The sequence below is a fragment of the Protopterus annectens genome, chromosome 3.part0 (assembly GCF_019279795.1).
Source record: "Protopterus annectens isolate FY-2018-M chromosome 3.part0, PAN1.0, whole genome shotgun sequence".
NCBI classification, from domain to species: Eukaryota; Metazoa; Chordata; order Ceratodontiformes; family Protopteridae; genus Protopterus; species Protopterus annectens.
Genome location: NC_056731.1, coordinates 186,060,499 through 186,132,587, shown reverse-complemented (window position 1 = coordinate 186,132,587; position 72,089 = coordinate 186,060,499).

Here is a 72,089-nt window from a genome sequence, read left to right as displayed (position 1 = left end):
CAGCCAATGTACTTTTCTATAGTTAGAGGACATTACTCTTGAACCGCTGATTTATGAGGATTGTGATAGGATATGATTTTGCATCAGTGGGTATCTTGTCTAAACCTGACGTTGGGACTTTAGTTTACAAGTCAATTTTGCATCCAGACTAACAGGTACAGAAAGAAGTTAAAACTGAGGTACAAGGAATTTACAGGGCTTTGACAGTTCTTGGGGTTAGATGTCTTATTCATTGCAGCAGAGATGAAGTGTTTGCAAAGCAGGTTTGCAGTCGTAAGTGTAGGCTTCTGAGAGGTTGGGTTGGGTGTCAGTTTTTCCAGAAGTGAGAAGATTTTTTTCATTTTTTGTTCCACAGTTGTGTAAGGTTGTTCCAACTGACAGTTTGTTTATTTTGAAAAGAACTACTCCTATGAAGCAATGATTTAATGTTGTTTCTCACTTTAAACTTGAGGAAATAGGATTTATTTCATGGTAGTACTGCTTTCAAGCTTTTTGTGCCCGTAGGGCCATGATTTCTTTAGTAATCCATGTCAGTGACTTAGCTCTGTTTATTCTGCACCTACTTGGGTCATAGAAGTAAATACTTAGAGAAAAAAAAAACTCATTAAGATATTTGATAGCAGCATCAAAATCAAATCTGTGCAATGTAGCTCAGTTCATTTCCTTAATTGCTTGTATGGAGGTAGACTCAATACACTTTGTGTATTTCTCGAACTGGAAAATATGCTATTTTTTTCTTCCAGCTAGTTCCAAACTGGTATTATTTTGGCTGAAATAAAGCCTTGTATTTTATTTTAATGTCAGTGAAATAAATGTCACTGAAATAAAATTGCTTTGTGTGTCACAGTGCTGCTATTGGTAAAGTCCTGCAGAATACCCATGTAGTAGTTATACAGGTTCTGGTTGCCTTTGTCACCTGCCTCTGATTGCTCTGTTAGGAAGGAGTTCATTTAGCTTGGATAATAGTGCAAGACCTAATACTTCAAGTCCCAGCATTTCACAAACTAAACTGAAAGTTCAGCTAGCAAATGCAAATTCCAAAACCTGTTCTTACACCTTATTTATTTATTTTTTTTAAGGGGAGGGGTTCACCCCTGGCATTCTTACTGCGGGGGCTGTAACATCCACAGCCCCAATACTTCAGTATACTGACTGCGGAACTGCTGTATCTTAGAGAAGGAGGATCACTCAAAGGTATTACAATCTCCGAATTCGTAGTTATTCCCCCAAATTTGCACTTACAGTTTCAAGGATTTAGAATTATGGCCCTTGAAATTTCAGTAGGCACCACAGGATAGCACATTTCTTTGTTAAATGTTTTCACTTGGTACATGTTGTACTTGGTTTATGCTTCATAACAAATGCAACATCTTGTGCATAAACATAAATATATGGGTAAAGAGAGAGAAAGTGAGTTATGTTGGAAGTGCTGAAGGTAAATATTTTCACATAACTGGCAATAGATTTTCTTCATGTTTCACTGTTGCAGTCATCAGCTGTGGTGTTATCCCTGCTGTGGTAGCCCTCAGCCGGCCCAAATACCAGAGTCAATGTTTTTCTGTGTCAGCTGCAGTCGCTTGTAGTCTGACGTCAGGTCATCAGTGCTATAAAGCAAGGCAGCCAGTGTCATTACATCAGTCTTTCTTGCCTTGGAGCCCGTAGCAGAAGCAGTTTGCACAAGTGCCGATCGGTCACTACCAGAGTTTGAATTTCAGATGAAAACATTTAAGGCTAAGTACCCCGTTGGGGACCCTTTTTTGTTGCACTAACCATTGTCCAAAAAAGTTAATTGTCTCGCCTGTGGAAAGCAGATCCCACACTGAGACTTCCATTCTTACTGCATCACTTGTTTAGGCCCAGACCACGATGTCCCCTGTTGCCAGTTCTGTGCCCTCTTTAATGTGAGAACCATTTACTGTAGAGCTGTTATTGTAGACAGTTATTTTTGTGTTCCATCTTTGCATTCTGATATGGCATCCATCAGCCAACAAACTGTGGGCATTTCGAAAAAACACAGAGATAAAGCTAGAGACAGACCACACAAGACTAAGTCTTCCGACGACACTACCACTAAGCAGGTCATCAGTTCTCTGGAATTCAGTGAGGAATTTTTGTAGCCCCTGATGCCTGATTCGATATCTAAGCAGGCCTCTACCAAGACCCTTTTGGAATCCAGTATGCTGCAGAAATCTTCTTTGTCTTCCGATCCTATGGCTGTCTCTGCCTTGGTTGGGTCCAGAGCCATGACGCAGGCACCGGTTTCCGAGAAGGTCTTACGCACTACCGAATCTAGACAAAAAACGATGTCTTCTCATCCAACTATTCAGATTTTGAAGAGGAATAGCAACCTCTGATTGCTTATGAGGATTCAGATGCAGCGGAATCCATTTCTTCTGCCTCCCCCTCCAGAGGACCTTTCCTTCTGGGAAACCCTTCACACCTCAGGGAACATTTCCAGTGGGAATCACAGGACTTCCTCCAGTCTAAGAAAAGACTTAGAGAATTTCTGAACCTGCCCCAGCACAGACCCCTGGCCATCCCCCCTATTTTAGAAGTGGTGGATGATGTTTTCCATGAATCCATCTTAGCCCCTGATGCCCTCCCACGTGCTCCCAGTAAATCTGGCAAGTATTACAGAATACCGGATTCTCACAAATACCTGTACAGAAATCCTGCTGCAGACCCAGAGGTCATTACACAGGGATCTAAAGGCGCTAAGACTAGTTCTGCCAAGAATCCTATTCCTTCTGACAAGGACTCCAGAGCTCTGGACAGATGGGGTAAAAAAGTATACACCTCTTCAACCTTAACTAGAAGAACACTAAATTGTCAGTTCCATATGTTAAAATATCAGCGACACACTTTTAACTATTAAAACAAAATATTTCTACCTTTCCTGACTGTACCAATTCAAAAGAGTTAGCAGATTTACTACACCCTGCTTGTCAAGTGGCCAAACACTCATTACACTGTGGATATGACACCCTAGAAGCCTCTAGCAGGGCAACAGTGACAGGATATGTCATTAGGAGACATGCATGGCTGAAGGAACAACCTCTCCCTGATCATGTCAAGTCTAAACATATTGATGCACCCCTGGATAAGGAGTGCTTTGTTTGGAGTAAAAGCAGAGGAGGTGCTTAAAAAGATGGAAGACAAAGCAAAATCTATGCAAACAGTAAAAGATTTCTTTCAGGTTCAACCTCCCAGGTTCAGCAGGGACTTTCGCTCTAAGCACTGGTCCTTCCCTGCAGCTAGCAGACAGCGCCAAGATAAGCCCCGCAGGGACTGACCATCCGGGCCCCTATACCAGGTTCAGCAGAGAAGTAAGCAGTGGACCACTTCCGTACCAAAGGCAAGGAGTTCTAAGCCACCCTTCTATGGCAAAAATTCACAATGACTCCCCCTCCCCCCTCTGCCCTCCCTTCTCTCACCAAAAACTAGGATGAAGACTCTCCCTCTTTAAAGAAAATTGGCTTTCTGTAACAAAGGACCAACGGGTCTTAAAGATAATTTTTCAGGGATACAAATTCTCTTTCAGCGAACTTCCAATTCCAAGAGGGTACCCAGACTTATCTCCAAACCAGTGGGCAGAGGCATTGAAACAGGTCCAAACTCTCATATCCCAGGGGGCAGTAGAACCTGTCCACCCCGATCAAGCAGGCAAAGGCTTTTATTCCAGACTATTCCTTGTTCCCAGAAAAGAAGGCACTTGGCACCCCATCCTGGCTCTATCCATTCTGAACACCTCCCTTGTGGTCCCCAGATTCAAAATGCTCACTTTGCAGCAGCTGCTACCTGTGCTAACAAAAAATGCCTGGCTAGTGACCCTAGACCTAAAAGATGCCTACCTCCACATCCCCATAAGGGAATCTGGCAGGAAATTCCTGCACTTCAGAGCAGGATCACAACACTTTCAGTTCTCTGCGCTGCACTTTGGCTTATCTACTGCACCCAGAGTATTCACCAAATGCTTAGCCCCGGCCATAGCATTTTGCAGACAAAGAAATATACAGATTTACCCTTACCTGGATGACTGCCTTATTCAGGCATAGTGCAAAGAAAAGCTGCTGCAGGACCTTCTCTTTGTCAAATCTCTCCTAACTTTCCTAAGGTTCACCATCAATGAGAAGAAATCAAAGCAAACCCCCACCAGGAAGATCATTTTCTTGGGAGCTCTGCTAAACACAGCATCCCAGATGGCCTTCCTATCCCCAGAAAGGCAGAGCTTCCTGCCTCTCTACTTCACCCAGCTGGCTTCCAGAAGTCACCTCACTGTGAGGAAGTTCCTGCAAGCCATGGGATATATGGCATCTTGCATCCTTCTAATTCCTCTGGCCAGACATCACATGAGGAAACTTCAGTGGCATCTAAAGAACCTTTGGTGCCAGCACTCTCAGTCTCTAGAGACCTTTCTCCCTCTGATCCCATGTATAAGGGCAGAGTTTCTCTGGTGGGCAGAGGCTTGTGCCAAGAACAAGGGTCTTCTCTTCATTCTCTGCCCTACTGGCCAGACCATCACCACCGACTCCTCAGACATTGCTTGAGGTGCTCACCTAGCAGGCAGGTGCACTCAAGGTCTTTGGAATGCCCAGCACCTTCACTTACACATCAGTCAAAAAGAAATGATGGCAGTACAAAAGGCTCTGACATCCTTCAAACCCCATTTCAGGCCAGGGGTCCTCCTTATAAAAAGAAACAACACCTCAGTAATGTGGTATATCAACAAACAGGGAAGACCCAATCTTATCCTCTGTGCAGACTAGCCATGAACCTCTGGCTGAAATCCAGCTCCATGGGTCTACACCTAATTGCCCAATACCTACCAGGGGTAAACAACACCCTGGCAGACCACCTAAGCAGAAACTAATTAGACCCCCATGAATGGCAGCTCCACAGGGAAATCTTTCTCCAAATCATTCAGGAGTGGGGGACTCCGGTGTGGATCTCTTTGCTTCGCACCTCAACCACCAGCTGCAAAAGTTCTGTACCAGGGAGTATCACCTCCTAGTGTGGAAGGTGGATGCCTTGACCTTCCCCTGGAACTCCCTCTTTGTATATGCATTCTTTCCTCTGCCTCTAATACCCAAGGTACTGATAAAAATAAGGGAGGAGAGACAAAAGGCCATCCTCATTGCTCCAGATTGGACCAGACAGCATTGGTACCCCTTACTGCACAGCCTGACCTTACAGCCCTACAAGCAGCTTCCCCTGATCTCAGACCTCTTGACCCAGGTGAGAGGGGAGATACTGCACCCAGACTTGCAGACTCTCAATCTTTCAGCATGACTTATACCTTAAAAGCTAACAAAGAGTCCCTGTTAAGCAAACAAGTCCTAGGCATTATCACAGAGGCCAGAAGGCCCAGCACCAGAATATCTTATGCAGGGCAATGGAAAAGATTCTGCTCCTGGAGCCAGTCCAGAGGGGCCAGTACCTCACATCCTTCCGTCCCTCTTATCTTGGATTATCTAGCCAAGTTGCTCAATAGGGCCTCTCCTTCTCTTCTGTTGAAATCTATGCCTCAGCCATTTCAGCCCATTATGATTCAGACCTACCCCTCTTCTCTCATCATTTGATTAACAATTCCTCAGAGGGGCTTCTAATATTAGCCCTGCCAGAAGGCCTCCCACGCCAGCCTGGGACATAAATTATGTTTTAGAAAAACTAACCTTACCTCCTTTCGAACCTGCTGCTTCAACAGAACTGAAATAACTCTCCTGGAAGACTGCCTTCCTACTACCTATCACCTCTACCAGAAGGGTTTCAGAACTTCAGGGACTCATGGCTGTTGAGCCCTTCATCATTTTCCATGCAGACAGGGTCTCCCTGAGGACTAACCCCTCCTTTATGCCCAAGGTGGTATCTGATGTGACCCTCAACCAGCCCATACACCTACCCACCTTCTTTCCTAACCCTTAATCAAGGGGGAAAGAATTCTGCACTCGCTAGACATACATAGACAGCTCAGATACTATCTAGACTGTACTAATCCGTTCAGAAAAACAGACCAGCTGCTTGTCAGTTTTTCCCCAGAGGCAGAGGGGAAGCCCATTTCCAAGCAAGTCATTTCCAGATGGATATCACACTATATCCATTTCTGCTACAGACTACATAGGAACCCCCCCAAGTCTATTTGTACCCATTCCACTAGGGCAGCCTTCACTTCCACAGCCTTCCTCAGAGGAGTCACCACCAGGGAGATCTTGGAAGCTGCTACCTGGACCTCTGTCCATACCTTTACAAAACATTACCACCTACCTCTTTTTTCTAAGTCTAGGGCAGGGTTTGCCTCTGCAGTTCTGCAGGGCTTGCTAACCCATGCCTAGAGCTCTAACATATCCTTCCACCCTTCTCCTCAGCTTTGGGAATCCTCCCACAGGTGATGACTGCACCAGTGAAACATGAAGAACATAGTACAATTGTATACACTTACCATAAATGTAGATGTTCGAGTGTATTCACTGTTGCAGTTCTGGTTTCCCTCCTTCCCTCTGTCCCCCTTTTATCCTCTTCCCCTAGTGGAACATAAGCTTCCCATAGTGGCTTTTAGCCACCATGACCACTTTACCTTATTTCCTTGTGCTTGTGATGGATTAGGGTAAGAAAAACTGATGTGATGACGTCGGCCTTGCTTTATAGGGCTGACGACCTGATGTCAGACTACAGGCAACTGCAGCCGATGCAGACAAACATTAACTCTGCTATTCGGGCCGACCGAGGGCTACCACAGCAGGGATAACCCCACAGGTGATGACTGCAATAGTGAATACACTCAAACAGCTACATTTATGGTAAGTGTACACAACTGTACTTTGTATCACAGAAACAGTCTGCCATTTTCTGGATGTCCAGTCCCTAGCCAACCTCAGGTCATATAAAGTTTACTGGCACGTCAAACGTTTGAGGAGCTTTGGATTGACCAGAGAAACATGAGTATGAGCTTCTGGTGGAAGCATCAGGGTGTTTCAAGAAGTTGGATTGTTCCCTTCAACCACTCTACAGGCATCAACTGAAAAATGTCTAATTTTTTGTATTTGAAGTGTGTGTTTTTGCCAGGGCATTGGCTGTAGTGGTGTATTAGTTTTTATTTAAAATATACTTTGATATCAAAAAAATTAGTACAAGTTTTCTGAGGGGAAAAGAGAGTGAGGTGCACGTAGTTAATGTTGAGCTTCAACCTAGCTAAGAGGGCAGTCTGAGAACATTAATAAGGCTGTTGAAAGCATATGTGAAAGGTGCACTGGAGCTGGTCAGATAAAAGGTGAAAATTACATTAAACAGCTTAAGTCACCCTGAGGTGATGCTAGTGAGTTCTTGCAGGAGCAGTATGAAGGCATTAGACTGTTCCAGCAATAAATGGGCAAGATGTGAAATAATTCTGTGTAACTAAGCATTCAGATAGTTTGCACTGTACAGAAACTGGTTACATTGAACGATAAAGTGGTGACATGTGCAATTAAGTGGGATTTTAGAAGGTGAAGAAGGGTTTGATTGCCCTTAAAACCAAGATGGTGAAATGTACTGAATTATCCAGAGATTGCTAAAGATGAAAAATGTCTAAAATTGCCATCATTGGATGTTGATGGAGTTTATGGACTTTTCAGGAGTGATTATGGTTCAGTTTGTGACTTTTGAGGAGCTATATCTTGTCACAGTTGTGGAAACCTGCTAAGAAGATCATAGTGGAAAGAAGACCAGTATTTCTGGACCACATTTCCTGGAGATTGCCATGTAGCGAAGAGGGCATCTCTGCGGTGTTAAGAATGCCAGCAAAATAAGTTAAGATATTTAGGTGGCATAACCGGTATCATGCTTGTCTTTGGTGCTGGAACATCAGGAGGCTCAGTGGCGGGGTAATGTATGGCATCATGTGCAGGCTATGTACCCCATACATTAAGTGTTGCACTAGGTGCATGGATAGGGTACAACATTATGCTGTGAACTTCTGTATTAAGCAGTGAACTAACTGCCTGAATAGGGCACAGCTAGGTCAAATAGCTTATGCAGGCTGAGTGTAGCAGCAAGAACAGCACTCAAAGTCCTGGCTTAGGGCACATGGCATGGGCATGGCATTTGCCTACAGCAAGGATGGGAACAGCAAGAAATATGGCACATTCCTGCAATCTTATGAGGTAAATGGCTGAGTAGGCAGTTTACCTAGCTAATCAGAATGGATAGACCATGAGGTGGAAGGGACATACATCTTAAGTGAGATGGACCTGTACCTCATGGGTAGCGGACAGCTGTGCCCAGTCCATGGCCTATACATGGATATGCACATATTTACACAGACACACACACAAGGCTAGTGTGTGTGTGTGTGTGTGTGTGTGTGTGTGTGTGTGTGTGTGTGTGTGTGTGTGTGTGTGTGTGTGTGAGTATTATCTCTTTACCACTGATGAACATAGTACGAGAACAGGTATGGTGGACTCAGAGGACGGTTGAGAAGTCATAATCTCCAGTGGGAGGAGTTTGGGTCAGACGGTGGGAGGAGCTGCAAGTAGCCAGAGTGTATTAGAGAGCTGATATTCTTGGTATCATCGACAAATAGGCCAATGGAAAGAAGGGTGAGATGAGAGATGTCTAGGCACAGGTTGTTCAGGAATGGCAGAGATGAGAGACTTGGGATGAAGTAGCAATTTACATAAAGAAGGGCATCATATGTGATGTAAGAGAGGAGGAAGAAAAGCAAACTAGGAATAAGGCAAAGGTGCATCCAGGGTTAGAAGCTGGATTAAGTGCCCTAGAAGTGGAAAACTGATGGACTGATACAAGTCATGGTCTAGCAGATACAAGAGAGGAGGATAAAAGACTGGAGAAGAGAGCAAAGGAGTGGGTTGGGAGGGAGAGTGTAATGAGCCGTAATCTACCTGAAGCAGACTTGGAGATTGCAAGCTGTTGGGCAGAGAGGGTGCCGAAATAATCTGAGGTCCAGAATTATGAGAAAATCAGCCAGCTGGAGCAGGACTGCAGCAAAATGGACAGAGCTCTGGAAGTTGTCCTAACCGTTGCAGATGGTGTTCCAGTTGTGCAGGTTAAGGCACTGTTAGACACCAGTGATCACACCACTGTTTGCTTACCACTGTGTGCTTTAGAGTAAGCGGAAGACTAAAAATAAAAAGACAAAGAAGATGGTGTTGGATTTTAGTGGCATGGATTATATTCTGCTAGAAAGGTGGCCAAGGATGAGTTAGAAGACTAGGTGAAAATCAGTGGAATAAACAGTATACTTTATATGAAAGGGTCAGTAGTGTGGTACTCAGGGCCATATACAAGGATGTTGTGAGGAAGAGGCAAATGAAATGACGGTAAAGCCAGTGTGAATACACAGGGTTTGAAGTTAGCAAATAAGGCAAATAGCAAATACAAGTAGTGAAGGGGGGCTGGAGAAATGGAGGGCATAGTTCGTTCAAGGGCACTAAAAAGACAACAAAGATGGTTAAGGGTTGCAAAGACTAAAACTGAGAGTTAGTAGAAGGACCACTAAAGGATGCCAGAACTTTTTTTAGGTACATATCAGAAAGAGCAAAGGTAGAGACAGAATTATCCAGGCTGAACAAAGGTGGAGAGAGATCACAGAAGGCTTAGAAATGTAGAGGTACTGAATGAATATTTTGTTCCAGTCTTCTGGAAAGGAAAACAAAGGGAGGATGCAGTGCTGACAGGGAGATAGAGAAGAATGTGGTAAACAGTAGACAGACACCAAAATAATGAGGGAGGAGGTTCAGTGGGGACTGGCTACCCTTAGGGAGGGTAAAAGACAAGGACCAAGTGGGCTACTTCCCAGAGTTCTCAGATGCTGACCAATGTGTCTGCAGACCCCCCCCCCCGAGATATTTAGCTGATTACTGGAGAGCTAAGAATTGCCAGAGGACTGGAAAACAGCAATTGTAATACTGTTGTTCAAGTGAGGGCCAGGAAGATCCTAGGAACGACAAGCCTTTTATCCTAACAGCAGTACAGGGAAAGCCATATAGATAATCCTGATGGGAAGGATGGGAATGAGAACAACCAGCATGGGATCATGCCAAGAATGAGTTGTCACTAAAACCAGATCCAGTTTTATAACTTGATTTACTACGAAACTTGACATGGGAGTAGCAAAAGACATAGTGTACTTGGACATCAGCAAAGCCTTTGACTGGCCCCAGGCTCTGCCACAACTTGCTGTGAGAGATAGGTTAGTTTGCTGTTGCTTTCTTGCATTTTGTATTACTTTATTGCCTTCTTCTATCTTGTATATTGTGATTTGTTTTCTTTACATTGTGTTTTACTTGTATTCTGCTTTTAATTACATATTAAAACTAGGAAAGAGACCACAGCTGTGTCTCGTTAGTCACACAGAATTTTTTCCACCCTCCCTCCCTTGTGCTGTTGTGTTCTTAAACTGAACTATCTTTCTAGCTACCTGTCCCTTGTGTTAATTTGACCACATATATTCTTCCCTCTCCACTTTCATTTGTTGTTGTGAGTTAGCACAACATTTTCATTTTGTGAAATCACTCCCCTTCAACTATTTAAATTTATTGGCCATCCCACTGTATTCCATATATCCAGAATACAAAGTGCCCACCCCTTTTCAGTCTATCTTGCTCTTTTAAAATTAGTGGCTCTCTGCTTACACATCTAAAGTTTAAGTTACCCCCCTCTTTCATATCTAACTGCTTACTGCTTACCTTTAAAATCTGCAACATCTATTGCAAGACCACCAATTATTGGAGATAATAAGGATTCTCAGCCTCTACCCATGAGACCCATTGTTTCAGGTCGTGGGTGGTTGACTGAGCCCCTATCTGTCTTTGTAGAGGAGAAGAAGTTGAGATGGTTGTTGAAGACTGTGGATACTGTGTTGAGAGACACAAAAGATTTTTTATGCTCTTTAGCGGAGGTTGACAAGGGTTCTCTTAATATGATGGAATGCATTTTTGTAACCATGGATATATGGTCTCTCTTTACAATCATTCCGAATGACATAGGGATCGAATCTGTTTGATTGTTTTTGATTAGAAACAGCACATACACAAACACAGATATTTTTAGTATGTTCTGTTCTTGAACTTATTTTAGAAAATGATGTATTTGTGTTTGAGAATGAGTTTTATCTTCAAAAGTTATGAGTAGTTATGGGCACACTTTGTGCCGATAGCTACGCCAACATGGTACTACCCTGGTGAGAACAGAGTTTTTTTGAACAATCCTTATGTGTCATCTATTAAATGCTATAAGCATTTTGTAGATGGCATATTTTTTGTGTGGAATGGCTTGGTAGAAGCATTACATAGCTTTGTTGATTACCTTGGAAATAGTTCTACATTCTTAAGGTTTACCCTAGATTTTTCCAGGGATTCAGTGGATTTGTTAGATGTAAACATTAGTAAGAATGACCATGGCCGTATTATTACTAAACTACATTGTAAACCATGTAGGAAGAACAACCTACTTTATACATCTTGTATGCATGCTTCATTTGTATACGAAAATATTATGAAAGGCCAGTTTTTGAGAGTGTTCAGGCTTAATAATGATAAAGCAGTCCTTAAAACAATGTTTGACACTTTAAGTGATGAATTTCGAGCAAGAGGCTATAAAAGGAAGAATATAAATAATGTAAGATATGAAGTAGAACAGCTAAGGCAAAGTAAGGCTAAGCCCTATTTTTCTGAGAGATCTGTTGGTACTGACACTAATATAAGTGATGGTCAGTGATTAAACTTTGTTGAATCCTTTTAATTTATACAGCAGAAATACTGCATACAGTTATACAGTATGCAATACTGTTAAAAGGAATTGGCCGATCTTGATGGTCAGTGATAGACTGAGGTCCAGTGTTGGACTAGAAATGAATTTTAAGTTTAAGAAGTAACATTCACTTAAGAAACAACTTTGTTATAAAAAATTGAAAGGTAAAGTGTTGAATACTGGGAATGAAGACTATGTGAGAGTTAAGGGTATGTTTCCGTACGGATCATGCAGGATCTGTGAGTTTATATTCCCAGCATCTGAATTTGTCCATCCAGTTACAAACGTATGTTATAAGTTGAATCAGTATGCAGATTGCAATACTAAGAACTTGGTATTTGTAGCAAAATGTATTTTATGCCCATGTTTGTATGTGGGGAAAAATGAACCACAGTTTGAAAGATCTTGGAGCACATCATCTATATGATATTCATAGAGGTAACATGTTCAATGCCTTGGCGAAGCACTGTGATTCTTTTAAAGATGGTACACATTTTTTTTTAATTTTCTGTACTGCAGATTGTGTCAGATAATCTGAGTGGAGAGGATGTAATAAATAAGACTGTGCAAGCCAAAACCAAATGGATTATTCTATTAAAAGCTTACAAAGGTTTTGGCTTGAATGCTATGGCATCTCTGAAATCTGTGCTCAAGGCACGCCCCCTGTATCATTAATTGCATGTTTAATAGTTTTAATTATGTGATTGATTAGTACTTTTTATATAAGAATTGTTGTTTTATTTGAATGTCATGGTCTGATGAAGTGTCTAGTACACGAACATGTTTACCAGTTTTATCGCCTTTATTGGATTAAAGTTTTTATTGCCTTCAGTCATGTTGGCTGGTTCCTTATTTGTATTTTTTGCTGTTTAGCTTTTTGATTTATTGGGTTGGCCTTTATCCACTTGCTATACTTTTTTGCTTTAGGGTCTAATTATTAGTTTCCCCTCAAGTGTTTAGCAGTGCCCTGTATAGACACAGACATCCTGAGTGACATTTTTCCTGTAAAAGCACAAGTGAAATTTCACCAGTACTTAGTTGCACACAGGAAACTAGTTTGTAGTGACATGCACTGTCCCCAGAGTTGCAGATCGGATTCTCCTCACATTGCTTTATATTCTCACTCCAACTGCCTAATCAGTAAAAAAAGGGTCTGATTCACTGGATATGAACTTTCTCACTATCTCCGTTACCAGCTTGGTGGATATGGGCTTCCTGAGGTAATATAGAAATTGCCTCATGTTTACTGACACTGGTTAATTCTCAAACAAACTGATATGGTATGTAAGAAATGTATTTACACAATGTCACTGGAGGCAAAGCTCTCACATAAAAAGTACTTATTTTGTCAGTAAGATTGTCAGTAGTACACATGCTGCACCCATCACACACAATTCAAAGCAGACATAATGAGCAACATATGCTGAGGCACTTAAATGTAACCTTTTTAAACCCCAAAGACATCCTAAATGAAGTACACATAACAAATACCCTCATCAGCCCTGAATACACTTTTTCAAAACAACGCCCATATCAACACATACAGCCATGTCTCATGGAACCTCTACTTCTAAGCCCATAATTCAAGTCAACAGACAATCCAACATTCTGGTTATTGGAGAGACCATTGTGAGACACATCAAGGTCCTTCTCACCAGGTTGAGTAAGGAGAAAGTCATGGTTGTGCCATCCCAAGTAAAACAAAGACTCACTCCTCCAAGAACAGGAGGCCAGTCTGGTGGACCCCGGCCATAAACAAGCTATACAACAGAAGGAGAAAGCTATTACATGACAAGGCAAAATCCCATAAAGGGAAGGCATCCTTGATCAGTACCAGTAAGAAACTTCGATCCCTCATAAAATCATCAAAGGCCAGCTTCGAAAGAAAAATCGCCAAAGACTCTAAAGGTAATCACAAGGCATTCTTTACCTATGTCAAAAATCTGGTTGGCAGCTCTCAGATCTACTCTGAGCTGGTGCATAATGGCACAAAATACACTGAACCCACAGACATTGACAACATCCTGGCAGACAGGTTCAGTGCAAACTCCCCCCCTTCCCCCCCAAAATGGCCTGTGTCTATCCCAGAAGAATGCAGTCCCCCAGACATCACAGACACACAGGTGAAAGCAGCCCTCTCCAAAGTAAAAAACACAGCATCAATGGGACCAGATGGTATCCTGGGCTGCATCTTACACGAGCTCCAAATCGAACTAAACCCTCACATGAATTCACTGTTCCAACTCAGCCTTACCACAGGTTATGTACCCAAAGAATGGCGTACAGCAACAGTGATCCCGCTCCACAAAGGTGGCGCCACAATGTATCCCAGGAACTATCGCCATATAAGCCTGACTAGCCTGGTCTGCAAGGCTATGGAGCGCATCATCATGGATCTCATTAACAAAGACATTGGGAACCTCCAAACATTGGACCCTACCCAATTCGGCTTTGCTAAGGGCAGATCTTGCCTCTAAAACCTAGTTGATTTCTTCAAAACAGTTACCAAATCCTTAGATGAGGGAAAGGTAGTCCACACAGCCTACCTAGACCTCGCTAAGGCCTTCGACACAATACCCCACTCAGGTATCATAAATAAGCTTACCAGCTTAAAAATCAACCCATACGTCACAAGATGGGTTGCAAACTGGCTCAGGGATAGAACTCACATGGTCAGAGTTGCGGGTGCCATGTCCAACTCTAAACCAGTCACAAGTGGCATCCCACAGGGATCAGTCCAGGGACCACTCTTGTTTGGTATATACTTCTCTGAGGTACAGGCAAACACGGGAGGACTGTGGCTGACCAAGTTCACAGATGACTGCAAACTGGGAGCCATAATCGACTCTCCGGCTGACACAAGCATCCTCCAGAAAGGCCTTACGGAGACTGATACCTGGTGTCAGAACCATGGCCTTAAGTTAAATGCAAAAAAATGTATAGTCATCCCCTTTGGGAAAAACAAAGAGTCCACAAACTACCATATTGGAGGAAATCCACTAATTACAGAAGAAGTAATCAGGCATCTGGGGACCCAAGTAGATAGTAACCTCTCCTTTGACAATCACATTGCCAAAGTGGTTAGAAAGACCTTCTATATAGCCCACCTAATCACAAAAGGGTTCACATCTAGATCGAAAGAGGTCATTGTGCCCCTCTACTCATCACTTATCAGGCCCATAATTGAGTACAACGCCCCATTTGAGATGTTCCTCACCAGACACCTGCAACAGCTGGAGAGACCTCAAAAATACCTCACCAAGAGGATCTTGGGCCTCAAACAGTTGCCCTATGCAGCTTGACTAAAGAAACTCCAGCTCAGTTGCTTACCGCCAACTCTGAGGTGATCTCTGCCTGACATACAAGACCATGTCCAACCCGGAATTGTTCAACATGCTTCACCTCAAGAAAACCAAATCCACTAGAGCTACATGCTCCAGGGATTCAAACCTTAACAAAACAATAAATAGGACATGCTGTAGGGATAGATTCATATCCCAAAGGTTTCCCGCACTCTGGAATAGAATCCCAGTCCATGTTAGGCAGAGCCCCTCACTGACCCTCTTCAAGAGAAATCTTGACGAGTGGATGGGGAATCGTAAATTTGCTCCTGGGATCACTTCTATGGCCCTGCTGGACAGAGGCTCAGGAATCTAGTCTAAAAGGGAGGCGAAAGCCAACAAAATCTGGCTAGGCTTATAAATGCCCTAGGGCAGATAGCCTAGTACCTACCTATGAACCTATGAACCTAAGTTGCTTATCAGGGGCTAGGACCTGCCACATTACACATGCAATCATGTCACTGGACCACAAGTAACCAGTATGACTCAGTCATAGTCCATGTAGATGTAAGTGACCTGAGACATACTTCCCTAGACTACATGAAGAAACACGTCATGGAGGTCTTAGCATATGTGTCCCAGGCTAGTATGAGCCTAGCATTGAGCAGTATTTTTCCTTCTCCAAGGATGATACCACAATATGAATATAACATGACTGACTTTAATAATTGGCTTAGTTTCTGGTGTTATTTTAAGGGGTGCAATATTTCTCAGCATGTAAGGAGATGGTATGCACCTCTCCCCTCTAGGCTGTCGATTATTAGCTTAAACATTGTTTTCCCCCATAGTACCTTTTTAGGTGAAGCCAAACTGAAATACTTCCAACATAGCAAATCAATACCAAGAAAATCTAAAGGTATTACTGCTCAATGCTAGGAGTTTAAACAAAAAAACTCCACTCCTAGAACCTGTGTTCACCCTAGAGAATGCTGACGTCTGTGCAGTCACTGAAACATGGTTCAAAACCATCCAGAGCACACCGACAGTGCAGGGTTATAATGCCTTCCACACATTTAGACCAGCTACTACACAGATGGGGACTAAAGGTCCTGATTTACATCAAAAATAAATATACTTCAAGGCTGGTCAAACAGGACGATGTACTTGAGTTACTCCGTGTTCAAATCACTACAGACAAAATCCAATATCACTTCCTTGCAACCTATATGTCCCCCTCTATGACCCAGGAAAACCATACCATGTATATAAACTTATTGGAAACACTCACTATCCAACCCAATACCATATTCATGGGTGACTTTAATTACCCCTCTATTAACTGGGAGTCCTATATGACATGAAATGTACAGGCATATAGATTAATGGATTTTGTAAACACAAACTCTGTGGACTAGATTGTCAATATACCAAATGGGGGGCAACCATACCAGATCTGGTCCTCACTAAAATGGGAGAGTGTTGCATACCTCCTAGTGTAATATCTTCCCTGGTAAGGTCAGACCACAAAATGGTCTCCTTTGAAATAAAAATAAAACCTGGACCCCAGCTAACCCTGGAGTATTCAGGAACTAATGTAAGGCTAACTTCCTGCTATTAAGTGATAACCTGGCAAATTTTCAAGCCCCAGTAAACTCTGAGAACACTGCTGCCTATACAGAACAGTTCACAGAAACCCTATACAAGCATGTTAATAGCTGCATAGAAGCAGCTGTACCCACTGTGAAAAAGTACAGAACTAACTCAAAAAAGCAAACCACCCTGGTGGAACCACAAAATTAGTAGGCTGTATAACAGAAGGAAGGAAATCATGACAAAAATTAGGAGGTGCAGCACCCATCAGGATAAAAGTACTTTAAAACTAAACAAACAACTCAGAAGACAAATAAAGTCTACCAAAGCCAAATTTGAAGTATATTTAGCCTTCCAAGCCATGGACAAACACAAGGAATTCTTTAGCTATGTCTGCAACCTCAAAGGCAATACACAATTGTGTGCAGAGCTCATTATAAATGGAGCCACCTATACTGAGCCAGAAGTTATAACAAACCTACTGGCTTCCAAACAGGCTTCGTACCTCATGAATGGAGAACAGCAACAGTCATTCCTCTGCACAAAGGTGAGCCATCTACAGACCCTGGAAACTACAGACCCAAATGTCTCACTAATCTTATATGAAAAGAAAAGGAAAGAATTATTGTGGAAATGATCAATAATGATATAATAAACCTCCAGACACTGGACCCAACTCAGGATAGTTTCACCAAGGGCAAGGCATGCCTACTCAACCTGGTAGACTTCTTTAAGAAGGTCACCAAAGCAATGGATGATGGCAAAATGGTTCACACTGCCTACCTTGACCTGGCAAAGGCATTTGACACAATACCCTACTTGGGCATTGTTGACAAACTGAAGAGGTTATGTACAAACCTGTATGTCACCCAGTGGATAGCCAACTGACTCACAGACAGGACCCATGAAATTAGAATTGGGGAGTCCACCTGTACAAGGAGGACAGTCACAAGTGGAGTCCCTCAGAGACTGGTCCTTGGACCGCTCCTTTTTGGAATTTACTTCTCTGAAGTCAAGAACAATGTCAGTGGTCTCTGGCTGACTACATTTGCTAATGATTACAAATTAGGAGCTGTCATTGAATCCCACACCAACACAAATGTTCACCAGGAAGGGCTGACACAGACAAACAACTGTTGTCAGAGCCATGGACTAAAACTAAATGCCAAGAAATGCATAATAGTATCCTTCTGGAAGTCATCCACCCCTGGTAGCTATCATACTGACAGCACACCCCTTAGAGTTGACCCAGTAGTCAGGGACTTAAGGACACACATAGACAGTAATCTGGCCTTTGACCATCACATGTCTACAGTAATGAGGAAATCATTATATGTTGTGCAGCTTATAAACAATGATATGGCATCTAAGTCCAAGGAAGTCATTGTTCCACTGTATTCGGCATTCATCAGATGTATCATTGAGTACAATGCCCCCTTTGGTATGTACCTAATCAGGCATATCCAAAATATGAAACGTCCACTGAAGTTCCTCACTAAAAGAATACAGGGAATAAGTAAAATGTTCTCTGCAGACCACCTCAAGGCCCTATACCTGTATTCTGTCTCCTACAGGCTGTTGAGGGGAGAGCAATGCCTGGTATACAATCCATTGTCAGACCCCACTCTGATAGACCACCTACAATCCACAAAACAAACAGCACCAGAATTACCCATTTTAAAGACTTACACCTTGTCTGTGATATAAATAGGACCTGCCAGACAGACAAGTATGTATCCCAAGGACTACCTCATCTTTGGAACAGGCTCCCCATCCATGGGAAGCAGAGTTCCTCCCTAACCCAATTCAGGTGTAACTTGGACAATTGGATGGGGAATAGGAAATTCATCCCTGGCTTGGCACCTATGTCTGTAATGGACACCAGCAGCCTGTAAATGGTTCATCTCCCAGGCCCCTGCTGGTAAATGTTTCATCCCTGATGCCCCTGCTTACACCTATCAAGGGTACCAGAACTTGTCAAAGATTTGTTGATGCATGGCTAGGCTTAAAAAGCCCTTTGCAGTTGTTAGCCTAGTAAACACCTATGAACACTCAAGAGGCTAACAGGAAAATATGAGGTGGTTTGGGAGTAGGACCTTGACAGAGAAACTTGATAGCTGCATGGCTGAATTATAGGCATATAGGGCTGTGGTAGGATGTACATTGCCAAGAATTAGAAAAGTGATTAGTGGATTTTTGAGTGGGTCTGTCCTGGAGCTAGTATTCCTTAATGTGTTTGTCTCAGGCATAGTTGTGGAAATAGAAAAGAGGATTAACCTTTCTGATGATGATACAAAGAGAGACACAGAAGTGGTGAATGGGGAGAGGTGTTTCGTGAAGAATGTATAAATGGTAAACAAGTGGGCAGAATGTCAGCAGTTGTGATTCGGTACAAGAAATGCAAAATACTGCAGCTGGGAGGAGTTGAACCGATGGCAAGAGAGCAGGAAAAGTATCTGTCACTATAGATCCCATCTGGACTAAAAAAAAATGCTCTCCTGCTAACTTCCAGCTTCAGCCCAGGAGATTTTTAACTTCATCAGCTTCAGCCCAGAACTGGAAGCACATCTCCAGCATCATCCTGAAAGCACATCTACTGTGCAGGAGATTTATTTTAGCATAGCAGGAGTTTGGGTGGGAATTGAGTAAGATTAGAACTCAGAACTTTTGAGCACACAGCCACAGTACCACAGGAGATTTAGCTGTTTGATTTCAGCTGTCTGATTTTTAGCAGTGCAGTGAGAGAGCACAGAAGGGAGAACAGGACTCAGTGCAGGGCAAAGTTTTGCAGAACAGATTGTGTGTGTGTGTGTGTGTGTGTGTGTGTGTGTGTGTGTGTGTGTGTGTGTGTGTGTGTGTGTGTGTGTGTGTGCATAAGCACATGTGTATTTGTGAGTGCATTCCACATCCAGACTGCCCACAATATGGACTGCATTCTGTTTCCAGTCCAAACTGCCCACTCTATGGATTACATTCCAGTCCAGACTGTCCTCAGTGTGGATTGCATTCTGCATGCAGTCCAGACTGCCTGACAGGATGCAGAAAATTCATGTAAGGTAAATCACTGGAGAATTTCAACTAGTCAGTAATACTAGTCATTTGACTGTCATAGTGATTCTTACTCAGAAAGTAAGAATATTTTTATTCACCATGTCCCAAGAGCACTGTCTGATTAAATGACTTGCTCAGTGGCACAAAATAGGCAAATGGAGCTAGAAAGGATGAAAGCCTGTACCATTGAAAGCAGGAAGCAACTCATTAAGAGCTTAGATCCTTAATCCCCTGCACTAACTGAAAACCTTCCTTAACATCTTCATTTTCTGATAAATCACTGAGGATGACAGTCAGTCAATAATGATAGTCTTTAAAGTTCATAGTAGTTGTTCAGAAAATACATTTCAAGTTAATTAGAGTTGTATGGCACTTTCAGCTACTAACAAGTTGCTTCCTGTAGTCAAAGGTTTAGGGATTGAATCCTGAGACCTCCATTTGCCTGCTGTGTGCCTTTGAACAGGTCACTCAGGCTGCACTCCTGGTTCATGCCAGAAAAGGGACACTTTGTAAATTGAGTTTACCTGATTAGCAAATAGATAAAATAAAATAAAATTGTATTTAAAATTTTGATGTTTGTCCGCTCATCATTTATGACTTTGTCCAGAATTCTTGAGCAAAGAAGTTGAGAGATAATTTTGTCCATTCCTTGTAAAATTTGTGTTTTTCTGGCAAATTGTTATGGATTGCAGTCATTAAATAATGACACTCATAAGTTCAGACTTTGCTAATGCAAAACCTTTTATTTTAGCAACTTGCTACATATATGAAAGAAACAAAAATCTGTTTCTGATTTTTGGGTCTTTGTTTCTGATTTGAGCTAAGAAGTTGAGAGGGTGGGGGGTTACAATGGGCTCCAATCTATGATTTTGGCAGCAAGCTGAGATACATTTCTGGTCCATTATGCAAGTGACTTTTATTGATGGTTGAGCATATGTGCATAAATACTCTGTTCCTGCAATCCACAGTAATTATGTTTTAAAGAAAGGAATTAATTGCAGTATTCAGAAACATCACCATATGAGCCATGTTATTTTGGGTACAATTGTTGGTTTTCCTATCTTGTTGACTATTTCAGTGTGTTATTTCACTGTGAATAAACTGGACAGCATGAAGTCTACATGTTTACTGTTAATATTTTTAACCGTAAATGCATTTTAATTAATTTTTATTTTCCTGGCACATGGGTATGAAATATGCTGTGCTGGGCTGCATCTGGGCTGCATCTGTCTGGTACTTAGTTCAGATAAGTGCAGCTATGAGCTGCTTCTGAAGTGCAGGGACTGATTCCATCATCCTTCATATGTCTGCTGTGTGACTCTGATCAAGTCACTTCACCAAACAGTGCTTCTAGGCTCTTCAAAAAATGACACTTGCATCCTGTGAGCTGTCCAAACCAGTAAGCAAATGCTTCACACATTTATCTTTCGAATTCCTGCATTTCTCACATAGATGATAAACAATGCATGCAATGCATGCATTTTCAATAAATGTTAAGTTTCAATGGAAGAGTTGTTTACTGTTGCTCATGCTAAATCTGTTTTCATTGGGAAACTGTTTTGTTTTGTTTAGCAGATGTCTGCCAGTGTTTTTGCTGTAAATTTTGAATTAACTGTTTCAAATCTCTGACAGGCTTGAACAGTGTTATATGCCAGTTGAGGAGAGATAGCCAGGTGATGGGGTATTGGTATAACTGCAAGGGGTAGCAGAAGTCCATTACCCTGGTCAGGGCCCCATTTGATCATGATCTGGCTCTCCCTGGACTTGACTATTACAAGCAGAGTGTGAGGCCAGCAGTAGCAACTGGAATGTTGGGGTGTATTCAAAGAATGATAAATTCCAGAAACCAATTGTTAATGCTTCTGATTTATGGGACATTGGTCAGTTTTAATTTCTTTTTAACATTTAAATAGCTTTGTTAACCTTTGTAAGTATAAATGGAGCAAAGATTAACTTAGATTGCATTTTAGACCTATGCAGCAACCATTTAGTTATTACATCCTTTTCAGTAATCCACTGAGAATTATATAACATAAAAACATTGATGGCATAGTTTTTTTTTTATTTGCTTTAACTCAATAATGTCAGCACCTGCATCTTCACTTATTTTTGCTATACTGTTCTGAAATAATTTTGTTTGTTTTGACAAGCCAAAGGATTTCCCATTTTATCATGCAAAAGAAAATGATATTGTGCATTGAAAATATATCCACATTTTTCATCTTATTTATCTAGCTTATTTCTTTCAATTTTTTATTCTTTCCATAATAAATATCTTTCAGATTTAATGATCAATAATTTAGATGTATGTTCCAACTGTTTATTTTTTTTCAATTAACTGTTTTCAAAATGAGTGTTTGTATATGTTAATAAATACAGGTCTTAAAACAAGTCAGTTTAACCTAATCTGGGTTATAGATGAACTGTTAGCTAGCCCAGAAATATTCAATAGTGTCTCTAAGAGTAGATATATAATCCTTTAATAACTATGCGGTAAATCTTCTGTAATAATCGTATTGTTTATATATGTTATTAAAAGCGTACAGTGAAATAAAATGATAGGCTAAATATGGTCATATTGAATATTATATTTCTAAGTAATGACAAACAAAAATTGGTGTAACTTAAATAATATCATGTCTTGTAAATAAGTTATGCCTACATGAAATATGAGAAAATGGTTTTCTTTTGGATTTTTAATTTCCAGTAATCTATTACAACCTTATTTTTTATAAATGCATTGAAAAAGCCAATGCCTGTACATGCATAGAGTTGTATTCAAATTATGTTACTTTTCCAGTTTTAAAGGATGGAGTTTCAGTTACTTCCTAATTCTACGGGTTTAAATCAGCAAAACGTCTACATATTTTCCAAAGAATGGAAAGACAGATTCTATAAGTAACTCATATATCCCATTATCTAAACTAGTAAGAGGATATAACATGGAATACCCTTATAAATGACATTAACACAATAATGAGAATTATGTTTAATAAGTCCCACTATATCAGCAGATATTTTATTGACTTATTTTATGTGCATTTAATATACTTATATTTTATATGAAACTCTTGTTAATCTATACAGTGCATATAAAAAGTATACACACCCCTGTTAAAATGCTAGTTTTTATTATATAAAAAATGAGACCACAATAAATCATTTCAGAACTTTTCCCAGCCTTTAATGTGACCTATAACCTCTATAAATCAGTTGAAAAACAAACAAGTCTGTTAGGGGAAAAAATATAAAAAAAAAATAAAAAAATGGGCAATAAGCTGGTTGCATAAGTGTGCACATCCTTAAACTAATACTTTGTTGAAACACCTTTGAAGTCCATAACAAAATGATACATTTATATATACATTCAGGAAATCAACTATAATTTTTGTAATAAAGAATGCAACTATTCCCAAGCAATTCATTTATGTGTTGAATTTTTTGTTCTCAGCTTTACACTAGAAATGTCTTTATCACACAATGACTTGGCTAAATAAATGAATTAATTGTTAAAGGAGAGAGGGAAATTGTTTTTCCAATTTTTTTGTTATAACTTTTCTTGCAACAGCAAGGATTGACCACAGTATGTGTACTTAAGTTTTGGGTATAACTTCTGGAATTGGCACATTAAATAAGAGAATCAGAAATTATACACTTATCGTTCCATAGTGCATTACAGAAGTTTCTAAATTCACTCCAAAATAAAGATAACATCTTACAAGTAACAATCATATGATACCGATCAGCATTTTCTGCATTGCATCTCCGTTTTATATCCTTTTTTTATACAAATCTTGGAAGAGTTTTTTTATTATTAACAGTAAATTCTTTGTTTATCTTAGCAGAGTAGTTCCAGTATGAGGCATCTATGAAATTAAAGTCTGACCTAATAGTTTTGTAAATCGTAGATATGAATGAGGTGTCTCTTAGAGAGCCATTAGCAATATTATACATTAAATCCAAAATGTTAGTTGCATTATTTCCATGAGTTTCTAATGATGGTATAAATTTATTGTAAATAAAATCCCTACAGACTTGTATATCAAGCCAATTACTATTATTTAAACTATACCTGGCAGTTAAATAATTAGGTGAATGAATTTTATTTGTAGACAAAAACTGATTCCAGTAAAGTAACTTTCCCTCTTTAAATTCACACATTTTATTGAGATCAAAAGGGATTAAATGTCCATTGCTGTAAGCAATTGGAAAGACAGATAATAGGTTTGTGATTACATTATTAGATTGGGAAAATCTTTTAAAGTTCATTAGTATGTGGCTAATAAAAGAGCAGGATTTTAACTTTGGTTTGTTGTCTTGTGTGTATATTTTTAATGATCATATAAAGATATTTCTATCTCGTTTAATAAGAGGTTCAAGTAGTGTTTTATTAGCAAATAAGATTATTTCATGTATTAATTTCCAATATGAAGTGTAAGAGGAACTTATCCATAAGAAAATCGTATTAAAGATGGCGGCATTTAAGTAAAAATCAGTATTCATTAAAATAATGCCTCCTTCTTCCCAACTTGCAGTATGTCATTGTAAAGATATCCTGGGTTTTTTGGGGTGCCAAAGAAATTTTAATAAAATATTATTAATCTTTTTTTATAATTTTCTTAAGAGGGGGAATAATCAAAGACTGGCTAACATATAGGATTTTAGGTAGTATTTGATTAACATTAGCCGATCTTCAAATGCAAAAAATAATCTCTTCCAATTATTTATAAGATTGGTAATTGAGCTTATCAAGGTTTTGTAGTTTATAGAAATTGTTTCTTTAAGATTTGGATTAATAGAGATACCCAGGTATTTAATTTGTGTAGTATCTCAGTCAAAATGTTTGTAGTTTCTCATTCTGTTGGTGACATTCTTGTTTATTAATATGATTTGGGTTTTGTTATGGCTGAAATTTAAACATGATAGGTTTTCAAATAACTGTAGGGTATTCAGTAGGTAATCTAAAGATGTCTTAATATCGCCACTAGTTAATAGCAGATCATCAGCAAATTGTTGTATCTTTGGGGATAGGTCATTATTTAGCTCATATCCTTTAATATGTGTATTATTTCTCATATAATTAGCCAATGGTTCTACAGCTAGGGTGAAAATTAGGAGGGCTAGGGGACAACCTTGTTTAGTAGCTTTTGAGACTTTAAAAGGAGAAGACAAAAAGGAACCTATCTTTACAAAAGAAATAGAGTCTTCAAAAAGTTTTTTTGATTAAATTTAGGAAATCTGAGGAGAATTTGTATTGTGGTAATGTTCTAAATAAGTAAGACCAATTAAGAGAATCAAATGCTTCATCTATATCAAGGCTCATTATGGTTAGTTCATTTTTCTTTTTATTTGCCATGACTATTAAGGATAGAAGTCTTACTATATTATCTTGAACTTTCCTATTTTTTTATAAATCCTGTCTGATCATCTAATATCAAGTTAGGAATAATGGAATTAAGTCTGTTTGCTATTATGGACATACACATTTTACAATCTATATTTAAAAGTGTGATAGGTCTATAAGATGAATAAGAAGTACGTTTTTTTATCAGGTCTCAATATAGGTGAGACAAGTGAGTATTTCCATGAAGGTGGGATAATAAACTTAGTTTTGATTTCGTGGAATGCATTTAGCAAGATTTTTAGTGTGCTATCTGGTAATATTTTATATATTTCAGGAATTAGGCCATCTAACCCTGGTGCTTTATTAGCTTTTAGTTTACTTACTTGGTCTTTTAATTCTTTAAAAGTAAAACGTTTGTCGATTTTGGCAATATTAGTAGGAGATAGGGTCTTTAAAACATTGTTTTTTAGAAATGTTTCTAGAGTTCTGCTATCATTAACAATTGGTTTAGAAGTATTAATATTCTCATAATGTTTCCTAAAATAATATAGGATGTTGTTAATGTCTGTTGCTATTATTTTTTTTCTTGTTATTTATATATATGATTTCTTTTATATGATTATTTTCATTTAGGCACTTTGACCTTGCTGCAATTTTGTGTAAGCTTTTAGGATTAATAGAGTGTGAATATATATTTTTTCTAAGTTTATAGATATTTTTGGTGCAGTATATCTTGATATTTTTCATTTAGTTTATTTATTTAGGGTTATTTGGTCATAGGGTGAAAGATTCTGTTTTAAACTATCTAATTTGTTCTGAATATCATTTCATTTGTTGCCTCATTCTTTTCTTTTTTGTAAGTACCAGTTTTTGATCTTTCCATATAACACGACTTTTAAGGTATCCAATAATACTGTATCAGATGCCTCTCCATTGTTATTTATTTCTACAAATTGATTTATTTCAATTAGCATCCAGTCATGAAAATCTTTTATTTTTTTAATATATGCTGGTATTCTTTACCAAAAAATTAAAGTCTCAGAATTTAGAGTTATGTTGAATATAATAGCATTGTGATCAGATAAGGGGCAGGATATTAATAGTACATTTTCTATTTTTGAGAGTAGAGAACTTGATACTAGAATTTTGTCAATATTCGTTTGTGTCCCAAACCTGTATGAGTAGTGGGAGAATTTTAGAGAACATGATAAATATCCTTTAAATTTCTTGAATTAATATATTTTTTAAGTGTCTTGCAACAGGATAAATTCTAAAAGATTTAGTATTTGTTGTTTCATTAGGGGAAAGAAGGAAACTAAAATCTCCTGCTAATATCATCTCACCCATGGAGTGTAGGGTTATTATGTCTAAATATTTCCTTACTGTTTTTGCACCAATTCTGGGGATCCAATAAGAACTTATAAGAGAATAGTACTTTTTCTCATGTTTAATTACTGCTAATACTAGCATTCCATCATTATCTGTATATGAATCTATGATTTCAAGGAATATCAGGGCTTTTTTCCAAAGAATTAATACACCTCTTCTCATGTGTTTAAATTGAGTACTAACCAATATATTATAATTTTTTAATATGAGTTTGTTTAAATCCTGCAATATTAGGTGTGTCTCTTAAATGAATACTGTGTCTGCCTTATGTAAAGAAAGGTATTTGTTAATACTTGCTCTTTTTATAGGATTATTTAACCCATTTACATTTATGGATAAACATTTATATGTTAGCATTGTTTTGTGCATTTAATAATAGGGCGTTTATAATGATTTCCTAAAGTATCCATAATATAAATTAATAAGAACATTTGTTTATGGACAAAGTTTCTATAATTAACAAAGAATGTTTAACATTATGGGCATTAATAACCTTCTTCATGGAACCTAAGGTTCCTGGCTTAATTTGTTTTGCATATAAGCCACAAATCTGCCAACTCATTGTGAGAGTAAAGGACAGGTTAAAAATGGACTTCAGTGGATTTTTTTTTGAAAATGTAAAAGAAATGTTCTGCATTTCAGTGTATATAGTACACCCAGTTAACTGACTTGGCAAAAACATATAGCTTGGCATTCATTGTTAATAAGAATCAGAAGTAAAATATTTTATCTCTTATAAACTATGCAGCTTGTGAAATTTATTATCTAAAAGCAGGTCAAGATGAACTCTTGTATGCAGCTGTGTCTCGTCAATATGATACGCAAGATAGGCCAAGGATGAAAGGAATTTTTCTTCAGGAACAGAATGTTTAAGATATGGACAACAAACTGTCAGCAGGCCAGCTTGAGAGAAAAGACATATTATTCTGACAAATTTCCAAAACTGCTGATGCAGGCAGAAAAGACACTATAAAGATTGGGACTTTTTCTTTTGTATAAGAGATTTTGATTATTCTAAGCTGAAGTACGTTTTGATGTATTACCTTTCATTGTTAATCTAGATGAAAAAAGCTTGTGTGCAGTAAAACAAATGTCATAACAGCAGAATTGTCTCTGTGTCTTCATTGAGTAAAGGTACAGACTACCTGAATAGTGTAGTACCACTTTAGCCTTAACAGTGGTGAGGCCAGTCCAGTAAAAACAACCGTGGGGGGGTGACCTGAAGAATTGCCTCTCACAGTGCGACATTCCAGTGCAGACCTTTTTAGAATCGATTCTTCTCTTCCTAAAACTTTGTCCATTGACTGGAGGACAAACACTGCAGCGCAGTACAGGGCAGTACAGAAATTCTCCTTCAGACAGTTGGTGATATACGAGGTCCAAATTTTCCACTGCTGACAATTTGTCTCACCAGCATCTAGTGAAAGACAGCAGAGAATTCTCCCGCAACTGATCTCCGTGTCAAGACTGGCCACCTTGTCCTGAACATTTGTGGTAAATATTTTCTTCTGTTTTTCTTTTAACAATGAATGCAATTCATGAAGTGCACTAAATGTTTTACTGTTGACGTGTCTGAATCGTATGTAGATGTGTGGAATTCTTTAAATACATACTATAATCAGCATGTTAGCACCTGTAAGTCTTTACTACATAAGGCAGAAGTGCCACAGAATGTACAGAAATGTGCTATTTGTAATGATTTAAATGTTGCTCTTTGCATGCCTTGTCGTAAACGTATTGTACAAAACCTGGAACACAGCCAGGATAAAGTAATGCTTGAAGCACAGACAAAGGTTCCTGTTTCTATATATCCTGTTGCAAAAGATTTATTAGAGGGTGATGCAGATGTCAAAGTTTGTACTCTACAGTCTGATGTGCAGGAGTTTAAAGACTGGATTGCTAAAGTTAGCAACTAGCAAGATCTTGGCCTCATGGGTCATTTTCAGACTTACTGTGATAAATGGAATGCATCTGGTAAAATGCATGCTGACACTGCTGAATGTACAAAAGAATTTTCTCAGTTTTTGAAAGTCTCACAGACTGAAATTAAGACCTTTACACAAACTGTTATTGAACAAGGCAGTAAAGCTACTGGAATGATAGAAGGGTTAATGAATAAAATTGTCCATTTGCTAGAAAAATATGACAAGCAACTGGCTGACACACAGCATGACATAACTGTTGCAAGGGAGGAGACTAACACATTATGAGCTCAGAGACACAGGAATCTGAGGCTGCTAGAGCAGCAGACTTAGCTAATCAAGATCTTTTAAGATTACAAGCTCTGTTAGAAAAATATCAGTCTAAAGCACTAGAAACTGCTTTCACCAGTCCTATCATAGCCTCAGCAGGTTTTTCTGCTGAAGTTTATCATCAGTCTAGAATGTTAGAAACTCTCTCTAAGTGGGATGAACGGAAGGGTATTTTTAATAACATGGTTACATTTGAAGCTTGGGTTCTTAAAACTGTAGGCACTGTATGGAATGATACACTTGAACGTTGCTTCTGGAATTTTATTCCGCAGCATTTCATGGCTTATATTCAGCAAAAGCAGTATCCAATACAAACTAAAGTCTTTCGGCTTTTCCTGGTTAGGGGTCACCACAGTGGAACTCTGGTCCGCTCATGATTGGCAGTGGATTTTTACGGTGCCGAGTTTCCAGCCCAACTCCCAACCTTCAAAGAAGGCACGGCCATTCATGCTTGCACCTATCTGCATATCTTTAGCGTCACTCAACCGTGGGGAGGACATGCAGACTAAACACCTAAAAATGACAGCAGTATTGTTAGCATACACTAGGGGGCAATCTCTCATGCCAACACTTTTAGATCAGTTTCAAATGACAGTATGTAATTCTTTGGAAGAACAAACTGAACATTACCAGCTGGCATATATGCTAGTTAATGGCAGTGATGAAAAAGACATGAAAGATGTCAATTTTTCAAAAAGCTGTTATGTGCTCCTTTTTGAACCATTTGGAAGGTGTCCCAGGGATATCAAACTTATTTATGAAGAATCTTCAAATACACTCCCAGAGTTAGTAGATAAATTGCTCCAAGCACGTATTATGTGTAAAGATAATGCTATTCATAAGCAAAAGATTTACACTCTCCATTCTGCACCCATTGTTAGTGAAGTAAGGGGAAGGGGGCATGGGAGATGGATTAATCAGGGACAGCAAGTCTTACAGCAGGTAGCAGAACAACCATGTCAAAGACAAGTTATACAGGGGCAACAACGGGCAGCATCAGCTCCTCTAGCCACTCAGTTAACTTCTCAAGTTACTCAATCTAGAGAGGGTCCTCCAAAGAGACAGCCTATTTGTTATTCCTATAAACAGGTAGGTCATACTAAAAATGATTTTAAATATTATCACAGATGGTGTCAGGAACAAGAGGCAAAGGGTAAATTTCTTACCGTAAAAAATTTTGATAAGCCACGTGTACTACGACAGCATCAGGTAATGCAGCCAGAAGTACAAACACAGCAGTACACTTCACAACAATATGTGACAGAGGGTAATAGTGAACTACAGCAACAACCCCTATATACCACAAACACTCAACAGTCAGTATTCCCAGTACAGCAAAGAGATGGTGTGACACCTAGTGCCAATGTACAAAGTAATATTGTTAGCACGCAGGATACAACTGTTCTTTCTGACTTTGTTTCTGAGGGTCCAATAAATTCTAATTATCAACAGCAAATAGCCTTGCATCATGAACTTAATCGATCTTCTTATGTTGACTGTGAAGAGGTCGAGGAAACACTGCAATTATGTCCTTTGCAGTCCAATACCACCGATGATTTGGGGTGGGAAGTAGATCTACTATAGGGGTATGACCCCCTCCCCCCCACCCAAGTCTCTTTCTTGACTAACTTCAAGAAAGGGAAAGATGAGCGACCACTTATCAACATTTGGGTAGAGGGAAACCTGTGGGAAGATGTTCTTCTAGATACAGGAGCAGCTGTCTCAGTGACAGGTAGGCATTTGCCTCCTGACTTGTCTAAACCTACATGTATTTCAGGTTTTAATGGCTCTGGATGTCTAGCCATAGGTAGTAAACCTGTACAAGTACAATTCTCCTGTCAAGGGAAACCAGTGAAAGGGGTATTTTTGATGCACCATTCTTGCACTTCCACAATCTTGGGAATGGATATGTTATCCAAAATGGGAATTGTCATAGACCTTCCTAATGCCACTATATGGCAAGGACAAGGTCCCATGTTGTGTATGATTGAGGCAATACATGTATCAAACAGTTCTGAAAAGGGCTGTACCATCAGCCCTACTGAAAATGAAGTATGGTTAAAAGTAAAACAACAGTTCCCTACGTTGTGGTCTCAAGGGCCACAGACTGTGGGAAGCTACAGGAAGGAATTTCTGTAGGTAGTGATGAAGAACTTATTCCACCATTTCAAAAACAGTATCCAATCCCAAAGGAAGCAGAGACAGACATGCAAAATTGCATACAATGATGGCTTTATATGGGAATAATTCAAAAGGGAAATAGCCCTACAAATTCATCCATATGGCCAGTTAAAAAGAAAGATGGCACCTACCGACTGGTTATTGATTTATGAAAAGTGAACCAATTCACGACTCCCTGGGCTCATCTGATTCCAGGGGTCCCAGAGCTAGCAGCAAGAATTAAACCACAAAGTCAGTGGTTTATGGTCATAGACTTACCTAATGGTTTCTTTGCAGTACTACTGCAGAAAAAAGATTGTCAAAGGTTTGCCTTTACCTTTCAAAATGAACACTGTGTCATGCCGTGGTTACCTCAGCGGTTTCAAAACAGTTCAGTTATATTTCACAAAATAGTTGGATGAATACTACAATGTCTAGAATCTGATGATTCTGTTCTGCATTACATTGATGACATACTAATACAGTCTGAAACAAAAGAACAGCATTTAGCTAAAGTGACACAGGTCCTTCAAACACTGCAGGAGGCAGGGTTTAAAGTTAAAAGTGAAAAGGTACAATTCATGTCATCTGAAGTCAAATTTCTAGGTACTATTTTACATCCTTCTGGGCATACTCCTTGTTTGGAGAGGGTGCAGGGAATTTTGCAAATGGATAAACTGGTTACCATTCTGGATTTGCACAAATTTCTAGGTATCATAAATTATAATCAGGAATTCATAGAGGATTATCCCAGCATGGCAGTTCTTCTGTATGACATGCTTTCTAGCCAGAAAAAATAACCCTTTCTGGAGTGGGGACCAAAGGAAAATATGTTTTTTTGTGACTTAAAGGCAGCATTGGCCAAGGCTTCATAACTAGTAACTCCAAGTCTAACACGTCCCTTTGTGTTACAGGCAGGAGCTGAACCCAACACACTCTCTGTTGTGCTTTTACAGGAATGGCCTCAGGGCTCTGATTCTAGAATGGAAAATACTTTATACCCCATTACATTTTTCAGTAGGAAGATGACACATGTTGAGAGGGGATATCATCCATGCATTCAGCAACTTTTGGCCATTTACTGGGGTTTAAAACAAACTGAATACCTAACAGCCTTTTCCAAAGACATTATAGTACAGACACCACATTATGCCATACAGGCTTTGGTAAATGAGACTCAGCTAAATAAACTGATTGATTATGTCAGTCAAGCAGTGTTTACAAAATGGTTGGCATTATTTAGTGTCAAGCAAGTTACAATAAAGGCAGGAGATAAGTATTACTTATCTAACTTCATGGGATATGAAGGAAAATGACACGAATGCATTAGGCTCATTTCAAATCCAGAAAAGCTCATTGTGTCTCCTGATTTTGAGGAAGACAGGCCATCCATCTTTGTTGATGGTGCTCGATTTTGGGACAATGGACAATATTGGACTGGATTTGCAGTAGTACCAGAAAACCCTTCTATGGGACAGCCGACTCTGATTCATTTACCGTACACGTGTCTGCTCAGCGAGCAGAATGAGAAGCAGTTTTTTATGCACTACAGCATTTTCCACCTGTCAATATTTTTTTCAGATAGTGCATACGTAGTTAATTTTCTGTGGCTGCATATGTCTACATGGGCAACGAGAGGGTTTGTTGATAATATGGGCAAACCACTCAAGCATGCTTCTGTGTTACAGACTATTTGGAATTTGGCTCGTAGTCAGTCCCTTGTGGGTTGCTACAGTATCTTAAAGGTAAAAGCTCATCAAAAAGCTACAAATTAAATTTTTCAGTTGAATAACTATGCTGATCAGATGGCAAAAAAGGCAGCCAAGGAAGGAATGCAATTGTGTCCTACAGAATACCTTTCTAGTATACCAGATAAAACCACTGCAGTATATACCATACAGACATTTTCAGCTCAGAATATGCAGCATGATTTGCTGCAGATCCAAACTAAGTTTGGACTGCAGGAAGAGTTAGAAAAATGTACTCTTGTAGGAGAAAGTTCAGGGCAATATTATGCAAAATGTTTTGAAGACGGTTCTATATACCGTACCAACAGGCATGGTAGTTAGTGAAATTTAATGATCAGGTATTGGGGCACTTGGGTACACAAACGTTATGGCCCATTATAAAGAACAAGTACTGGCACCCACAGTTGAAGAAAATCTGTGATTTAGTGCATGCTGAATGCTTAATATGTTTGCAGGTTAATGCTCAATTGAAAAAGCCACAATTACTAAGGGCAACTCCAGTGGATGGACCTTGGTATGCCATCCAAATTGACTTTGCAGGTCCATTACCCCAGCTAAAGGTGGATACAGGTATCTTCTAGTGGTAGTTGATATTTTCTCAAAATGGGTAGAAGCATTTCCTACAAAAACAATGATGGCTAAGGCTACAGCAGAAGCCTTACGGAAAAAAACATTTTTTGTCATTGGGGATGGCCACAAGTTATCAAATCTGATAATGGGCCACAATTTGTCAATAAACTGATAAAAGCTTTGTGTGATTTGCTTGGTATCCAGCAATGATTTCATGTTCCTTACCATCCCCAGTCTAATGGGATTGTTGAAAGAATGAACAGGACTCTTAAGGAATGCCTTAAGAAAGCCTGCTTGGAAAAGGTGTAAATTGGGTAAAACATTTGCCTGGAATCTTGCTGGGAGTCAGAGCAATTCCACACAGTAAAACGGGGATATCACCTTTTGAAGTCATGACAAGCAGGAAAATGCCTGTACAATTGCCATTCGATCCTACTGTTAGTACAAGCAGACCATTATTAGAAATTGCACAGCATCAACAATGGTTAAAAGATATTTCTGAATTGTGTCAAAGCCTATCAGAAATGCAAGCATTCAAGTTACGGTCAAAGGACACTGTTATGCCAGAAGAAAACCTTCCCTCTGGGACACAAGTATTAATCAAGATGTTCCAAACGGACAGTCTGTGGGATAGTAATTGGCAAGGACCTTTTGAAATAGTTGCTCAGTTAGGACCTCTAGTGTACAAGGTTAAAGGAAAGAAAAAAAGCAAAATAATTCTTGTTCATAGAGATCAGTTGAAAGTCATTAAGCGACTTCATGTTTTGTGTTTTTTTGTAGACTCACGGCAAATACCAAGTCTAAAACAGTTGAAATCAGATTAATACCACTTACGTGGAAAGGTTATATTATTGTAAAAGTATTCTGTATTATGAGGCATTAGGCATCATTGCAAAAGATAAGCTACTTAGTTTGGCTGAAAAGACCAAAAAAGACTGGATGGTCAAAATCAGGAGAAAACCTGTTAAGTTGGTTGATACATCCTGTATTAGTAGTGTTAGGTATTATAATCATACTAACTATCTGGAATTGCTACTTAAGTTGTCATTTGTGAAAAACTTATAGAATTCAACAAATAATGATGGTTAACCTAGATAAACTGGCAAAGGTTTCAGTGTATACAACTGAAGTTGAAAATTAACAGTCATTCTCTGCTTTTTAAATGAAAAGAGGGAATTGTGAGTAAAGAACAGGTTAAAAATGGACTTTGGTGGATTTTTTTCTGAAAATGTAAAATAAATGTTCTGCATTTCAATGTGTATAGTGTAGGCAGTTAACTGACTCTGCAAAAACATATAACTTGGCATTCATTGTTATTAAGAATCAGAAGTAAAATATTTTATCTCTTATAAACTATGCAGCTTGTGAAATTTATTATCTACAAGCAGGTCAAGATGAACTCTTATATGCAGCTGTGTCCCGTCAATATGATATGCAAGATAGGCCAAGGACGGAAGAAGTTATTCTTCAGGAACAGAATGTTTAAGATATGGAAAACAGACTGTCAGCAGACCAGCTTGAGAGGAAAGACATATTATTCTGGCAAATTTCCAAAACTGCTGATGCAGCAGAAAAGACACTAAAAAGATTGGGACTTTTACTTTTTTATAAGAGACTTTGATTACTCTAAGCTGAAGTATGTTTTGATGTATTACCTTTCATTGTTAATCTAGATGAAAAATGTTGTGTGCAGTAAAATGAATGTCGTAACAGCAGAACTGTCTCAGTGTCTTCATTGAGTAAAGGTACAGACTACCTGAATAGTGTAGTACCACTTTAACCTTAGAACTCATGCTATCCAAGAGTATTTCTCTACTACTGCAGGTTTGGCAATTAATTCAAAAAGAGAGAAAGAGGTGAAGGAAACAGCATATAACATAAACAAATAATTAGAATTCCTTTTTTTCTTTAAAAAGTTTAGAAGGAGTAATTAAATTTGAAGATTTATATACTAAGTATATTATGGCAATAGGCATCTAACTTCTAGTATTAAATTTACTGTTGTAGTATAACTTCCTACTATCCATCAAAATAAAGTTTTTCTAGGATATGTTATGTGTAAGTATATATGATTACAGTACATACCATAATGTATAGTATAACACCTCTAATGGCTAATTTAAAATGGGTAAGTGAAGGATGTAAAGTTCTAAGGTTTATGTATATAAATATCTCTCGAGCTAGTACTTTCATTCTCTTGATCTATAAGTACATAAAGTGTAGTTGGATTGTGAATTACAACATGTATCGTATTGTAATTTCAATAGATTATATAGAAATTTCAACAGCATTTCAATAACTTCACATTCTAAGGCGTTTCTTAGATTACAATGAAGTAAAACAACTTATGTTTGACTATTGTTCTATAAGTGAACAACTGGTGCAGACTTGTGCTACATTTCAGTCTGATGGGCTAGCAACTTGTCTTTGCTTTATGAAAGGGGATGGCTTATCATTTCGTCCATTTTTTATTGATAGAATTACTATATAATGTACCTACTGTTGTTATATGTTTTAAACCAAGAAGGCCATATGACTGAGGTGCTTGTTTCAATGTAAGATAAAGTTATAGTTTCAGTGAAAGAATAAATGCTTACTTTTATTACCTATATGTATGCTTTATTGTTTTTATGAAGTATAATTTTGACTTATAAACCATGAAAGCTGAACTTGGTTTTGTATCACTACACTTTATTGACCTCTAAAACTTGACATATTCCAGCATCTAATAAAACTAGAAGGTAATTTTCTAATCACAAATCAAAAGAAACTAAACAGCAATTAATTAGTATTCTCTGACATATCATGAATCCATTGGAGTCAACTGTTATTAGAACTACTAGCCGAGGTCTACCCCAGTACTGAAACAAGGTCACTGCATACAGCTTTTCTTCTAATAAATTCACCATTCTCTCCAAACACTACCACTCATCAAAATATATTATATGAATTACAAACATTCTGCTGTGCTGTATTGCTATAACATACCCCATCTGTGTTACTGTAATGCGTCACTAAAGGATTTCTAACAATAACCATTATGTCAACGGTGTAGCTTTTTTCTACAGTAAACAATGTTCACTACTGTTTGAAGAACTGGAAGAAACATTCATTTTGTCTTACATATATATATATATATATATATATATATATATATATATATATATATATACATATGCTTTTATATGTTATATGTTATCATCAGCAGAATAAAATGTTTCACTAGCACACAAAGGAAAAAAAATCTCAAAGCATACTGTATCTTTTTAGTCCCAACACTAATATCAATATAATATTTACTTGTTAAATAACTGGTGACCTGAATGAATTTGGATTTGTTCAACTATAACACGTCATAAAGGCATTGTTAAATACAATAGTTAGCAATCATAGTGTTTCATTTTAAGACTTTCTTGCTGCTTAACATCAGATAAAAATCTATACATCACTGATAGTTTTTGTTTCTTGACTAAAATAAAAGAATACTTTGTATTTTTATGGATGGCACATCTTATTTCTAAAACTGGCACTGCATGAGTCTGTATTATACAATTCTTAGTTGTACAAAAGCATTACTGACACTGGTTTTCATCCGTTCCACTTTTATTCTGATATTCTCTATTGGAACTATAGCTGTAAGTTGAAATGAAACTCTACGTTTTAAAAGGCAATCAAAAAATCTGTACTCAGACATTTATTTATTATAAATTGAATGTTTACCATAATAATAGCTCTAACTGCATTCTGAGCACACACACACACACACACACACACACACACACACACACACACACACACACACACACACACACACACACACATATATGTGTGTGTGTATGTACCTCCAGTTCTGTTCTAAGCTTGGGATGCCTTCTGTGTAAAGTCTACATGCCCTCTCTAAATCCACATGTATGGTGCCGCTTCCTCATACATTCCAAACATATGCAGCAAGTTGATTGGTATTCCCTGACTTGCACATAAGTGTGTGCATGTGTGTGCGCATGCGTGAATGTAGTGGAAGGATGACTAAGAGTGTGTGCTCTGTTATAGACGGGTTCTCTATCCAGAACAGTTTTCAATGTCATTTTGTCCCCTGGCTGCTGGGATAATTTCTGTAATCCATACAATCCTAAAAAGGATGAAGCAAACTATCAGAAAATGCATGTATGTGTTGCCATGTTATTCCAGCATAGAACATTACTAAATGCAGTACAGTCACCATAACTACGTTCCATTCTTAATAGGTAGCAACAGTGTTAAACCTCGTATGTCATATTATATTTAGCTTTGTGATAGATCATTTGTTTTTTTTTTGCTCAGAAAATGAAAATATTCTGCAATATATAACACAGTTACACATAAAATGCCACAGTATCTGACAAAGCATTAAAAGCATCTGAACAGAGATAGCTCCTTAAACATTCTTGGTACATTACATCTTAATGAGGTGGACAACACCTTTAACGGCAGTCTAAGAAACGCAGAATAGAACGTCATGTATTTATCAGAAAAGGCTGAGCCACTGTTTTCCTTCAGTTGTAGCAAACTGCTTGTTGATACCCTGTATTACATCCCTCATTCCTTTCATGAACTATCATTCTAAACATATGCTTCAAATTTTGTAACTAAATTGCAAGCACAATGGATGAAAGGATTGTTTAACTGGCAATAGCTTAATTCACTCACACTATACAAGCAAAATACAAAACATTTACACTGAGTACTTCTGTTTTTGTACACACTAAAAATGAAAAATCTGTTTTTACATTAACATACTTAACATATAAATGCATTTGGAGCAGCAGTACATCCTGTGACACGATGCCACCGTCTCAGCTAGAAGTCAACCACTCAGTTAGAAGACCACCTCTACAAAGACGCCAGGGTAAACAACCATTTACGTATGCACATAAAGGGATCCGGACAGCAAGCTCCAGAAGATGCCCCAATTGAGACTGAATAACAGTTAATTAAAATTAATTCATCTCTGCACCATAGTATGAACTAGGATTTTACATATGGCATGGCTATCACTGAATATTATATATACAAGTCATAAACAGCTCTGCACTCAAAACAGTACAACAGTCTTACTCTTAAAACATTATGATCAGACACTTACATATGTTTTTGTTGTAAGAGATATTATAGTTATTGTTCTTTTTCTTCTTGCATCATTTTGGTTGGTCTAATTGGTCCGGAACTGAATAAAGGAGTTCAAAAGTCAGATGCAGCTTTCTTTACGTAATTGCAGTGGATCCCATGTGAATATGAAGCTCCAAAGAAGCTCTAGGGATCTGCTTATTCAAAAGGACTCCAGAAAGAGTTTTAAGGTATGTAGGCAGGAAAGTTCATTTGATTCTGAGTCTCTGTATCTGTAGTGCTCGCTGATGAGTGGAGTTTGCTGCATTCTACCAGTAAAGTCATTTTTTCCCCTTTCAAATGATGCAACGCTAAAGTGCATATAAAAAGCAGCCAAGTCAACAAATGTATTATTTTCTACTCAAGGCAGTCAGCAAAAGTCATTCAATGTATCAAACAGTACCAAACATGTATTAAAAACAGATTTCCACACAAATCTTCAGCATAATTTAAAGAACTGCAGAATCTTATCCACATATCAATTAGGGAGTGATATGTTAACTATCCCATAAAAAGGTCTTTCTATGCATAGACAAAGCCATACTATCAAAGTCATACTGTTCCCCTATTAAAGCCCACTTTTTCTATTTTATTACCATTAAGTATTAAAGAGCTAGTACAGGGTTTTGCTAGTTATGGTTGGTGGTATATACTGATTGTATGACAACAGAATATTTTCTAAAGCTTATCCTATTCAGTTAATTAAACCCTTGCTGCTTCTTATTAATGAATTATAGTACAAAGTTATTAAAGTTGACTAAATTATAAGAAACATAGTGTTTTACCTTGGTTTTCCGAGTAGATGTTCCTAGGAGATGTAAAATAATAATTTGTTAAAAATAAGAGAGAATTCAATATGAATTTTGTTGATTTATTTGTCTCTGGAGTTTTTCTTTTCCTTCACAGACCAGTCAGACTTAGATGCTTGTCTCTTTTAAGTAGAGGTGGTATCCATTTGTTCTTCTGTGCTTATTAAGTTTTTCTTCTTTATAAATTGTTTACCTCTTCAAGGTTTTCGAAAGTTTTTTCCCTTCTGGAAGGCAGAGTCTTATCTTGGCAGAGTATATCAGTTGTGACTTGATACCAGCTTGTTTTAGCGATTTAGGGAGAGGAATGAAAGCTTTTATTTTTGATATGACAGCCAAGGAGTAATTGTTGTCAAATTTAATTATCTGGTCATTTATTTTCAAAGGAGAAAGAGCCCAAGCAGATTTTAAGACAAGATCCTTGTCTTGGCTAGATATAAACTTTTCAATGATTGACCTTGGGTGAATATTTTTGCTGTTAGAAGAAATTGTAGATAAAGATCTGTGGGCTCTTTCAATACCAAAATAAGAGCCTCCGGTAGGTTTAAAGTTCTGGGGAACCAAGTAGTTAAAAAAATTCACAGCATTGTCTCCTTCCATTCCTTCTGGTATGCCATAGATTCTGATGTTATTCCTTCTAGACTGGTTTTCTAAATCATCAATTTTGTTGATAAGCCTAGTATTTTGTTGCAGAAGGAATTCAGTGTTTTTTCTCCTTCTATTAGTCTGCAGTCAGTGTCTGAAACTGACTCTTCTAGTGCTGTTACTTGAAAATTTTTGGGCCGGATTCAAGAAGGCTTGCACAGAGTCTAAGAGTAGAGTAAGACTCCAGCCAGCCAACATGTCTGCCGAGCGATCCAGGAACAGCTGGCAGGGGCGTGCAAGAGAGCTCCTAAAACGATTCTTGCACGGACAGTGTTAGTTTATGCAAATTACCTCATTTGCTGCTGAAAGCTATGCAAATTAGGTAAATTTGTGATCCAAGAAACACTAACCTGTCCGAGTAAGAGTAGTGTTATTTGCAGAAATGTACTCAGTTGGCAACTGAGTACCGTTCTGCAAATAGCAAAACGGAGCTATGACAGCTCCAAATAAAGGATGCATCCAGTTGAGGAAGCATGCCAATGGCCAAATATACGGCCATTGTCATTTTTATCCGTTGCAAAATAATAAAAAAATTAATTTTTTTCCCCTCAATCTCTGCTGGTTAAGCATAGAGCAGCGCTGCACAAACATGCGGCGCTCTAAAAACCCTAAAAACAAAAAATAAAAGCCACAAATAGGTATTTTATTCAAAATATTCATCTGCCATGCAGGTGAATGGCAGGCTGAAGACAACATGGCTACTGAGTAGTGGTTGCTAATGGGGGAAGCTCAGTCTGAGAGATGTAACCAAGCATTAGTAAGCAATCCTATGCAAATGAGTATAAGGATAGTGAATCCCAAATTTTCCTGCCATGTGAACCATGTCCCTAGAGTGTAAGAGTAGGATTAGGGGAGTAACAGAGTAGAAGATAGGTGACATCATGAGGGGGTATGTATCAAAAAGACTGTAAGCTTATTGGAGCAGAGTGGCATGTGTTTGCTGTGAGGTACTCAGGACTGGAAGAGGCGTGTCTACAGTTGCCTAAACTGAAACCCAGAAACCGAAGGTGTACGCCGTGGCTATCACTGAAGTTTCTTGCAAAGCTGCTTACACTATGTGCGGGTGTGTGCGCGCCTGTAAACCCATCTAAGCCTGTGTGCACGTGTGTGCGCCCGTGTAAGCCTGTGTAAGGCTATCTAAGCCTGTATGCACGAATGTGCACCCGCCTAAGCCCATGTAAGCCTGTGTTAGGCTGTGTGCGTGCATGTGCGCATGTGTGTGCGTGTTTGAGCTTGTTTGCGCAGCGCTGCCCCCTGTGGAAACAGAAATGGGAAAAGGAAGGAAAGGAAGTAGTAGGAAGTTAACCAAGGAGAACTAGCAGAGCTGCCAGGTGAAATCAGTCAGAATCAGCCAATTACACAGGCAGTATACTAGCCTAGCCCAGCCCAGCACTTAAAACTCTGCAAACAACATTCCCCCATGTTTTTCTCAGAAACACTGCAACACTGCAAAGAGAAGTGAAAACTTAAAAAGCTTAACTGAGACAAAAAAATGTTAGGGGCTGCCATTGCTATTATAAGGCGGCAAGTGCAAGATGCTGAGGGTGGTGCCATTGCGAATGCTGCTGAGCAACCCACAGTGAGGAGACGGAGAAGAGTGTACAGACCCAGGGTAACCTACCAGGGGCTACATGAGCTGGAGATAGTGGAGCTGTGGATACTGGAGAGTGGACAGAGACTTCCTGCAGCAAATTGTTGAGCTGTGCAGGCCACGCCTCACACACAGAACCAACAGAGGGGAACCCATCCCAGTGGAAACCAAGGTATGTGTTGGCCTAAGACTACTAGCAACAGGTACCTTCTAGACACCAACTGGTGATATGATGAGTATTTTACAGGCATCAGCATCCAGGGTACTGCACCAGTTCCTGAATGCCATATCAGCACATGTCGGTGATCATGTATATTTTCCCAATTCTCGTGAGGTATTGGCCAGCAACATGCGTCTCTTCCATCAAATAGCGGAATACCCTGAGGTAGTGGGTGCAATTGACTGCATGCACATACACATCAAAGCACCAGGCGGTGAGCGGGGTAGGGCCTACATCAACCGCAAGGGTTCCACTCCATCAACTGCCAGGTCGTGTGTGATGCCCAGGGCATAATACTGAATGTGTGTGCTGGCTGCCCTGGAAGCTACCACGATTCCCATATCTGGCATCTGTCGCAGCTGTACCAGACATTTGCCAATGGGGACATCACTGACGGTCATCTAGTGGGGGATGCTGGATACGCACTGGAGCCGTAGCTGATGACACCCATCAGAAATGCACACACACCTGAACAAGAACTACATAATGAGGCACATGCACAAACACGAAATGTAATCGAGCATGTGTTTGGGATGCTCAAGTCACGGTTCCATTGCCTGGACACATCTGGTGGAGCCTTGCAGTACTCACCAACTACATGTACCCAAATTGTCATGGTATGTGCCATGCTACACAATATGATCCTGTGAAAACAGCTGCAGCAGGAACAGCATGGGGCAGGGCTAAACAGCCCCCCACTATTGCCAAGGCCTGCACAGGCACAGCATGACTCAGAGGAGGAACATCCTGAGCCTGCCCCAGTAGGCAGAAGGAGGCGTGCCCAGTATGCCTTGGCAAAGAGGCAACGCATAGCACATACACTGGCTCAGTAGGAACCCTGGAAATGATACCTCCCTCTGACTTGCACATAAAATAATAAGGATGCCTAACTTGACACTGCCTGTTACCAAACATGTATAGGGAGTGTAGTATGTGCATCCAACATAGGCAGCCCTGCAGCACCACCTGAGGCATGATTGCCATGTTTTAAGCAATATAAAGCAGTGCTAAGCAGCTTTTACCAATATCTAGCATATGTAAACAAAATTGCTCATGCCAACTAGCGCAACGCCGGGCAATGGTGAGCAATGTTGGGCAAAGTTGAGCAAAGTCAGTTAAACATGCTCATATCTGCTTTACTGTTCCTTAAGCAGTCTGGTCTGCCCAGCATGAAAATAAAAAGCAATGACAGGGCGCGAACCCAGGATACTGTGCACTATAGTCACAGTACTGAACCACTAAGCCATGATAGCATTTCAGTGGCACAGACTCAGCAGGACAATTGTACACTAATGCAAACACAAAGAAATGCAGTATCATGCCCCTAAAGAGGCAAATGGGTAATCTCCCCCACACGCCTATGCAGACAGAGAACAGCAGGCTAGGCGGTGTGATGTTGGTTGTGTAGGCTATGAAGTCGCAGTGTAATATACGTGACATTGTACGCTAAAATCTGTAGTACAGTAGTATGCCTCAAGCCACTACGATAGGCAACAGTACAGACTGAAATGGTGTCCTGTACATAGCAGTGCAGGCATAGCAAATGTGTATAAGTGTCAGGTGAAACCCACATCCTATGTACACCCACAGTAACAATCAGGTGTGCCCCCGGGTAGAAATGTACAAAGAATAGCTGTTCCCCCCTGTATGTAGAAATATTGATAAGTTTATGCAAAGTGTCGCATGGAAGCCCTGCAGGCACAGCATGATCCCTGTTGATCTATGACACAAAGGTGAGCCCTGCTGTAAAAATACAACTTGATTTTCCATACACATATAGTATAATTGTTTATACCGGGCATGTTCACACACTCCAACAAATGTAGTGGATTCCAGTCAGCATCACACTGAAAGGTCATACTGGGCATGCTCACACACTTAGGCTAAATACGGATGTGATAATAAGGGATCTATGGACAAATGTGGATAGTCATCTCTACTTCCAGAAACACATTCACAAAGTGGTTGGAAAATCATGCTATGTGTTCACACAAACTGCCAAGGTCTGTGCATGTAGGTCAAAGGAGGTTCCCACTACTCAGCAGTCATCAGACCTGTCAGAGAGTACCACAACACACTTGCGATGAATCCGACTAGGCACGTTTAGCAGCTAGAAAGACCAATGAAGTACCTTAACAAGAGGATTACTGGCCTCAAATAGTTGCCCCATGCAACAAGACTGAATGTAACCCAATCAGTACTCTGTTGCATACTGTCTACTCAGGAGATCTATGCCCAACAGACAGGTTCATGTCATGGTTACACTCAGATCTGTTCTGAGTTACAGCTCAATGGCAGTAAATATACAGAGCCAACTGATATTGCTAACATCCTGGCAGATAGGATCACTGTTAACTGTACCCCACTCTCACCCATGAAAGAGCACATCTCTATAATGGAAGACTGCAAAGTTGCTGTCATCACGGCCGCACAGGTAATAAACACTCTCCAAAGCCAGTATCACAGCAGCCATGGGACCAGATAACTTCCCAGGCTGTGTAGTATCTACTTCTCTGAAGTAAACATTAACATGGCAGGTCTGTGACTGCTGAAGTTTCCAGAGGACTGCAAACTAGGAGCCATAATTGTAAACACAAAAGATGTGGACATCCTACAAAAGGGCCACACTGAGACAGATGGCTGTTGTCAAAGCCATGGGCTCTAGCTCAATGCCAAAAGGTGCATTGTCATCCCCTTTGTTAAAAAACTCTGTAACCAAGAACTACAACATAGGTGGTAGTATACTTCACACTGAAAGTGTGACAAGAGATCTTGGGTCACAGGTGGACAGTGGATACATCTGTGATAATCACATTCCCACAGTAGTCAGGAAACCTTTCTATGTGGCACACCTCATCACAAAATGTGTCTCATGCAGAATAGAAGAGGACAATGTTCCCCTCTACTCATCACTCACTAGAACTATAATAGAGTACAACACCACTGTTGCTATGTACCTCACAAGACAACTACAACAACTGGAAAGCCAGCAGCAATACCTCACAAAGAGCATTAGCGGCCTGAAATACATCCATACACAGACCATCTCAAAATGCTCCATCTGTACTCCCTTGCATATCGCCTACTCAGAGGTGTTCACTGCCTAACATGCAAAGCTATGTCAAACACAGAGCTGTTGGATATGCTCCACGTAAAACACTCACAATCCCTCTGACCTTTGGACCCAAAACCACAAGTGAAATACAAAAGGAAGGGGTGTACCCATTTACCTTATGGATACCCACACCTTCAGGTTAGTGGCACAGCATGAGGCCTTGGAGACCATGCAAGTGCAACTAACATTGGCCAAAGCTGCCCATCAGATTGTAGCCTGCTACAGGTCATGTACCTTGTCTCAGGAACCTCACTCAGTATTCTGGAGAACAGTGGAAAATATAAAGGTCCTATCAAACACCATTATATGAGGAGATTACAACTACCCAAACAGTGAGTGGTGGAATTACTCATGTACAACGTCCTTCGCCCAATGTTTCCTAGAGTTTAAAAACCCTAACACCCTGGAACAGCTGGTCACCATGCCCACTAGAGGTGACAACATACTGGACATGATCATCACCAACATGGGGTACCAGTGTTCCACTACAGAGATAAACCCTTCGCTGGTAATATCAGATCATGAAGTAATCACACTGGACATCCACATCTGCCCCCCCCCCACCCACCCAGTCAATGAAACCTCTGTGAAGACATTTGCAAAAGCAAACTGCACACTTCCCAAGACCAAAGTGGAGCGTTCCAAAGCCCTCTTGCTATAGGATAATGGTATACAATCCACAGAATCATTTACAAGTTCATCCTATGAGCATCTACAGGGATGCATGGAATGAGACATCACAAATAAAACCAAGATGCACTCCTCCAAAAATAGGACAACAATCAGGTGGTTATTGCCCATAAATAAGCTAGACAACAGAAGGAGGGAATGAACACATGATAGAGCCAACTTCACTAAAGGAAAGGCATCACTGATCATTATCAGGAAGAAACAATGATCGCTCATAAAATAATCCAAGGACAGTTTCTAAAGACAAATAGCCAAGGAATGTAAGAATAACAACCACAAAGCCTTCAGTAGCTATACCAGACATGTAGGTGTCAACTTCCAAATATGCTGCCAGCTACTGAAAAGAGGAAAGAAATACACCAAACCAACTCTCATTGCCCACATCCAGGGGGACAAGTTCAGTGTAAACTCCCCCCCATCACCCCCAAAAGGGCCTGTGTCCATCACAGAAGGATGCAGAGCCCCAGACGTCATGGACATGCAGGTAAAGACAGCCCTCACCAAAGCTAAGAATACAGCATCAATGTGACTGGATGGTGTCCCAGGCTGCGTCTTACACTAGGCCCATGAGGAACTAGACCCTCACCTACATTCACTGTCCAGACACAAGCGTACCACAGGCTATGTACCCAAAGAATGGCATACACAAGCAGTCATCCAGCTCCACAAAGGGGTTGCCACAACAGAACATGGACACCATTGCCCAATATGTCTACTCAGCCTGGTCTACAGAGCTGTTGAGCAAATTGTCATGGAACTCATAAACAGAGACATTGGAGACCTCCAGACACTGGACTCTCCACAACTTCACCTTGTTAAAGTCAGATCCTGGCTCCTAAACCTAGTTGACTTATTTCAAACAGTTACCAAGGACATAGATGGAGGTGAAAGTAGTCCACACAGCCCACCTGGACCTCATGAAGGACTTTCTACACCATTCCCCACTCTGCCATCATGGACAGGCGTACCAGCTGGAATATTAACAGCTATGTCACAGGATGGGTGGCCAGGTGGCTCACAGATCAAACACACATATTCAGAGTTGCTGGTGCCATGTCCACCTCTAAGCCAGTCACAAATGGCATCCCACACGTCTTGGTCCTGGGACCCCACCTGTTCAGTAGATACTACTCAGAGGTATAGGCAAGCATGGGAGGTGTATGGCTGAACAGGTTTGCAGATGAATGGTAACTGTGGTCCATAATCGACTGTATGGCTAACACAGACATCCTCCAGAAGTGTCTTACAGAGACAGATACCTGGTGTCAAAACAATGCCCTCAAGCTGAATGCCAAAGAATGCATAGTCATCCCCTTTGGGTACAACAAAGTGCACATAAATTACCACATAGCTGGTAATCCAGTATGTACGGAGAAAGTCATTATGGCCCTGGGGACACAGGTAGATAGTAAACTCCCCTTTGATGATCACATGGCCAAAGTGTTTAGACATTCCTTCAATGTAGCCCACCTAATGTCACCTAATGTAACCCACTTTGTATAGTCTGATGATGTCACCATCCTACAAATATACCTGTGGAAAGGATAACTCACAGTAATGTGTATAGCGCGGCATGTAAATGCGTACTTCTGTAGTATCATAAAGTAGTTAGATAGTGGTTTGAATCCTGTACTTGACAAGTGTGTGTATTTGTGTGTGGTCTCCTTGGGAAGGAGCAAATGTTTTGGAGAGTAGTAAAACACCTTAAAAGTGGTAAACTAATCTTTGTCAAGTCTGATGATGTCACCATCCTACAAATATACCTGTGGAAAAGAGAACACCCCAGTAATGTGTATAGTGTGTCGTGTTAATGCGTACTCCTCTAGTATCATGAAGTAGTTAGGTAGGGGTTTGAATCCTGCACTTGACAACTGTGTGTGTGTGTGTGTGTGTGTGTGTGGTCTCCTTGGAAAGGCGTAACCTTTTAGGAGGGCAGTAAAACACATTAAAAGTGGTAAACCAATCTTTGTCAAGTCTGATGATGTCACCAACCTACAAATATACCTGTGGAAAAGAGAACCTCCCAGTAATGTGTATAGCGCATTGTGTTAATGTGTACTCCTTTAGTATCATGAAGTAGTTAGGTTGGGGTTTGAATCCTGCACTTGACAACTGTGTGTGTGTGTGTGTGGTCTCCTTGGGAAGGAGCAACCTTTTAGGAGAGTAGTAAAACACCTTAAAAGTGGTAAACCAATCTTTGTCAAGTCTGATGATGTCACCATCCTACAAACACACCTGTGGAAAAGATAGCTCCCAGTAATGTGTATAGCGTGTTGTGTTAATGTGTACTCCTCTAGTATCATGAAGTAGTTAGATAGGAGTTTGAATCCTGCACTTGACCACTGTGTGCATGTGTGTGGTCTCCTTGGGAAGGAGCAACCTTTTAGGAGAGTAGCAAAACACCTTACAAGTGGTAAACTATTCTTTGTCAAGACTGATAATGTCACTATCCTACAAATATACCTGTGGAAAAGAGACTTCCCAGTAATGTGTATAGCACGACGTGTTGATGCATACTCCTCTAGTATCATGAAGTAGTTAGATAGGGGTTTGAATCCTGCACTTGGTGAGTGTGTGTGCTCCATGTGTGTGTGACAGTGTTGCCCAATGTGTTGGGGGTTTTGCTTTTACTGCCATATGACATATCAGTAGGCATTGCACATGTGAGGTAGCTGTGAGGCAAATACATATACGTACATGTTATCTCAATTATTGCATGTGTGGGAACCCTGCTTTATCCAAGTACACAGTTGTCATCTTTGCCAAACTGTGCTGCTGCTTCACAGACCTTAGGTCACATCTGTATGCTTGTGACAAGGCCAGCCACTGCAGTGATGCCTGGCCTAGGTCATCCATGTCACACATACTCATTACGGTTTCTATTGAATTGTGTGTGAGGGTTTATGGCCGAGGTATATGTCAGACCTGTTCAAACGCAGCAGAGTTTGTCAATGATGACTATGCATTATTGGTGTACAACAACCTTTCTGGACATGCATGCAGATCCCTTATTGCTTATGTGATCCACCAAGGGATTTCAAAATACCTTAGAGAATGTGATTATCAAAGGAGAGATGACATAACACTAGGTTGCATGTACACATCAGTACCTGTTCATCATGTTGGTGGCTACTACCTATGTGGTACTGTGGGGATACTATGTTCCATAAAGGTGGATGACTATGCTTAGTTTGGCCTATAGCTGTACAGCATGGGTTTGACAACAGGTATCTGTCTGTATGATACCCTTGTGGAGGATGTGTGTGTCACCTGGAGAATGCAGTATAGGCCACAGTATGCATTAGCACACATGGACAGACATATCCCTACTGTGATTGTTTGTACCTAAGAGAGCCATATGCCAAACAGAAGTGGTCTCAGTAATGGGTGCAGCTGAATCCCACTGGTTACTGGCATAGTATATTACCTGAAGGATCCAAATGTTGATGTGTGCCCTACATCTGTGTGTCAGTTGTCAAGACATCATCTAACAATTGGTTATGGTCAGGCTGTTGAAGTCATGTATACTTCCAGAATGCAAAACAATGACAGATAGTAACAGTATCACCCACAGCACAGTGTCAAACCATGTCATGCACACATGCATAGTCAGGTTCCAAAATGTGTGTAGTACAATACATACTGGCTACCAATAGAAACTATGGAGTGTTACTGTGTAATACAGAGCATGTCACCCTGCCCATGTATCCACTATGCACGTACATGCAGACAGTGCACCTCCACCATTTTCACAACTGTACATCTGCAAATATGTGCTACACACATCCCACACATATTGTCCACTCTCTACCACATGCTGCCAATACTGCACACATTAGCCAAGTGGCACGTGGGCGGACAATATACAGTTGGAACTAACACTGGTGTAAACAACACTACAATGACAATCATAGCTTTAATGCATCATGCCTGCTCAGCTACACCTTCAAGCATATCATTACACTCTACTGCTGACAACATGCTGACATTGCTATACTGCTATAAAGACACCCTGTGCATCAGCACCTTGGTAGCCTGTTCCTGCATTGATGTTACAGATGACAGGAGGTGGCACAGGTTTCATCATATGCATAGGGTGTGTTGTTGGTCTGCCAGAGGCCTACAGTGAGCCATCCAATCGACATGTATGTGTGTGTGTGTGTGTGTGTGTGTGTGTGTGTGTGTGTGTGTGTGTGAGGGCAAGAATACTGGTATGGGCCAATGTTGATGTAATGTGTGTGGGTACGTGTTAGCCCTAGGTGTCTGGATTATGTGTGTGTGTGCCTGCATGCACACAGTTCCATCATGTGGCTGCCACATACGGGTATTTGTGGGACAGTCACAGACTGTACCTGCAAGGCTTTACAGATCACCATCTTTGGCCACCGATACGGTACCTGTGCCTGGCAGGGGTGCTACTGACACTATCAGGTACTAAGGGCAAGAATACTGGTATGGGCCAATGTTGATGTAATGTGTGTGGGTACGTGTTAGCCCTAGGTGTCTGGATTATGTGTGTGTGTGCCTGCATGCACACAGTTCCATCATGTGGCTGCCACATACAGGTATTTGTGGGACAGTCACAGACTGTACCTGCAAGGCTTTACAGATCACCATCTTTGGCCACCGATACGGTACCTGTGCCTGGCAGGGGTGCTACTGACACTATCAGGTACTAAGCCAGACTGGGTACTATCCCCAGAGGTAGATGGATGTACACTGGACCCAGTTCACTGTTGGGACTGTCCAGAGCCATGTGCACGTGGTCTTCTAGGACATTCTATGGACAGCCCACCCCCAACATTGCTGAGGCTGGTACTGGCACTATGGGAGCAGCTGTTGCTTGAGGGATGTCCGCGGCGACTGCCAGCTGCTGATGTTGCTGGCATACATCCACATCGATGACTCAACCATCCCGCACTGTCCTGACACATGGACATGACATTGCGGAGGACATCTAATGTCTCTCCCCAACGTCTATTGGTGACCTCAGTGTAATTACAGATGGCACCAGCTAGGTCACGGATACTGTCTATTACAGTGGTGTTATGTGCCCTCTGTACCCTTAGTCCCTGTCTGGTGTACTGTTCCATACGTGCCTGTGCCTCCATGACAGCTTGGAACATGCGTGAGGTTGTCAGACCTGTGGCATGTTTGCTAGTGGCATGATGAACAGCAGTGCTCCGACGAGAACCCCTGGACATCTGCCTATGTGGTACCCTTCCAGACATCTGGGTATGGCTGCTGTGTCGGGATGCATGTGCCATGGATACCACACTGTTCTGGCCAATGCCGACTGTATGCTGTCCCTCTGCTAAGGGCATTGGTGATGGATGTATTGGCAGCATGACTGTGTGCATGGATGGGGTGGACACTTGTGTAGTGTCGATTGGTGGCCCAACGATAGATCCTGGAAAACATGCCTGTGCCTCAACACACCTATCATCATTATCACTATCATGCTCAGTGACATCAGTTTCCCTGCTGCATTGAACCAGCCCATAATCAGCACCTGTGAGAGGAAGACAGGAAACACACTTTACGACCTGTACATGATGTCGGCACACATGCACACATGCACACATGTGCACATGCACACATGAACACATGCACACATGAACACATGCACACATGCACACATGAACACATGAACACATGCACACATGAACACATGAATACATGAACACATGCACACATGTACACATGCACACATGAACACATGCACACATGAACACATGCACACAAATACACTCCTCACTAAAACAGACACACACACACACACACACACACACACACACACACACACACACACACCACCAATCCCGAACATACTCAATAGCGTGTGATGTTGGGGTACAGTATCACAAGCCAAACATTTATATCAAACGTGACAGCATGCAGGATGTGTGTTGCTCAACAGCATGCAGTGTGAGTGTAGACAGCCCTTGCTAATAACAGTATACATGGCTTTGATGCATGTGTGTTTTGTTCAGTGAATGGCCTCACCCTGGAATGCAATGTGTACATGGACACAACATTGCTGTGCAGGTATTAAAAGCCCTGCAATGTCCTGTGCACCATCAGTCACAGGTATACATACCATGGCTGGATGTGTATCAGTGTGTCGCATAGATATCCATTTCTGATTAGAGCATCTGTGTCTTATAGCAGATAATTGTGGACACAGGTGTAGCACATGTATGCTATGTGTACACGCAGGATGAGTGGTGCATGTATACCTGATGGAATACCATTGCTCAACATAGCCATTGTACAGTGGTTATGGTGAGTGTAGGACATATTGTGGACATGCCAGTGCCAGACATGACATGGCATGCTACCACACAACTGCAACATGAGACATCACACATACACAATGTGTGTCATGTGACCTATGCACTCTATAGCATTACAAGATGTATGTGTGCCACTTTCTACAAATGGTGATTGCTATGCATATTGTGTATAGGTGCATATGTCTGCACACACACAACATTGAGGTGCATAGCAATTCAGGATATGTGTAGTACTGTGGCCACTGTAACTGGATGGGGTGTAGTACCATGAGCCATCATCATGCAGCATCATGTGGTCACTCAAGGCTACTAATGTGTGCCAGACCGGCACATAGCATGCTGTACCTGAACTGCAGTACCATGGCTACATTCACCATTTCACAGCCAGTTATTACATGTGTTTGTGAGTTGCCCGATAGGGGGCATTGCCTAACATGAATGTGTCATGTGTTGAAGAGTGTCGCACAGCCACATGTGAGGCATCTACCCCTCAGGTATATTATGTGTGCTGTGTGGATGAAGTTTGGGATACTGTAGTGTGACCTTACAGCGGGTGTCTGAATACGCCATGTGTAGCATGTTAACATGTACTGCGTATGACAAAGTTGTGTATGTTGTGTGCATGTGTATCGACTCTGCCTATCCAATGTCCACTACAGTGTTGCCACAATTGTGTGGGATGCTCTGTGTATTGTATGTGTTTAGGCAGCTACCCACGTTACTAGGATGTGCATAGTCTCACAGCAAACATGCACAGCATGCATTATGCGTAGGTGTGTTATGTGTACATGGCCTACACCTCACCTATGACATGCTCATTTAATTAGCAATATTAAAGGTATAACATACTCACCAGCATGGGTCTGCTGCCTTGCTGTCACACCAGAGGGACCTACAAGGATATCAGACACTTTGTCAGTGGCAACAACTGTGGCATTGCTACTGTGTGATTGCAATCTTACAGTAGTACAACGGTTGACAGTCACAGGCCTACAGATTATATTCCTAGTTATTAGTATTGCACAACACTAGGCACCACATCGTCTAACTACACAGTACACATCTCACATAAGCATGCTCTACCAATAGAGGTAACAGTATTCTACAGCTATGCCATGTTACCTGCATGCTCCATGTCAACTTGCTGGGTGGCTCCAGCCTCCATGATGATACATGTTACTTGTTGTGGTTGTTGGCCAGGAGCCACCTGGCTCAGGAGCAGCTCCTCCACTGTGGTTAGGGAGGGATGGATGGCTACCCCCCCACCTGTGGCAAGCTGTTGTCTGCGGATATCAGACGTACACTGCCAGACATGTCTAATTAAATCACTGCAATGATGGCGTACCTGCTCATATGTCCGGTTATGCATGCCTATGTCATTTACCCTATGGACAATATCTTGCCACAGCGCAGTCCGCTCATGCTGGTCCTGGCTGGTTCTGGAGAACAGCAGTGCATAGTGCTGCACCAGGCTCACTGTGATCACTTCTTCCTCAGCCGTGCTATATACAGGATTACGATGGTGGGACATTACCCTGGAAGACAATGAAACAATATGTGTGAGCAAGTCATGTGGCACACGTAACATTCTAAAGTACAGATATCAATTAACTGCCATATATAGCAACCTATTGGCTGTCAGAAGATACACACAGATGCCTGACAGTGCCTGGCACACTCTATATATCAAAACATGTTTTGCACAGCAACAAAGTTAAAACAGTACGTAAGACTATACAACAGTACATGGCACACTGTATGCGACACAATGCACCACCTAGCCACAGGAGGTATATATCATGTGAATGCATCATGAAAAATGTAATCCATTGCAATGATTGTAAAGTCCACTGACAGTATTAACAGTATACCACACTAGTCGTTGATGGCAGACCCCTGCCTAACATATGTGCACATTTGTTAATATAGGTGGCATACTGCTGTACTAGACTATACATGTTGCTAGATATGCAGTTATATCCTGTAACACACATATGACCGAGGCCATGGTACAGGCATACCCACACACACAGCAAACATACATACCAGACACAAAGGTATGGCAACCCAGGTGACTTTACCTGTGTACGTTACAGTACTGTGTGTCAGTAGTTACCAGACCTTATGCCTGAGGTATGTAATCTGTGAGGACTACAGGGAACACACATAACAGTGGTTCCAATAAATGTGGGCGTACACCATACTGTGCTGTTTAGGCATACAGCTTCAGGTAGTACTACAGTTCATACAGGAGTCGGATTCACCAGCAGTAACACTCAATAAGCATAAATGTACTGCTTTAACCTACAATGGGACACCCCAGTCGACAACAAGGAACTACATCAGACCGTATGGCATACCACTTTTTCTGCCTAGCAATTGCATACACATCTTTTGCTGGGATCACAGCTAGGACACATAATACCATGACAGAAACAGTTTCCCACTAAGCTATCACACATATACCAAACTCTGACACATTCACCAACACATTCACCATCACACTCAGTCAACCTCACATAGCAATTATTGCAACAAGTACATGTGGGTGTGTATCACTTCATAGGTAGGTAAGATGCTATTGGCCCTAGGGCCTATAGAACTCTAGCCATATGCTACCCTGACCTTTGACACACAGGTAATTACATTTCACATGGCCCTGTCAAGCAGAGACATTGAGGTGATTGCTTGGGTGTATTCACTATCTCCCATACAATCTCCAGGATTATTTATGACGACTGCTAATTAGGAGCTTTGTTTCCTATGGATAGTTGGTTTGTTCCAGAGTATGGGATGTCTCTGAGATAGGAATCTACCCTCCAGCATGTGCTGTTTATTGTGGTCAAAGGGTTTGGGTCCCTAGAGCGTGTAGCTCGTAGAGATTGTGATCTGTTTACGTGGAGCATGTCCAACAGATCTGGGTTTGACATAGCTTAGTATGTTAGGCAGAGGTCACCTCTGGGTAGGCGGTATGCGACACAGTCTAGTTGTGGGTTTGTGGGACGGGCTGCATAGGGCATCTGTTTGACACCAGTATTACTCTTTGTGAGGTATGTCTGTGTCCTTTCCATTTGCTGTAGATGTCTTGTGAGGTACATACCACATGGGGCATTGTACTCTATACTGGGTTTTATGTGTGTGGAGTAGAGGGGAACACTGACCTATATTTCCCTGGATGACACACCTTTTGTGATGACGTGTGCCACGTAGACAGATTACATGATTAGTGTGGCACTGTGACTATCAAAGGGGAGACTACTGTCCACCTGTGTTCCATGGTCTCTTATCACACCTTCGGTGTTGAGTAGACTACCACCTATGTGATAGTTCATGGGTACTGAGTCTTTGCAAGGAGGGATGCCAATGTAGTGTCAACATTGAGCTTGAGTCCATGGCTTTGTCACCAGGCATCTGTTGCAGTAGTTATGACCCTCTCTCTCTCTCTCTCTCTCTATATATATATATATATATATATATATATATATATATATATATATATATATATATATATATATATATATATATATATATATATATATATATATATATATATATATATATATATATATATATATATATATATATATATATATATATATATATATATATATATATATATATATATATATATATATATATATATATATACATACACACATACATATAAGCATCCATTGGTGTACATATAGATATACATATAAGCACATATACAGTCCACCTTTCATGGTGGGAATATCACGTATGGGAAGGTTGTGAGGTATACAGTTATGTCATAATATTGCACAGTGTTGTGCGGAATACATTGAAGGAGTTCTCAGCCCATGTAGCTTTAGCAGGCCTCACTGGCTGAAACACTGCAAACCTGATGAATCATACCCACAGCGTTTAACCACCACATGTCATATACCAGCACTGTATGCTGTCTGGTCTGCCACATACTACAGCCTACATAGAAATATGCACATAACAACCTTCAACAACATATATATCTCCACCTTTCACAAACAGTTGCAGTATGTCCCTTGCTCAATGCACATGTACAGATGCTAATATATCTGACACGGACAGATCTCTCCGTATGTGTGTGCCATACACACACAAGGACCACACTGTTGTAAGTCCATGTACCTCATGGCTGACCTGTTGGGCCTTGCTGCAACATTTACAGGTGTCACATGTGAGCACACAGTAATATTAGAGGGTGTATACATAGCTGCTAATGCTGAATTAGCATACTAGCCTGGTACAGCTGTTGCCAATGCTAAGCTACACGTTAATATGACTATCATGCATTTGTTACTCTGTCACATCCATGTTTGCATAACCGTATGGGCTACTACCCCAAACAGACATTGTACACACTACTGTGCAGAACACAGATAACATGGATCAGATGTTTGACATTTAATGCTGAACTACATATGTCACCGTCACGTCCCACTGCACACAGCTACACACTCATTTCTCCATGCCAGTAGTTATGCAGGGCATCTGTGCATTGATATGTACTGCTGCCACATATGGATGATTCAAACTATGTAGAGTACTCTTCATAAACATCTACTACAGTCCAGTAAATACATAGCTGTTACATACCTTTCCTTTGTATGTGTTCGTATTTGTTGTCGTATATCCTGAATTCAGTTTTCAAGGTATATTTGTTTTTCAATATACGTTTTATTTTCAATATATCATTTACTTTTCAAGATATTTTTTTTTCAATAGATTTTTATTTCAAAATATATTTCTTTTCAATATATTTTTATTTCAATATTTTTTCATAGGTTCATAGGTTCATACTAGGCTATCTGCCCTGGGGCAATTATAAGCCTAGCCCGATTCTGTATGGCTTACGCCACCCCTTGATTTGAGTATACTGTGCCCTTTTTAAGGTTTAGTTTACTGTGCCTCTGTCTAATAGTGACACGGGAATAATCCCTGGGACAAACCTACGATCCCCCATCCACCTATCGAGATTCTTCTTGAAGAGATTCAGTGAGGTGCTCTGCCTCACATGAACTGGAATTCTATTCCAGAGCGAAGGGAGCCTCTGGGTTATGAACCTGTCCCTCCAGCAAGTTCTATTTATTTCTGTGCTGAGGTTCAAGTCCCTCGGCGTGTGGCTCTAAGGGATTTAGATTTACTGAGGTTGAGCATGTCCATTAATTCTGGATTTGACATAGCTTTGTATGTCAGGCATAGATCGCCTCGAAGTAGGCGGTATGCAACTGAGTAGAGCTGGAGTTTTTTTAACCGAGCAGCATATGGCATCTGTTTGAGACCCTTGATCCTCTTGGTGAGATAATTTTGGGGTCTTTCTAATTGCTGCAGGTGTCAGGTAAGGTACATCCCAAAAGGGGCATTGTATTCTATGATGGGCCTGATGAGGGACGAATAAAGGGGCACGATTACCTCTCTTGATCTAGATGTGAAACCCTTCGGGATGAGGTGGGCTATGTAGAAGGTCTTTCTAACCACTTTGGCAATGTGGTTTTCAAAGGAGAGATTGCTATCAACTTGGGTCCCCAGGTCCCTAATAACTTTCTCTGTACTTAATGGGTTTCCGCCTATGTGGTAATTTGTGGGCACATTGTTTTTGCCAAAGGGTATGACTATACATTTTTTGGCATTTAGCTTTAAACCATGGCACTGGCACCAGTTATCTGTCTCTGTGAGACCTTTTTGAAGGATGTTTGTGTCAGCTGGAGAGTTGATTATAGTGCCCAGTTTGCAGTCGTCTGCGAACTTGCTGAGCCATAGTCCTCCCACGTTTGCCTGTACCTCGGAAAAGTATATACCGAACAAGAGTGGTCCCAGGACAGAACCCTGTGGGACGCCACTTGTGACCAGTTTTAAGTCGGACATGGCTCCAGCAACTCTCACTCTGTGGGTTCTGTCTTTGAGCCAGTTTGTGACCCATCTTGTGACATAGGGGTTTATATTTAAGCTGGATAGCTTATCTATGACGCCCGAGTGGGGTATTGTTTCAAATGCCTTTGCAAGGTCCAGATAGGCTGTGTGGACTACCTTCCCTTCATCTATGGCTTTGGTGACTGTTTCGAAGAAGTCAACCAGGTTCAAAAGGCAGGATCTACCCTTGACAAAGCCGAACTGGGTAGGATCTAGTGTCTGTAGGTCCCCAATGTCTTTGTTTATGAGCTCCATGATGATCCTCTCCATAGCCTTGCAGACTAAGCTAGTCAGGCTTATGGGCGATAGTTTCCAGGGTCCGTAGAGGCTCCACCTTTGTGGAGTGGGACCACTGTTGCTGTACGCCATTCTCTGGGCACATATCCTGTAGTGAGGCTGAGATTGGATAGCTGTTTTATTTGAGGGATTAGTTCCTCTTGGAGTTCATGTAGGACGCAACCTGGGATGCCATCTGGTCCCATGGAAGCAGTTTTTTTTGCTTTGGAAAGGGCAGCCTTCACCTGAGCATCAGAGATGTTTGGGAGGCAGCCCTCTGCCGGGATAGATACTTGCTCTTTTGGGGTGGAGGGGGGGAGTTTGCACTGAACCTGTCTGCCAGGATATTGGCGATGTCTGTGGGTTCAGTGTATTTTTGTCATTTAGAATCAACTCAGAACAAGTCTGGGAGTTGCATCCCAGGTTTCTAACATAACTGAAAAAAGCCTTATGATTGTCTTTGGTGTCCTGTGCAATTTTTCTCTCGAAGCTGGCCTTGCAGGATTTTATGAGGATCGTAATTTTTGCTAGTACTGATCAGAGATGCCTTCCCTATTAGGGATTTTGCTCTATCATGTAGTAGCTTCCTCCTTCTGTTGTACAGTTTATTTATGGCAGGGGTCCACCAGACTGGACGCCTGCCTTTGGATGATTGGGTCTTGGTTTTGTTTGGGATAGCATGATCCATGCATTCCTGGAGATGTCCGTAGAATGTGTTTATATAGGATTCTGCAGTTTGGGCCGTAGTTTCCACTGGCCCTGGGGCCTTGAAGGATTCCACTTCGGTTTTGAGAAGTGAGAAGTTCGCTTTGAGAAGTTTTTCACTGTGGTTTTCTGGGCTGGGGTGGGGTCGGGATGTGGACATCCAGTGAAATTAATTTATGGTCTGATCTTACCAATGAGGGATATACTTCTGGTGTGGAGCATAGAGTCCCCATGTTGGTAATGATCAGGTCTAGTATGTTGTCCCCTCTTGTGGGAGTGGTGACTAGTTGTTCCATAGCATTTGAGTTTATAATTTCCAGGAACCTTTGGGCTAAGGTGCTGGGGCTTGAGTAGTGCTCCCAGTCAATGTTTGGGTAGTTGAAGTTGCCCAATATAATGGTGTTCGGAGAGATCTTCATGTTCTCCAATGTTTTCAGGAAAGCCGAGTGGGATTCCTGACTTTGAGAGGGTGGTCTGTAGGATGCTATAAACTGAAAAGCAGTCTTGCCCACTGTTAGTTGCACATGGATGGTCTCCGATACTTGCAATGCCACTAACCTGGAGGTGTGGATATCCTTGATAAATATGGAAACTCCCCCTCCTTTTGTGGTTCGGTCCGGGTTTTGGGGACGAAAAGCATGATATGAGGTATACCCTTGTAGTGCTGGGGTGCTCTCTGGAGCCTTGAACCAGGTTTCTGTCACTGCACATATATCGATGTTCTCCATACTGAGGAGAGCTTCGAGTGCATGCATCTTGAGGTTAAGACTTCTGGCGTTTAGCAGCATTACCCTTAGTTTCTTGTTCCTTGTGCTGTCTATGGGTCTATGACAGATATCAATATATTTTCTTTCAATATATATTTTTTCAATATATTTTTATTCAATATTTTTCAATATAATTTCTTTTGTCAGTATATTAATTTGTTTTCAATATATTCTTTTTGTTATCTTTTTTTACATTACATCACTTTTCCTTTCAAAATATTTTCTTTCGATCCTTTTTCTTTATCTCTGCTGCAGCTGTTGTCTGCCTCTGCATGTGCGTCTCTGTCTCTCTCTCTCTCTCTCTCTCTGTACCTGCAATGGAATGATTGCATGTGTGGACAGCAAGTACAGCCTGCTTTTATAGGTATCTGCACATGTGCATGTGATGGCCTCTGTACCAGTTGGTGGCCACCATTTGGCAATTGCATGCAGCCTGCTGTGTGGTACTTGCAGTACTCACTGTCATAGCAACCCAGTGCTATAAACTGCTAAGTCAGGTAGGCATAGCCCTTTCAGATTTCCAAAGTGGGGACCATGCTTGTTTGCTGTGGACACCGTTGTGTAAGTCAGAAGGTGGGTATACTTTTTCTAACTGTTGCTAGGGGTGTAGCCAGTTATTTGTATGTTGTACTCAGACCTGTATGTTGCCACTTCCAGTACACAGTTGACAGTGTAGAATTGTACTCACCCCTAGAAATGCTAACACAAGGTACATGGGAGTATGGAGTTTCTTTTCCACTTATACAATTAGCTGCCATACATATGTAGTTATTGAGATGTTTTCATTTGGCACATGAACTGTTAGGGAACTGCTATACTGTGGATATTAATGTACTCACTTCTGCACAGTTTGTGCTTTTTATTTTGTTGACATTATCACAGGATGCTCATGAAAACTGGACAATTCCAGTACTGAGTATGCCTACCTACATCCTTGCTGTAGCTTGAACACACTGGTATTTTGTACATTTGGGTGGGGATTGTCCTGCTATGATACTGTGTGGGGGTTGTAAAGTGCTGCTGTAACATTATTTACCGCTAGAATGTCTGGTTCTGTTATCACAGTCATGTAATGCAATTCCACAACAACTGCTGGTAAAGTACCACAGAACAGGTTTTTTGTTATGGCATTCCTATCTTTCCTTTACATTCACACATTCTGATGCATGATATATATATTTCAGCAACATCCTGCTGTATATCTACTGTGGCCTAGTGGTACTTTATGCAGTCTAGTGTGTCCAAGGTCCGGGGTTCGAGACTGACAGTGGTGTTTTATTTTGCTGCTGAGCAGAAGAAGGCCCCTCATATGCAGGGTGACTAAAGCACTTTTAAGCAGTTGTAAGCGGGTTTGCGTGGGTTTGCGTGATGCTTAGCAATACTTAGCTAAGCGCACAAATGCTCACACTCGCTCAAACCCGCTTATTACTGCTTAAAAGTGCTTACTCCCGCTAACCCCGTGCTCATTTCTTTGAAAGAAAAGAAAATGGGGAGATAGGAAAGTGGTAAAAAAGGGGCTCAAAGAGGGAAAGACAGTAGGGAAAACAGCTTGGGATGTGCAGGATGGGTGTAGGGAAGGTCCACAGCTGCCCATTTCTTTAACAGCAACAACTGTGCATATACTAGTAATTTGGAGGGAAATTTGAAACCTTCCACCCCTGACAGAGGGGTGAGGACAACGAAGTATGTTGTACTGCCAATTAAATTTCAGTTTCTGTGTCCAGTGGACATTTGTGCAAAATGGGCAGCTATGTATGGGGCGTAATGTTTTTGTGGGAGCAGATTGCCCATTTTTTTTCAGGTGAGAGTGGAATGTGGGGTAGGGGAAGTAGGTATGTTTTGGGGGGTAGGTTGGGGAGGTAAACAGACAAGACAAACAAGACGCATATAGGGGCAGAATATGACACATGGGGTGGGTGAACACCATTGACAGGGAAGGATGTTTGGAAATCGCAAGCCCATGAGCCCACAGATGGCAACAGTGGAACTGAGATCCCCACCCATGGGCAGTCACCACTGCACCTTCACAGCCCGGAGGGTGGCTGTGCTGGGGGCTGTGTAGGAGGGACAGGCTCACCTGTGAGTCACGCCACTCTTGCCTCGAGCTGGCGTAGGGGATCAGCGACTGAACGCTGGATCTCCCTACGCACCAAAGCCTGGACCATTCGGAGGGTGACAGGTGGCCCTCCTCCGGCCATGCTTGCACGGGGGGGGACGAGCCCCATCCCCTGCAGCACTTCCACCTGAAGGTGGCACAGGGCCAATGGAGGAGGAGGTCCCGGGCTGGGCACCAGACCTGCTGGTGCCAGATGCCATCTCCAGCTGAGGTGGGACAGGTGGGTCCGCTGGGACCGGCCTTCCCATACGTTCTGTGTTTAGGTGAATTTAATGACAATATAGCCAACAGCATTCCAAATTAATTGTAACAGCATGCAGTAATATTCCCATTAAACCAACACACCAGAGTTCCAACAGTTTAACAGCAAGCATAACACCTGCATATATAGAATGACAGTGGACATTCCAACAGCATGCAGGAATGGTTGATGGCAACAGGCCACCAAGATTGTGGTGTTTGAACAGGGCACATGCATCAAAGTAAATGCAGATATTTATAAACCAATAGGACATACGTCCCAACAAATGTTTTGAGATTACACATACCCATTGTTGTTGTGTCTTTTGGCTTTTCCCGGTTAGTGGTCGCCACAGCAAAACTCCAGTCCGCTAATGATTGGTAGTTGATTTTTACGTGCCGAGTTACCAGCCCTGATGCACAACCTTCAACGAAGGTACGTGCATTCATGCATGTCTCCACACAGGAGACGCTCTAGCTGAGAATCGAACCAGACAGCGTCTTAGTGTGAGGCGACAACGCTACCGCAGCACCACCACCGCAGGTAGATTACACATACCCATTTGAGGTGTGGAATTGCAGTTTATGCACATACAGTAGGGTGTAAAAAGATACCTCCATTAACAACTTATATGAACTTATAGTTTACACTGCATTCCTATTGACTGCAGGTATATATCCCCTACATGTATTATTACACTAGGCAATGTCCATTATGTTGTGGGATGTGTTTTGCTAGTTCCTTATGTACCCGACCTGTATCTAATATACAAACTGTCCAGGATGCAGATGTTACTGGTACATATTTATATATTTTATTTATATTCATATGTCTACATATCTGGATGTGTTCAGGTGACATTATCAGTTATATATTAACAGCCCCCTACATTTCTAGCAGCACACTGACATTTCCGGTGAACACAATTACAAACTACTCATGTGCCAGATTGACCTATACATGCCAGCCTTGAAGCTACAGCTGAGGACTGTATATATGCTTAAGAGATACTGGCACTCCCTTCGTCCTCTTTCTATGGGCCTACCCAAGTGTGGGTTGACAGCGCTTAATACAACACTACTATTTCTATACTGCAAGAGTACATCAACATTTCGAAGAAAGTGGCACGGACATACTACAGGAGTTGTACCTTTATTAATTACATTACACACTTTTCTAGTGGTGCTCTCATTTATTTGTTATTACAGTGCATGCAGACATCTTATTCAGGATGTATTATACCTTCATTTATGGTTTACAACACTCTTTTTCAGGCTCTCTCACTTATTCTATATAACAATACATGCAGAGAAATAATTCAGGACTTATTATACCTTTATTAATGGGTTACAATACTCTTTTTCAGGCTCTCTCACTTATTTTACATAACAGTACATGCAGAGAGGTTATTCAAGCCTTATTATACCTTTATTATTGGGCTAAGACACTTTTAGTCAGGCTCTCTTACTTATTTTATATAACAGTACATGCAGAAAAATTACTAACCTGCCTGGTGGCGCAGCCTTAGCAGCCTATCTGCATAGGCTTGCTGATTCGCAGCACGGACACCTGCAGCTGTGAAGTAAATGAAGTGATATTGAGAAATATACCTATCCATACTATCGACTACACTAGCAATTTTTACATACTTCAGTCCATGGCTACCTACTCAGTAGTGGGGCATTTTGCATCCCACGGGCCTCCTGCATCCATTGGTTCAGTTGATCCTGCTTGCATCTCTTCAGGTCTGCATGGTGATGTCTAACCTACTCACCAGTCCGAGGGACGCCTGTGGCACTGGTGAGTTCATGTGCGAGATGGTTCCAGGCCTCCGCTTTGTATTCCGTGCCCTGGAACTGGTCCTGCAGAAGTCTAGCATCATGATGATGGACGAGGAGCCAAACCATCACTTTTGACTCCTCAATGCCCCACCGTTGCACTCGGAAGCGAGAGCCCTCTCCGACACCAGCCATTGCTGCCTGCAGATGGGAGCTACAACTAGTTATGGCGAGTATTCCCACCTATGGAGCTTAAATATGCCTCATTTCCCGCACTTATTTGTGATTGGCCGGATTTGAAACTTCTCAGCTGAGTGCACACCTGCTTAGCACTGGGTAAACTTTGATTCATATGTATATGTGTGTTGACAGTCCATGAACATCAAATGCTGTCATGGCTTAGTGGATCAGTACTGTGATTATGTTGCACACTATCCCGGGTTCGAGACCTGTCATTGCTTTTTTATTTTAGTAATGGCCTGACCGGTAAGGGGTGTAGCTGTGTTTAGCCGACTTTGCTCAACTTTACCCAACATTGCTCTACGTTTACTGACATTGCCCGACGTTGCGCTAGTTAGCGCGGTGCGCAGCTTCGTGCAAACATGTTTGGTTTGCGCTAGTTGGCATGATGCGCAGCTCCACGCAAAGCTATTGTGCTAGTTAAACCAGTGCTTAGCTATGGGCAATTATTCTTAAATGTGCTTAATACTGGTAAACGTTGCTTAGCAGTGCTTCACGTTGCTTAAAATAGGTTACTTATGCATTCATTAGTATGCATGACAGTTTCACCTTCTTATATATATTTAGAATATTGTTCACTACTACATAGGCTATTTTAATAAAATATAAAAGGTAAATGTCAGGAATTATTTTTATGCACGGATTTCCTACAGAAAATGGAAAGGGGAGTGGTGGGACACGAACCGGGAATGCCTCCTCTTTGTGCGAAAGCTCTACCACTACACTATTGCTATTTGGCTTAATTTGCATATAAGTGGTTTATTATCCTCTTCGATGTCTAAATTGCTAACTGTAGCTAAGCAATGGGCACACCTGTGCACACACGCGCAAATACGGGCAGCTATATCGTGAATAATAAAAAAAATTGTTTTACATTTTATTTCATCTGTACAGGGCTTTTGAATGTGGGGGAGTGTAGTGTTGGGGGTATACACATTTGAGCGGACTTGCTCATATCTGCTGACATTTGCATCTTTAGGCACTTGCAGGGGCGTGGATATTTGGACTGCTTGGCAGTCTGACATGCCCCCTGCACTCCTACACGCTCTGTGATAGCCTGGGAGTTGAGTCAGCGCACCCTCATGCATATGCATGACGCACTGACGTCATACTCTTAGACGGCAGTCTCCAAGTAGGACTTTGTTCATCCTACACAGAGGATTACTGAATCCCCCCCTTTGTTTTAAAATGTCACTTAATAGTTCAATCTGGTTAGTTGAATCTTCTTTAACTGTATCCACTTTAAGGTCCAGTTTGTTCATTTTTAACATTATGTCCTAGATGTTTGTGAGGATTGAGTGTAATTCCTTTTTCATAGAATTTTCCTGCTGGGTGAATTTGAGGAGACCCTTCTTTCATCAGTTGTAGTTCTATCTTTTTTCTTCTGTTAATTTTGACAGGAAAATATAAAAATTGCAAGTTAAAAAATACGCCAATAAAGAGCTTGAGACTTCTAAATTAAGGATCTATTTTGAAGAAGTTTTTGGTGATTTTTTCCAAATAATTCTTGTCAGAAGGATTATATTCCTGGAGAGCAGAGAATTTGTGCTGTCTTTAGCTTGCCATCCAAGCCACGCCCCCAATCAAATTGTTTGAGAGCAGACTGATCCTCATTTTTAGCTTGATTTATTTTATACAAACAGGGCACATGTTGGCATTTTTATGATAATCTGAATTAGTTCATTTACTAAGGAACAGGAGTATACATCTATTTCAGAATATTTACTGACATTGGCTGAATAATATCTTACATGTTTTGTCCCTTGCATTTTAATTAGCAGTGGCCTTAATGTTGCTGTATGCAGACAGGATATTGTATTATCTCCAAGAGTCAGCACCAGAGTGCTTGAATTTAAAAAAGTAGATGAAGTGTGGCCATGAGCAGCAGTACCAGCTCACCTGAGAGGTACATTTTAAGTGGTGAGGTTCATGGCATCTTAAGAGAATGATTTGGGGGTGGAGACATCTCTTTTGTTCAGTCGTACAGCTCAGTATGAGAAGGCCAGATTTAAGACCTGTAGAATGATTGAGTATTTTGTGAGGGTAATACACTCAGGAGTTAAGGAGGTTTTATTACCACTTTATAGGACCTTGGTGAGACCATATGTCGAAGCTTTCCAGATGAGTAATATTCAGTGATATTTATTGTTTGATTTTGCAGATGATAATACAGCTGTGTCTCTTGTGAGTTGCATAGAAATTAGAGCAGGTCAATTAAGGTTAATTAACTGTGAAATGTATTTTGTATTGCCTCTTCTATAATGTATATTGTGGTTTTATTTATTTACACTGTGTTTTACTTGTATTTGCCTTTAATTGAATATTTAAGCTAGGAAAGAGACCACAGCTGTATCTCTTGTGAGTCATACAGAAATTACAACAGGTCATTTTAGGTTAATTATGTGTAAAATGAAGGTGGAGCTAGGAACTAAACCTTCTATTTAAGGGGTAAAAAACATTTCAAGGCTTTACTCAAAAAGCTCACTGACACTCTGCCGTAAATTGCTGTGAGGGAAAGCTTTGTTTTTGCTTTCTTGTATTTTGTATTGCTTCATTGCCGTCTTCTATTTTGTATATTGTGGTTTATTTTATTTACACTGTGTTTCACTTGTATTCTGCTTTTAATTGCATATTTAAAGTAGGAAAGAGACCACAGCTGTGTTTCTTACGAGTCAGTAATCAGTTAAAGATAGTTACCTGTGAACTGTGGGTTGAGTTGGGAACTAAACCTCCTATTTAAGGGGTAACACAAAACATTTCAAGGCTTTACTAGAAAAGTTCACTCAGAAGCTGCCATAGATTGCTGTGAGGGAAAGGTTAGATTGTTTTTGCTTTCTTGTATTTTGGATAGCTTTATTGCCTTCTTTTGTTTTGTATATTGTGGTTTATTTTCTTTACACTGTGTTTTACTTGTATTCTGCCTTTAATTGCATATTTAAGCTAGTAAATAGACCACAGCTGTGTCTTTTGTGAGTCACACACAAATTCAATTTCATCCACCTTCCCACCCTGGTGCTGTTGTGCTTTTAAATTCAACTGTCTTTCTTGCTGCATGCTCCTTACATTAATTTGACCACACATTTCCTTCCCTCTCCTCTTCAATTGGTTTTGTGAGTAAGCACAAAATAATAATTTTGTGAAATTATTCCCTATTTAAATTTATTAGCCAACCACTCCACTGTATTCCATAAGGCCAGAATATAAAATGCCCACCCCCTTCAAATCTATTTTGCTCTTTTAAAATTAGTAGCTCTCCACTTAGATAGCTAAGGCTTAAGTTACTTCCTCTTTTATATCTAACTGCTAAGTGCACACTATAACTCTTAGGATATTAACACATTTTTCATCCTACCTTTAAAATATGAACATCTAGCCCAGGACCACCAGTTACCGGAGAGCCCACATTCTGCATCTCAGAAGTCATCTTAGGATTAGTGTTTCTGAAAACTGCTTCAAATGTGTCAGCTTGGAATTTGTGCTTACATTTTGCTCCTGGTGAGAGAAGGAGCAAAGTGCATTGATTCCTGACTGTTCTTGATTGGGCAGTGAGTGTCTGTGTTGGACCTTCTTAATTGGTCTGATTGCTATTCAAGTCATCATCTAGGAAAATGCTAAAACAATCCTACAGACCATTGCCAATTGCATAATTTAGGACAAGACTGTTTATCACCAAAGAACCTGTGACCTGCTTCTCATTTTGGGATTGGTGCTACTGCTTTGTTTCAAGTGAGAAAAGAAGCAAAAGAGCATTGTATCTCAGCAGTGTGAAGCTGTGGTACGACCAGCACTAGAAGTAGTCTGACAGTAGCCAATCAGGTGACTCCTCTATTTTCCTCATTTTTTGATAAAGCTCATTCTTTCTTTCAGTAAGAACTGCTTGATTAGCTGCTGCCTAACCTAACTTCAGTATATCTCCCTAAGTACTTCATCAGTGAATCATCAGGGTCTACTTATTAACTTCCCCTCAAGTGTTTGGCAGTGACCTGTACAGATGCAGACACCTTAAGTTGACATTTTTCCTGTAAAAACACCCTTGAAATTTCAGCATTGCCTAGTTGTACACAGGGCAATGCATTTGCAGTGACAAGCAGTGCCTCCAGAGTTGCAAACCAAATACTCCTGACAGTAATTTATATTTTTGCTGCAGTCATCTAATCAATTAAAATGGATCATACCTCTCAAGTGTACCTCATTACGAGGAATGTACCTCATTTTGTGTCTTAAAAAGTTCATGTTCCTCGAATTTCCTCAAAGTTCCACATTGAAAGAGTCTGTCACACATTCAGTGTTAAGAATTTTTTTTAAGTGAAATCCATGGTAAATAAAAATTAATCATATTAATCCATTAAAGATCTTCTTTATAAGTAAAACCAGCATATTTTAACCATCCTATGACCTTCCTAGTTGAAGTTGTTAAAAAGCCATTAGTATGTGTTCCACATTTTGCCCATTTGTTCCACATTATGAAGGCGAGTGTTCCTCATTTTGGAGATGGAAGGTTGAGAGCTATGAAATGGATATGAACTTTACCACTGTTTCTGTTACCAGCTTAGTGGATATAGGTATCCTTAAATATTGTAGAAATTGCCTCATGTTTACTAACAACAAACTAATTCTCAAACAAACTGATATAGTATGTGAGATATGTATTTACACAATGTTACTGGAGGCAAAGTTCTGACATAAAAGACTGTTAATGTCACTCAGGTTGTCAGTAGTACACATGCTGCACCCATTATACAGAGTTCAAAGCAGACACATAGACCTACATATGTTGAGGTGCTTAAATGTAAACTTACTAAACCTCAAAGAGCTAGACAACGTACACATAACAAATACCCTCAGCAGTCCTGACTGCACTCTTTCAAAACAACACCAACATCAACACATACAGCCACATCTCATGAAGCCTCTACTTCTAAGCCCAAGCAAGGAGAAAGTCATGATCAGTTGCTTATCAGGGTCAGGATCTGCCACATTACACAGGCACTCATGTTATTGGAGCACAAGTACCAGTATGACTCAGTCATAGTACATATGGATGTAAATGACCTGAGATGTACCTCCCTAGACTATATGAAGAGAGATATCATGGAGCTCTCAGAATATGTTACCCAGGCTGGTATGAGCCCAGCACTGAGCAGCATTTTGCCTTCTTCAAGGATTATGCTACAACATGAACAGAAGATGACTGACTTTAATAATTGGCTTAGTTTCTGGTATCATTCTTAGGGGGAGCAGTATTTGTCAGCATGGAAGGAAATGGTCAACAGACCACATTCTTTGCCAGGGATGGTCTGAACCTCTCCCTTCCAGGCTTTCAAATATTAGCTAAAACATTGTCTACCCCCATAGTGCCTTTTTTAGGCAATGCCAAACTGAAAGCACTTCCAACATAGCAAATCAAAACCAAGAAAATCTAAAGGTATTACTGCTCAATGCTAGGAGTCTTTACAAAAAACTCCACTCCCTAGAAGCTCTTTTCACCCTAGAGAATGCTGACATCTGTGCAGTCACTGAGACATGGTTTAAAGTCATGGGAGGCACACAGACAGTGCAATGTTATAATGCCTTCCACACATTTAGACCAGCTACTACACAGTCGGGGACTAAAGATGGAAGTGTCTCAATTTACACCAAAAATAAATATACCTCAAGACTGGTCAAACAGGACAATGCACTTGACCTTTTCCACATTCATATCACCACAGGCAAAATCCCATGCCACTTCCTTGATCTCTGTTACACAGGAAACCCATAACAAGTATTTAAATGTATTGGAAACACTCACCATCCAACCTAATACCATATTCATGGGGGACTTAATTACCCCACTATTAACTGAGAATAATATAAGACACCAAACGTGCAGGCTGAGATATTCCTGGATTTTGTAAACACAGACTACCTGGAGTAGATTGTCAGTACCCCAACCAGGAATGCAAACATACTCAATCGGGTCCTCACTAATATGCTGCACACCCCCTAGTGTAATGTCTTCTCTGGTAAGGTCAGACTGCAAAATGGTCTCCTTTGAAGTAAAAATAAAACCTGGAACCCCATTTAACCCTGGAACGTTCAAGAAATACTCTAAGGCTAACTTCCTACTATTAAGTGATAACACTGCTGCCTATTCGGAACTGTTCACAAAAAACATATGCAAGCATGTTAATGGCTGCATAGAGGCAGCTGTACCCAAAAGGAAGAAATACAGAACTAAATCAAAAACGAAGCCGCCCTCATGGAATCACAACATCAATAGGCAGTATAAGTGAAGGAAGAAAATCATGGCAAAAATTATGAGGTGTAGCACCCAGCAGGATAAAAGTATTCTAATCAAACTAAACAAACAACTCAGAAAACAAAGGTCTACCAAATTGAGGAAAATTTGGCCTCTCAGACAAAGAAGAGCCACAAGGCATTCTTTAGCAACCTCTAAGGCAATACACAATTGTGTGAATATCCCATTGTTAATGGAGCCACCTATACTGAGGTATAGCCACTCTCTAAGGCAAAGAACACTGTATCAGTGACCCCAGACAATATCATAGGATGCCTTCTAAACAGCATGAAACATGACATATTAGGCACACTGGAATTTCTATTTAACTGTAGCCTCCAAACACACTTCATGAGTCACAAATGGAGAACAGCAACAGTTATCCCTCTGCTCAATGGTGAGCCATCTACAGTCCCTGGAAACTACAGACCCATATGTCTCACTAGTCTTGTATGCAAAGCCATGGAAAGAATTGTCATGGAAGCGATCAATAATGACATAGTAAACCTCATAGGTTCATAGATTAGTACTAAGCTAACTGCCCTTGCGAACCATTTTAAGCTTAGCCAATTATCCCTTGTGAGACTCGAACCCCGCACCTTGTGTTTGTAAGGCAAACACCTTAACCATTAGGCCACCCTCTTGTATGACACCCAATGCGTTTTCATCAAGGGCAGGTCATGCCTACTCAACCTAGTGGATTTTTTTGAGAAGGTCACCAAAGCAATGAATGAGGGCAAAATAGTTCACACTGCCTACCTTGACCTGGCAAAGGCATTTGGCACAATACTCTACTTGGGCATTGTTGACAAACTCAAGAGGTTTGGTATAAACCCCTATGTCACCTGGCAGACAGTCAGTTGCTCGCAAACATGACCCAAAAAATTAGAATTGGAGAGTCCACCTCTACAAAGAAGCCAGTGACAAGAGGAGTACCTCAGGGATTGGGGATCGATCTCTTCTTCTTTGAAGTCAAGGCTAATGTAAATTGCCTTTGGCTAATTAAATTTGCAGGTGATTGCAAATTAGGAGCAGTCATAGAATCTGCCTTTGATGCAAATGTTCTCCAGGAAAGGATTAGACAGACAAATAACTGGTGTCATAGCCATGAACTAAAAGTAAATGTCAAGAAATACATAATAGTTCCCCTGATAACTATCATATTGACAACACACCCCTAAGAGTTGAGCCAGTACTAAGGGACTTGGGGACACACACAGACAGTAATCTAGCCTTTGACCATCATGTGTCTACAGTAGTGAAGAAATAATTCTATGTTGTGCAACTTATAAACAAAGGTATGGCATTTAGGTCGAGGGAGGTATTTGTTCCACTGTTTACGGCACTCATCAGACCTGTCATTCAGTAAAATGTTCCCTTTGGTATGTACCTAACCAGGCACATCCAAAAATTGAAATGTCCACTGAGGTTCCTCATTAGAAGAATACAGGGCATAAGTAACATATCCTATGCAGACCACCTCAAGGCCCAAACACTGTATTCCGTCTCTTACAGGTTGTTGAGGGGAGATATATGTCTGACATATAAGGCATTGTCAGACCCCATCCGTATGGACCTCCTGCATATCCGCAAAACAAACAGCACCAGAATTACCCAGGTTAAAGACTTAAACCTTGCTTATGATATAAATAGGACCTGCTAGAGAAAAAGGTATGGATCCCAGAGACTACCCTTTCTCTGGAACTGGCTCCCCATTCATGTGAAGCAGAGTTCCTTCCTAACTCAGTTCAAGTGTAACTTGGACAATTGGATGGGCAACAGGCAATTTATCACTGACTAGGTACCAGTGTCTCTAATGGACACAGGCAGCCTGTAAATGGCTCATCTCTCATGCCCCCGTTTGTAAATGTTTCATCTCCGAAGCATCTGTTTACACTTATCTAGGATACGAGAACTTGTCAGAGATTTGGGATACATGGCTAGGCTTAAAAAGGTCATTGTGGTCATTAGCCTAATACACACCTATGAACCTGAAATGAAAAAGATGACTGGGTAAGCTTACAAACTAATACAGACTATAGAAATTGAATTTATATTGAACAGAAGAAGATGAAATGGGAGATGTAATTTTGGTAAATAAAATAATCAGTGGGATGGTGTGGGTTGGTGTTTAAAGGAATCAG